Raw genomic sequence first — 72,089 nt, 5'->3', positions numbered from 1 at the left:
CATAGGATGTGGATTTGGGTTTACTGGGATCATACGTGGACCATTGATATTTAGTTTCCGGCATGCCTATTTTTCCTGTAGGTTAGCTGTCACAAAAAGTTGACCTATAAATCTGACGGAATCCAGATTTTTCTGAGGGTGGCAGACAGGAATAACCGTCAGGGATGTATTTCCTGTGGGCTGACCGTCAGGCATTTAAAGATTTCCCCGTCGTTTTCTGGTAGTGTTTGGGCCATGAAGCTGGGATTCAATCCTCTGCTCACTGTGGCAAATGTTAACACTGACAAACAAATGGTCAGATGTTTATGGATATAAAACTTCTTAGTCAATCCAAGACAAGTTTAAAATAAAACATATAATTAGTTCTGGAGCAGATGGTTCTTTTCTTGGAACAAAATGTCATTCTTGGGTAACTAATCTGGACTGTTTTCAGTTCATATTACCGAAAAAGGGTTTCCCCTGCTTTGTATACAAAGCAACCAACCGAACCATACAGGGATAGATGCTGGGGCGAAAACAGCACAGACACGTCCAAAAGAAACGACAGAGAAAAAGCAAAAGAAACAAATGCCGACAACGCTGGATCAACAAAAACGAAGAAGCCTCGCGAACGCTGCGCCCACCGGGATCTTCCACTAGCCTCCAGGACTCCGAAGCGCCGGCACCTATCAACACCTCCAAGAAGGATCGCGACGATGACGACGCTGCTGCCAAGGGTTTCCCGCGGTACACGACGAGGCGAAAGGAAGGGTAGCCCCCGACGCCCTCCCGAAACGTCAGGTGGCACCCACAGGCGCCACCACGCCGGTATTGGCCACGCCGACAGGGGTTTCCCCCGATCCCAACCCGCACCTCGGGCGCTTCGGATCCAGCCACCGAACCAACCACCACCCAACGCCAACTCGGTCATGAGGCCCCCACGCCGTCTCACCACGGCACCGCGATGTGAGGACAGCGCGCCTGACCGCAGCCAAGCCGGGCTGCACCGCCGCCTCCCTGCCCCGGGAAGGGAGCACGCGCGCGCGGAGACGAGAAAGCCCGCCGCCGCCGGTACCACCCGGGCCAGCGCCGGGGGCGGCCGCCGGCGGCGGTGGGGGGAGACCAGGGAGGAGGGGGACCGCTGGTGAGGAGCTCGAGCTCCGCCCCGGCCACCTCCCGGGGAGGCGGCCGGAGGCGGATCTGGACGGGATAAGGGGGAGGGATGAAGGGGACGGAGGCGGGGCTTGAGGCCGGCGGCTGGCGGCGGCTGGAGGGGAAGGGGCGGAACCCTAGTCTATTGTCATTCCATAGTCTCAAAAATAATAGTTCAAGAATCAGCTATCATCACATCACAAACAGATACAGAAACAAGACTGGTTGAGCCGACTCAAACAGGGTAGCAACTCAGCCAAACCAATCAACACCGCGGACGTGAATCAACCACAGCAAAAGGCCTTTTTTGGTGTTCATTCAGCTGTTTTGACAGACAAATATCGTGCATGCGCATGAAGCTGCATCTCTACAAAATTGTTGTTAGCATTTACCACTAGTAAAAACTCTGGTCTTTCACCTGCGCGCTGCTATTTGTACAGTTGAACGTACTCCAATTTTACTTAATTGACATTGATGCAATTTCTCTGTAAATAACAGATCCAAAGCTCTATTGAATTCACTAGCTACAGCAAACATACAAAAAAAAAATACTTGCTCAAAGGCAGTGTTTTACCAAAATACTGAATGAATAAGGTCAACTAAACATCACACCAGTAACCAGTCTGAACAATTTAGAACACTGCTAGGTTGACAATCTGCACTAAGATTTAGGATAATCATAATAACTGACTATTATGGACAAGAAGGCTGATTACAGTAAAGTAATACATGTCCAGAACAACAGCCAGCCAGTGCTAGGTAAACAAGAGAAAGAGTAACAATGTACTTTGGAAATGACATTATGCTTAATCTGTAGGTTTACCAGGCATTGGCTCTGAACTGGAAATCAAGCAAGCAGGAGTGTGAGCACCAGCTAATTGAGTGGCATGATTCAAGCGGATTCCAAAGTACGTAGACAAATACTTAAGCCGACAGAGGAGCCAATTCTTGCACAAGGGTGGTTTGAAATTTGAAGGTAAGAAACTACTGCCCATCTGCATCAGCTAATGGCTCTGAAAACAGAGGAACATAGGGTAGAAATCGTTGTGTGCTGTTCTCAAGATTAAGGATGCAACCAACTTTCTGATGTTGCATATCGTACGCTGCCAAGGTAGCACCTCCATATGAAACCAAGAAGATGGTGTCGCAATCTGGATGAATGTCAACCACCTTGTACTTCATCCTAGTCATGCTCAGAAGCTTATCCATGCTGGCGGTATGCTTCAGGACGAACTCTTTACTATCACAATCCTTGAGGCACCAGAGCGTTATCTCAGGAATTAGAATTTCATTGTTAGCTACAACATAGTGTAAGCATCCCTGCGACAATCCAATCGTACAAAATCTCGAACGGTACGGCACACGGATAGTCTTCCACTCTTTCCCCTCCACGTCCACCCCCACCAGCACATACTCATTGCTGGTGTTGATGTGCTGCAGCTTGCCAATCACATACATGATACCGCCGACAAAGACACATTTACTCATGAAGAACGGCGGCACTTTCTCAACCATCCCACTATCCCTGCGACTCCAGGCTCCTGTCCGTGACGAGTGGATGGTCACTCCTGTCATATAATTTGCCAAACAGTCCTCCTCGAAATGAAGAACATGGAAATGCGACGAGACTGCCGGATCAAAAGCCAGAGCTGCAGTAAGGCTATATCTGATTTCTGACGCAGGAGGCTTAGGGGGCAGCTCGACCCACCTCGCAGTGGCAGGATTGCACACCACAAAACGGCAATCATCCTCTGCCCAACACCAAGGGGCCAACTTGTTCTTGTTGCTGACGCGGTAGAGGAGGAGGCCATTGCAGGAGTCCACCTGGGCCATGTCCTTGTACTTGGTAGGCTGCAGGTAAGGGAGGGAAGGGTCGAACGGGGCTGCCCCGCCAGAGACGCTGGCGAAGTGGTGGCGACCCCCGCTGTCGTCGGTGGTGAAGTAGAGGAAGCCGGCGAGGGTCTGGGGGAGCTTCTTGCGGTTGGGGGGTCGGCGATGAGATCTCGCCAGGACACGGAAACGCACTTGAACCGATTGACGGATCTGGCGGGGAGGCGGGAGAGAATTTCCAGGATGAGGTCGTCGGTGAACAGGCCGGCTGCCTCCGTTGTGGTCCTCAGATGGGTTTCCAGCCTAGACTTGATGTTCCTCGCGAAGTTCTTCCCTGTCTGCGCCCCCTCCATGGATCGAAAGCGGGAGAGCGTATGATGTAGAGGATCTGCAAATAGAGAGTGGAAATCATGGAGTAAAAATCGAACAGAGTGCATAGCCGGTGGTGATCTTTGGGTGGTGAGTCGAGAAGGATACTACTTTGGATTAGGGCAGCGAGAGCGGCCAGCGAGGGAGGATTCGCTTCTGACGGGAACGAACGAACGAACGAAGACTGGACTCTCTCCAGCGGATCCCTTTTCGTACTACTGGCGAAGCATTTAGTTGAGTTGGCAAAAAAAAAAACTCCCGACATATATCTTTTTTTTCCTGTAATGTTTTGGTCCTTACGGATCTGCCCTTGTTTTCATTGGACCTCATTGGTCCCATCCGACGTAAATTTCTGCCCTCAACAGATTAACCTCGTTCCCACACGAAAGAAAAAATCAATAAGATAAGATAATACACACACATACAAACATCCCACCCACTTCCCACTCTCCTTTGCGAAATATGCCGCTCCCGATCTGGTTTCTCTCCCGTCTCAGACCACTCTAGCTTCTCCGTACCTTGCGAACCAACCTGTGGTTGGATGGTTAGAGGACTGTACTATCTCCAGCCCACCAGGGTTCAAATCCTGGTGCTCGCATTTATTTCTGGATTTATTACAGGATTTTCAGCGATGCGCATTCAGTGAGAGGAGACGTTACCGTCGACGACGAGGCGCCTACGGTGACTTCGTAAATCTCAAAATGATATGTCGGCTCAGTTTTTCGGAGGTGCTCATAGGGGTAGGGTGTGCGTGTGTGTGTTCATAGGGATGAGTGTATGAGCGTGTATATGAGCGCTTATGTCTGTACTGATGTTAAAAAAAAGCTTCTTCGTACCTCGACTCGTCAAGACGAGGGGACCGACGGCTCATTCTCTCTTCAAAATCTACGTCGGCTCTCTCTTTCTCGCCGTTGACCCCTGCTCCGCCACACCGTCATCCCCTTGCTCCGAGGCAGCTTTGGCAGTGGACAAGGAAGGCGGCAACCGCACAACACTGCCATCTTCGTCGCCATCGCTCCACCCCTGTACCACACTACAACATGGCACTGCATTCCCTACTGATGTGTGTTGAAAATAGTCGGTTTCGCCCCCGGATGAGGTCGTCGGTGAACAGGCAAGCCGGCGCCCCCGGATGGCTGTCCAGGCGAGGCTTGGTGTTCCTCTCGAGGATCTCCACCTCCTCCATGGAACCGAAGCAGAAGGGCCTAGACAGGGTCATATCTGCAAATGGAGAGGGGGAATCATGGATCAAGCAGAGGAAAATCAGGTAGTAGCTGGTGGTGGTGGTGAGCTCGTGGTGGTGAGTCAGGAAAGGTAGTACCTTGGTTTGGTTTAGGGCGGCGATGGGCGGCGGGGATGCAGCCGGCTGCGACTAGCGCTCTGTGGAGAGCTTTTCTTCTCCAGAGGTAGCAATTGGACAGAGTCGTACGACAATAAAATAACAGTTTTACTAAAAATCAGTCGTCTGTTTTCATATTGGCTTCAGGTCGAATTTTTCAATCGTTGGATTTAGTTCTGAGATCTACGCTGGTGCGGTGACCTTTTCGGGCCCGCTTTGTCTTAGTGGGTCTCAGTCGATCGGTTCGGGTTATTTTCGTGCCCGCCTTTTTTTTCCAGGGTCGCGTGGAGGATCTGATCTCTCCTCCTCATCCATGGCGACGACGGCGAGCTCGAGGCGGCGGAGGCGAGGTCCTGCCGACGGCGGCGCAGGTAAACCTTCAGATATTATCTTCTCTAGCATATCTCTGTTGGGGAACGTTGCAGAAAACAAAAAAATTTCTACGGTTTCACCAAGATCCATCTATGAGTTCATCTAGCAACGAGTGATCAGATGCATCTACATACCTTTGTAGATCGCGAGCGGAAGCGTTCAAAGAACGGGGATGAGGTAGTCGTACACGACGTGATCCAAATCACCGGAGATCCTAGCGCCGAATGGACGGCACCTCCGCGTTCAACACACGTACGGTCAGCGTAACGTCTCCTTCTTCTTGATCCAGCAAGGGGGAAGGAGAGGTTGAGGAAGATGGCTCCAGCAGCAGCACGACGGCGTGGTGGTGATGGAGCTGCAGTACTCCGGCAGGGCTTCGCTAAGCTCTATGGAGGAGGAGGAGGTGTTGGAGAGGGAGAGGGAGGCACCAAAAACGTGGATCAAGAGGCCCTCCTTCCCTCACTATATATAGGGGGCCTAGGGGGGGGCGCCAGCCCTAGGAGATCCAATCTCCTAGGGGGGCGGCGGCCAAGGGAGGATTCCCTCCCCCCCCCCCCCCCCCAGAGGCACCTAGGGGGTGCCTTCCCCTTGTGGGACTCTTCCCCTTTGAAACCCTAGGCGCATGGGCCTATTGGGGCTGGTGCCCTTGGCCCATGTAGGCCAAGGCGCACCCCCTACAGCCCATGTGGCCCCCCGGGGCAGGTGGCCCCACCCGGTGGACCCCCGGGACCCTTTCGGTGGTCCCGATACAATACCGGTGACCCCGAAACTTGTCCCGATGGCCGAAATAGCACTTCCTATATATAATTCTTTACCTTCGGACCATTCCGGAACTCCTCGTGACGTCCGGGATCTCATCCGGGACTCCGAACAACATTCGGGTTACTGCATATACATATCCCTACAACCCTAGCGTCACCGAACCTTAAGTGTGTAGACCCTACGGGTTCGGGAGATATGTAGACATGACCGAGACGACTCTTCGGTCAATAACCAACAGCGGGATCTGGATACCCATGTTGGCTCCCACATACTCCACGATGATCTCATTGGATGAACCATGATGTCGAGGATTCAAGCAACCCCGTATACAATTCCCTTTGTCAATCGGTATGTTACTTGCCCGAGATTCGATCGTCGGTATCCCAATACCTCGTTCAATCTCGTTACCGGCAAGTCACTTTACTCATACCGTAATGCATGATCCCATGACCAGACACTTGGTCACTTTGAGCTCATTATGATGATGCATTACCGAGTGGGCCTAGTGATACCTCTCCGTCATACGGAGTGACAAATCCTAGTCTTGATCCGTGTCAACCCAACATATACTTTCGGAGATACCCGTAGTCTACCTTTATAGTCACCCAGTTACGTTGTGACGTTTGGTATACCCAAAGCAACTCCTACGGTATCCGGGAGTTACACGATCTCATGGTCTAAGGAAAAGATACTTGACATTGGAAAAACTCTAGCAAACGAACTATATGATCTTTATGCTATGTTTAGGATTGGGTCTTGTCCATCACATCATTCTCCTAATGATGTGATCTCGTTATCAATGACATCCAATGTCCATAGTCAGGAAACCATGACTATCTGTCGATCAACGAGCTAGTCAACTAGAGGCTTACTAGGGACATGTTGGTGTCTGTTATTCACACATGTATTACGATTTCCGGATAACACAATTATAGCATGAATAAAGACAATTATCATGTACAAGGAAATATAATAATAATGCTTTTATTATTGCCTCTAGGGCATATTTCCAACAGTCTCCCACTTGCACTAGAGTCAATAATCTAGTTACATTGTGATGAATCGAACACCCATGGAATTCTGGTGTTGATCATGTTTTGCCCTAGGGAGAGGTTTAGTCAACGGATCTGCTACATTCAGGTCTGTATGTACTTTACAAATCTCTATGTCTCCATCTTGAACATTTTCACGAATGGAGTTGAAGCGACGCTTGATGTGCCTTGTCTTCTTGTGAAACCTGGGCTCCTTGGCAAGTGCAATAGCTCCAGTGTTGTTACAGAAGAGTTTGATTGGCCCCGACGCATTGGGTATGACTCCTAGGTCGGTGATGAACTCCTTCACCCAAATTGCTTCATGCGCTGCCTCCGAGGCTGCCATGTACTCCGCTTCACATGTAGATCCCGCCACGACGCTCTGCTTGCAACTGCACCAGCTTACTGCCCCACCATTCAAAATATACACGTATCCGGTTTGTGACTTTGAGTCATCCAGATCTGTGTCGAAGCTAGCATTGACGTAACCCTTTACGACGAGCTCTTCGTCACCTCCATAAACGAGAAACATTTCCTTAGTCCTTTTCAGGTACTTCAGGATATTCTTGACCGCTGTCCAGTGTTCCTTGCCGGGATTACTTTGGTACCTTCCTACCAAACTTACGGCAAGGTTTACATCAGGTCTGGTACACAGCATGGCATACATAATAGAACCTATGGCTGAGGCATAGGGGATCACACTCATCTCTTCTATATCTTCTGCCGTGGTCGGACATTGAGCTGAGCTCAATTTCATACCTTGTAACACAGGCAAGAACCCCTTCTTAGATTGATCCATATTGAACTTCTTCAATATCTTATCAAGGTATGTGCTTTGTGAAAGACCTATGAGGCGTCTTGATCTATCTCTATAGATCTTGATGCCTAATATATAAGCAGCTTCACCAAGGTCCTTCATTGAAAAACTTTTATTCAAGTAGGCCTTAATGCTGTCCAAGAGTTCTATATCATTTCCCATCAAAAGTATGTCATCTATATATAATATGAGAAATGCTACAGAGCTCCCACTCACTTTCTTGTAAACGCAGACTTCTCCATAAGTCTGCGTAAACCCAAACGCTTTGATCATCTCATCAAAGCGAATGTTCCAACTCCGAGATGCTTGCACCAGCCCATAAATCGAGTGTTGGAGCTTGCACACCTTGTTAGCATTCTTAGGATCGACAAAACCTTCCGGCTGGATCATATACAATTCTTCCTTAAGGAAACCATTAAGGAATGCCGTTTTGACGTCCATTTGCCATATTTCATAATCGTAAAATGCGGCAATTGCTAACATGATTCGGACGGACTTTAGCTTCGCTACCGGTGAGAAAGTCTCATCGTAGTCAACCCCTTGAACTTGTCGATAACCCTTAGCGACAAGCCGAGCTTTATAGATGGTCACATTACCATCCGCGTCTGTCTTCTTCTTAAAGATCCATTTATTTTCTATGGCTCGCCGATCATCGGGCAAGTCAGTCAAAGTCCATACTTCGTTTTCATACATGGATCCTATCTCAGGTTTCATGGCTTCTAGCCATTTGTCGGAATCTGGGCCCGCCATCGCTTCTTCATAGTTCGAAGGTTCACCGTTGTCTAACAACATGATTTCCAAGACAGGGTTGCCGTACCACTCTGGTGCGGAACGCGTCCTTGTGGACCTTCGAAGTTCAGTAGCAACTTGATCTGAAGTTTCATGATCATCATCATTAACTTCCTCTCTAGTCGGTGCAGGCACCTCCGGAACATTTTCTTGAGTTGCTCCATTTTCCGGTTCAAGAGGTAATACTTCATCAAGTTCTACTTTCCTCCCACTTACTTCTTTCGAGAGAAACTCCTTCTCTAGAAAGGATCCATTCTTGGCAATAAAGATCTTGCCTTCGGATCTGAGGTAGAAGGTATACCCAACAGTTTCTTTAGGGTATCCTATGAAGACACATTTTTCCGACTTGGGTTCGAGCTTTTCAGGTTGAAGTTTCTTGACATAAGCATCGCATCCCCAAACTTTTAGAAACGACAGCTTAGGTTTCTTCCCAAACCATAATTCAAACGGTGTCGTCTCAACGGATTTCGACGGAGCCCTATTTAAAGTGAATGCGGCAGTCTCTAAAGCATAGCCCCAAAAAGATAGCGGTAAATCGGTAAGAGACATCATAGATCGCACGATATCTAATAGAGTGCGATTATGACGTTCGGACACACCATTACGCTGAGGTGTTCCAGGCGGCGTGAGTTGTGAAACTATTCCACATTTTCTTAAGTGTGTGCCAAATTCGTGACTCAAGTATTCTCCTCCACGATCTGATCGTAGGAACTTGATTTTCCTGTCACGCTGATTCTCAACCTCACTCTGAATTTTCTTGAACTTTTCAAAGGTTTCAGACTTGTGTTTCATTAAGTAGACATACCCATATCTACTCAAATCATCAGTGAGGGTGAGAACATAACGATAGCCACCGCGAGCCTCAACACTCATTGGACCACACACATCAGTATGTATGATTTCCAATAAGTTGGTTGCTCGCTCCATTGTTCCTGAGAACGGAGTCTTGGTCATTTTACCCATGAGGCATGGTTCGCACGTGTCAAATGATTCATAATCAAGAGACTCTAAAAGTCCATCTGCATGTAGCTTCTTCATGCGTTTGACACCTATGTGATCAAGGCGGCAGTGCCACAAGTATGTGGGACTATCATTATCAACCTTACATCTTTTGGTATTCACACTATGAACATGTGTAACATTACGCTCGAGATTCATTAAGAATAAACCATTCACCATTGGAGCATGACCATAAAACATATCTCTCATATAAATAGAACAACCATTATTCTCGGATTTAAATGAGTAGCCATCTCAAATTAAACGAGATCCCGATACAATGTTCATGCTCAAAGCTGGCACTAAATAACAATTATTGAGGTTTAAAACTAATCCCGTAGGTAAATGAAGAGGCAGCGTGCCGACGGCGATCACATCGACCTTGGAACCATTCCCGACTCGCATCGTCACCTCGTCCTTCGCCAGTCGCCGCTTATTCCACAGCTCCTGCTTTGAGTTACAAATGTGAGCAACTGCACCGGTATCAAATACCCAAGAGCTACTACGAGTACTGGTAAGGTACACATCAATTACATGTATATCACATATACCTTTTGTTTTGCCGGCCTTCTTGTCCGCTAAGTATTTGGGGCAGTTCCGCTTCCAGTGACCACTTCCCTTGCAATAAAAGCACTCAGTCTCGGGCTTGGGTCCATTCTTTGGCTTCTTCCCGGCAGCTTGCTTGCCGGGCGCGGCAACTCCCTTGCCGTCCTTCTTGAAGGCTTTCTTACCCTTGCCCTTCTTGAACTTAGTGGTTTTATTCACCATCAACACTTGATGTTCCTTCTTGACTTCTACCTCTGCTGATTTCAGCATTGCAAATACCTCAGGAATGGTCTTTTGCATCCCCTGCATATTGAAGTTCATCACAAAGCTCTTGTAGCTTGGTGGAAGCGACTGGAGGATTCTGTCAATGACCGCGTCATCCGGGAGATTAACTCCCAGCTGAGTCAAGCGGTTATGTAACCCAGACATAGTGAGTATGTGCTCGCTGACAGAACTATTTTCCTCCATCTTACAGCTGAAGAATTTGTCGGAGACCTCATATCTCTCGATCCGGGCATGAGCTTGAAAAACCATTTTCAACTCTTCGAACATCTCATATGCTCCATGTCTCTCAAAACGCTTTTGGAGCCCCGGCTCTAAGCTGTAAAGCATGCCGCACTGAACGAGGGAGTAGTCATCAACACGTGTCTGCCAAGTGTTCATAACGTCTTGGTTCTGTGGGACGGGAGCTTCACCTAGCGGTGCTTGTAGGACATAATCTTTCTTGGCAGCTATGAGGATGATCCTCAGGTTCCGGACCCAGTCCGTGTAGTTGCTGCCATCGTCTTTCAGCTTGGTTTTCTCTAGGAACGCGTTGAAGTTGAGGACTACGTTGGCCATTTGATCTACAAGACATATTGTTAATATTTTAGACTAAGTTCATGATAATTAAGTTCATCTAATCAAATTATTCAATGAACTCCCACTTAGATAGATATCCCTCTTCTAGTCATCTAAGTATAACATGATCCGAGTCAACTAGGCCGTGTCCGATCATCACGTGAGACGGACTAGTCAACGTCGGTGAACATCTTCATGTTGACCGTATCTTCTATACGACTCATGCTCGACCTTTCGGTCTTCTGTGTTTCGAGGCCATGTCTATACACATGCTAGGCTCGTCAAGTCAACCTAAGTGTTTGCATGTGTAAATCTGTCTTACACCCGTTGTATGTGAACGTTAGAATCTATCACAACCGATCATCACGTGGTGCTTCAAAACAACGAACTGTCACAACGGTGCACAGTTAGGGGGAACACTTCCTTGAAATTATTATGAGGGATCATCTTATTTACTACCGTCGTTCTAAGTAAACAAGATGCAAAACATGATAAACATCACATGCAATCAAATAATAATAGTGACATGATATGGCCAATATCACATAGCTCCATTGATCTCCATCTTGGGGCTCCATGATCATCTTGTCACCGGCTTGACACCATGATCTCCATCATCATGATCTCCATCATTGTGTCTCCATGAAGTTGCTCGCCAACTATTACTTCTACTACTATGGCTAACGCGTTTAGCAATAAAGTAAAGTAATTTACATGGCGTTTCTCAATGACACGCAGGTCATACAAAAAATAAAGACAACTCCTATGGCTCCTGCCGGTTGTCATACTCATCGACATGCAAGTCGTGATTCCTATTACAATAGCATGAACATCTCATACATCACATATATATCATTCATCATCCATCACAACTTTGGCCATATCATATCACAAAGCACTTGCTGCAAAAACAAGTTAGACGTCCTCTAATTGTTGTTGCAAGTTTTACGTGGCTGAATTAGGGTTCTAGCAAGAACGTTTTCTTACCTACGTGAAAGCCACAATGTGATTCGTCAACTTCTATTTACCCTTCATAAGGACCCTTTTCATCGAATCCGCTCCAACTAAAGTGGGAGAGACAGACACTCGCCAGCCACCTTATGCAACTAGTGCATGTTAGTCGGTGGAACCGGTCTCACGTAAGCGTACGTGTAAGGTTGGTCCGGGCCGCTTCATCCCACAATACCGCTGAAGCAAGATAAGACTAGTAGCGGCAAGAAAGTTGACAACATCTATGCCCACAACAAATTGTGTTCTACTCGCGCAAGAAGAACTACGCATAAACCTGGCTCATGATGCCACTGTTGGGGAACGTTGCAGAAAACAAAAAATTTCCTACGGTTTCACCAAGATCCATCTATGAGTTCATCTAGCAACGAGTGATCGGATGCATCTACATACCTTTGTAGATCGCGAGCGGAAGCGTTCAAAGAACGGGGATGAGGTAGTCGTACACGACGTGATCCAAATCACCGGAGATCCTAGCGCCGAACGGATGTCACCTCCGCGTTCAACACACGTACGGTTAGTGTGTCGTCTCCTCCTTCTTGATCCAGCAAGGGGGAAGGAGAGGTTGAGGAAGATGGCTCTAGCAGCAGCACGAGGCGTGGTGGTGGTGGAGAAGCAGTACTCCGACAGGGCTTCGCCGAGCTCTACGGAGGAGGAGGAGGTGTTGGAGGGGAGAGGGAGGCACCAAAACGTGGATCAAGAGGCCCTCCTTCCCCACTATATATAGGGGGCCTAGGGGGGGCGCCGGCCCTAGGAGATCCAATCTCCTAGGGGGGCGGCGGCCAAGGGAGGTCCCTCCCCCCCAAGGCACCTAGGGACTCTTCCCCTTTGAAACCCTAGGCGCATGGGCCTCTTGGGGCTGGTGCCCTTGGCCCATGTAGGCCAAGGCGCACCCCCTACAGCCCATGTGGCCCCCCGGGGCAGGTGGCCCCACCCGGTGGACCCCCGGGACCCTTCCGGTGGTCCCGGTACAATACCGGTGACCCCGAAACTTGTCCCGATGGCCGAAATAGCACTTCCTATATATAATTCTTTACCTCCGGACCATTCCGGAACTCCTCGTGACGTCCGGGATCTCATCCGGGACTCCGAACAACATTCGGGTTACTGCATATACATATCCCTACAACCCTAGCGTCACCGAACCTTAAGTGTGTAGACCCTACGGGTTCGGGAGACATGTAGACATGACCGAGACGACTCTCCGGTCAATAACCAACAGCGGGATCTGGATACCCATGATGGCTCCCACATGCTCCACGATGGTCTCATCGGATGAACCACGATGTCGAGGATTCAATCAACCCCGTATGCAATTCCCTTTGTCAATCGATATGTTACTTGCCCGAGATTCGATCGTTGGTATCCCAATACCTCGTTCAATCTCGTTACCGGCAAGTCACTTTACTCGTACCGTAATGCATGATCCCGTGACCAGACACTTGGTCACTTTGAGCTCATTATGATGATGCATTACCGAGTGGGCCCAGTGATACCTCTCCGTCATACGGAGTGACAAATCCCAGTCTTGATCCGTGTCAACCCAACAGACACTTTCGGAGATACCCGTAGTATACCTTTATAGTCACCCAGTTACGTTGTGACGTTTGGTATACCCAAAGCACTCCTACGGTATCCGGGAGTTACATGATCTCATGGTCTAAGGAAAAGATACTTGACATTGGAAAACTCTAGCAAACGAACTATACGATCTTGTGCTATGTTTAGGATTGGGTCTTGTCCATCACATCATTCTCCTAATGATGTGATCTCGTTATCAATGACATCCAGTGTCCATAGTCAGGAAACCATGACTATCTGTCGATCAACGAGCTAGTCAACTAGAGGCTTACTAGGGACATGTTGGTGTCTGTTATTCACACATGTATTACGATTTCCGGATAACACAATTATAGCATGAATAAAGACAATTATCATGAACAAGGAAATATAATAATAATGCTTTTATTATTGCCTCTAGGGCATATTTCCAATAATCATTGCCTACCTGAACGCTTACCATGGCGCCTTCTCTCTCTCCCTCCCTCCCCTCTCATGGTGCCCCTCTCTCCTTTCCCCCCAGGGCCCCCCCCCCCCCTTCTTCATGTGGCGCCTCATTACTCTCTATTCTTGTGTCTCTGTGAGTCTGTCCTCTCTCTTCTTGAACACTAAAACACAAGCAGATCTCAAATCCTAATTCTCTGTGTTTTTGTATAGGTTAATTCGGGTTCAGTTTTGCAAATCTGCAGCAATCAAGTCCTAATCCCTTTCTGCTGTTTCAGGTTGATTGGAATTCAGTTTTGCAAGTCTCTGCAGCGGTCAATGAAAAAGAAGGTAATAGCAATGCTTTTGTGATGTGACACTTTGTGATGATTTTGTTGTAAGATGGAACTAAAATGCTACCATATGCTCAATTTTAATTTAATGTGAAAGTCGTGCTATCTTGTAAAGATAGTATACTACATATACTAGTTACTAGGTGCTTGTTTTGATTCATGGTGTCCATGAATGCTGTAGTCTTGTGTTACATTCTGCACATATGAAAATCTGCAGCAATTTGGTACAAGCAGTACCCTGAATCACATACTCTGAGGTGTTTCATCTTATTTTGTTCTCTCTCTCTCTCTCTCACTCACGTAAGTCCCTGTTTCTCGGTCATGAAGCTTGTACAGTGAGTATGCATGTCAGTTTTTGTTGCTTCCCTCGACCATTATTTTTCTTCAAAAGTCAGAATGTTTCATTGCAACTTTATATAGCTTAAGTTGTAGTCTATGCAACCCCATCTTTCGTTTCGTCTCTAGTGTTTTGTTAAACATATACATTCCCCCCCCAACCAATTCATACGGGCATTTTTTACTGCGAATGTATTGATACTTATGCAAAAGCTGTAGTCCCGCCAATTTTTTTTCTATGAGTAGTCTCAACCAGATTGCTTGAGGTGGCCAAGTTTCCCTTCTTGGGGGGTTCCTAATCAGTTGAGCTCTGGCCCATTCTCATATGCTAATATTTTCTAGGAAGATCGCTAGTGTTGCACGAGCAGGGAATCGACGATGTCATTATACACTATTCTAAGGTGCTGGCCAGCTGGCTAGAGATGTGTGTGGTCACGACTCACGACCTAGTGGTTTTTGTTCATTTTCTTCACTCTACTGTCTTTTGTCCATTTCTTCCTAAGTCTCCTGTTTTGGTCTCTTATGTTGTTATCTATCATTTTCTCTATATATTCATTCTAAGATGAACAACTGACTTCTTACTATTCTTCTTGCAAATCAGTTTGTAGTGTCCTACTTAAGTGTCTAACTTCTAAAATTCAAGTTCAAAACTTAAAATTGGCTATCCTTTTGGTAACTATTCACTCTTTTTTCTTTAGTTTTCATTTTTTGTATATAAATAGGAGTGTCCTACTTAAGTGGCTCCAGATAGGCATGGCTGTTACCGAATCCTCATTCTCATCCGTCTTCAGTCTCGCCCCCTCTATTTTTTTCAGTCTGTACTTTGCTTGTCATTCTGTAGGCTTGCTATTTCATTTTTTTCATTTATAAGTATTCTTGTCATTTCATTTATCTGCCTTGTTTTTCTTCATCTTGTCATTTATACAGGATGGAAAGTCTTCATTAATTTTCCTTGGCATTCATCATTTCTACTTCTTCATTTTTTGCAGTATCCAGTCTCTTTTTTTAGTCTGAGCTAGCATAGCTTTTTCAGCTAAAAATGATAGTAGATTAGTCTCTCATTTGTCCAACTTATTTTCAGTACTCTTCAGTCTCCATGTCGTCTTTTCTTATTTATCAGTCCTTAGTTATCTTCATTCCTTAGTCTTCTTGGTATTCTTCTCAGTCTTATTATTCTTAGTTATTTTTATGAGTTCTTCTTTCTATCAGTCCTCTATTTCCATCAGTTATCTGCTTCGGATTAAGTAATCAAGTTCTTCAAGTCATATTCAGTGTGCGTTCCTCAGTATGATTTTTTCTTTCTACCAGTCTTCATTCTATCATATTTAATTATCATTTGCATCTTTCTTCAGTCCTATCTCTCATGGGTCTTGTCTTTTAGTAGATGATTATTTCTGTTGTGAACCGTATGTTCCTATAAGTGCTAAAAAAATTCAGTTTTCTGCACTGGTTTTTTTGTTAGATTATTTTCAGTTTTTAGTCGTCAGTATACCTAAGTATCAGTCTCAGTTCTCTTCAACTATATGTTAAGTGGTTATTATTTCGCCAGTGTTTGTTCAGTATCTTAAGTGTCTCATTTTAGTTCTCTTTAGTTATTTGGTCAGTATTTGTTCTTGTCTATCAGTTTTAAGTTCAGTCATTTATTAGTGTACTTTCCATTCAGCTTATTATTTTCAATTTATTTTGTTGTTCTTGTATTAGTAACAGGGATGGTGTGCCCAATCTGCAAGTCCGACTGAGCTAGCCATCGCTCATCGGGTTTAAATTTTGGTGTTTGATTGTCTGAAGACATTGAAAGCTCAGTGGTAACTTAGTTTGTAATATGCTTAATTTATCAGTATAGTGTAGTTCCCTGTCATGGTGAGTTATTAATTTATCACTACAGTCTACTTCTCTGTTATGTTCAATTTTTCATTCATCACTCATTTATAGGAGGCTATGATGTGGAAATTACCACACCTCCCTGTATGTTTTATGATAGCATAATAGTTGTCCTGTTCAGTTAAACATTTCATTTCTTCTTTAGTTTGTGTATGATTTCATTTTTTTCTTTTCAGATATAAACTTAGTCCTTTTAGCTGATAGAATTATAGTAACTTTAGCTTTTTCTTAGATTTCTTTTTTTCTAATTTTCGGTCATTACTTTTGTTGCATTCATTTTCTTTTTTAGTCTATCAATTTTTAGAGTTTAGCTATTTTGTCAGTCTCATCTGCAAACGTTTCATGCCCCAACATGCATGAGGATAGCCTATCTTTTGTTCTTCCTTTTCCTTTTTTTTTTTTGCCTTTTTCTGCAGTTTATCCCATGCCACTCAATGGTCGAATTCAATTGCGCCACTGGCGACCGCATGCTTTTTGAGGAATGTGAGGGGTGCAAATTCATCACCGAGATCAGGAAAGAACACAGGAGGACCTGCATCTGTGGCGTTGGGTGGGAGGACTTCATCAGGTTGAAAAATCTCAGTGAGGGAGTTTTGCTCCGTTTTGTACTCGATGGACCAGTGCCAAAGTTGCATGGTTGCGCCAACTCCCAACCAGGCTGATCTAGCGCTTGAGGCTGCTGTGTTCACGGAAGACATCAAGAAGAAGGCAAGAGAGAGTGCAAAGCTGTATGAAACTCTACTGTGTTGACCAACGGATACATGGGGTGCCATTTGTGCATCTTTTTTTGTTCATTTTCAGTGTGACCATTCAATCCTTAGTTTTCTGGTCTCCGGTATATTCTTGTTGTGGTCAGTTTTGAACTAGAGAAGAAAGTTAAAGGGACATATAGCTAAGCGAGACTCTGGTTTGCATCCAGCATCATGTTTACTTGGCTCCTATTTTTGTTACTTTTTAAAGCTATACTGTCACTCCCATTTAGTCCATGTCCACACAAAATGTCAAGGTATGAATCAGTAGCGGGTTTGCAAGTGGCCCGTTAGGGAGTGGCGCCAACATGTGTTTGAAGGTCGACAAGGCGGAGGGAGAATACGACCTGAAACTGAAATGAAAACAATCGTTTTTTTGGGCTCTACAGTCTGGACTGAAACTACTACAAAGACACGTGTAAAGAATTGTGTGGACAAGAAAAACGACCTAAACCAGATGGAAAAACAAATGACTGAAAATTAGTCACTCCCTTAAAAGTTCTCCAACCGGACTAGGCTTTTGTTTTTCTTGCCCCCTATACGCTATTTAACCTTCAAACTTATATGCAAAAGCATGCGAAGTTACAACTACAACTCATTCATAGATTCATTTATTCATAGATAAAATGAGCCCGAACTACATCCGGAAATAAAAACTACATATACTAGTCTATCTACTCCTTGTACGAGGCCCCTCATTGGAACCATCGGCCTCATGGTCATTGGCGGCATGCGGCTTCTCGTCGTCCTCGTCCTCGTCTGCAAAGGTCTCCTCCGACTCTCGATCACGAATGAAGATCCCGCAGCGGTTCGTCGACACCACCCGCTCATCCTCAATGGACTCAAGGATGGCGCGGGCTTCAGCAATGAGCTCGACGAGGGCGGAAGCGTACGCGCGCTCCGCCTTGAGATGCACCTCCCCCTCGAGGTGCTCCTCCACAATCGAGAGTGGAAATGCTCCCGCGCGTCCTCCATCAAGAGGTGAGGGCGACGCCAGCCCGTCAACAACGCCTTCCACCATCTCCAACCTAGGGGCAACTAGGTTGACCGCCAAGACCACCTTCTTCGAGCCATCCCCATCGTTGTCCGAGCCTTCTCTACAGGTTTTTCTCCACTAGTTTTGAACCTTCTCTGAACCAGTTTTTTTGTTTTTCTTCTTTTCTGATTTTCGTTTTTCATTTTTTTCATTTATTTTTACATTTCTGTTTTCACTTTTTCTTATTTTTCCCTTTTAAAAATTTTCACATGAACGGACTTTTTTTAAAATCCATAAACTTTTTCTAAGTCGCGCCCATTTTTTCAATCCATGTACTTTTTATGAAAATCTCCAACAAATTTTAAATTCGCTAACATTTTCAAAAAATTGTGGTCATTTTTTGAATTCAAGAATATATTTTTAAATTCATGATTTTTTTTCAACCTCACACAAATACTTTTAAAATTCATAATTCTTTTTTGACACGGACAATATTTTTGAAATTATAATTATTTTTAAATCAAGAACATTGTATTGGTATTGGAGAACAATTGTTTGAAATTCCTGAACACGTTTTAAACATGCGAACAGTGTTTGATGTTAGTAAACAATCTTTGAACTTCATGGACAATTTTTTATTTCGTGAGCAGTTTTTGAAAATCATGAACATTTTCCGAACTCTTGAGCATATAATTTTGAAAAAAATCAAGGACTTTCTTTTGAAATTCAGAAAAATATTAAAGTAGTGATTTTTTATTTCACGAACATTATTTTTGAATTTGCAACCATTTTTTGAAATTAGTGAACATTTATCCAATTTGCAGAAAAAATAAATATGCAAACTTTTTTTATGAACTTGTAAACATTTTACGCATTCGAGGGCATGTTCAGATTCTTGTAAAATATTTAAATTCGACTTTTTATGAAATTATGAATGCTATGAAGCGAACAACCAAAAGTAGAAAAATAAAAACGAAAGGAAAAAACAGGGGCGCAACACGCCCGCACACGGGCTGGCCCAAATCGTAGACGCGAGGGGTGAGAGTTTGTGCGCTCTCCCACGCGCAGGTCGCTAAATAGGACAAATCTTTTTTTCTTTCTTTTTCCTCTTTTTGTAATTTTGCCTCATCGTGCTTTATTAGAATGTCAACAGAGTTACATAATGAATTACACGAGGCGAGAGAAAATCTTGTGAATCCCCATCCCAACTAAATTCAGCAAGAGACACATAAGAAATGCCATTAATAATATGTGCTCTACTAAAACTCCTTTTTAATCTAGCGAGCTCTATTCTATAAAGGAAAGGATAAAAAGTAGCCCAGATACCGCCGCCTTCTTCCCTCCTCCTGGGCTAAGCGCCGGCAACGGTGGTGCATTCTTCCAAGGAGCTCGCAAGCACAATGGTCACCAGCACCGCCGCCGTCGCATGCACATGCCGCTCCCTGCAACATCGACGACAGGTTTCTCGGGAAATGTCCACTCAGTCGGGATCTCCTCAACTTGCGACAATGCTGCTCAACTTCTCCAGGAGCACGCAGTCTTCGCAAGCTCTTGGAAGTCTTCATCATCTTCTACAGCGACTGGTTCGTGTGTTTTGTTCTCGCGGTTTAGTAATTTTTTCGTCTGAACTTTATCGCTCGTTAAGCGACAAACCTTGCACTGGAATTTCATGCAGACTGGAGATTCAGCGAGGTGACCGCCCCCTTACAAGCATACCAGGTTCAGATTGCCAGGTCTGCACATCTCAGTTGAATTTCAGTATGAGTGCGAATTGGCATGCTAACTGCAGGATTTTTGACATCGTTAATTTCTTGCTTATCATCTCCACAGCTTCTCATTAGCATACCAAACAACTCATTCAATGGTAGTTAGTAGTTCAAATTTGTGTCCCCGGAGTACTTCAAACGGCTCCGAGCAGCGTTAGTCCAATGGAGATGTTGGGTGGCGCCACCGGGTGTGCGGGAACTTTGCCAGGTGGGCGCGATTGGTCGGCATGGCCAAATGGGTGAAGCGGAGGTGAAATTGTGTTGAGACGGTGTGGTGGTGCGGCGGCGGCTGGCAGGTTGGGTGTGAATAGCTTCCGGTCCTGAAGCTTCGGACAAGTCAGTAAGTTACAAACAAGCAGCAAGCTGGTATTTCTCGAACCCTTTATTTGTTCAAGAACAGTGGTGGAACAAGGTGTACGGAATATATAAGAATTGAAGATGTTGGCTGTATTGAAAAGCTTCAGACTTTAGCTGCCGTCAGAAGCTTTACTCATTTCCAATGACAGCCACATAGATTCGGACAAGTCGGTAAGCTACAAACTACCACCAAAGTTATTATTTCTGAAACCCTAAATTTCTTCAAGAATAATGGCGGAGCCAGAAAATACACTCAAGGGGGCCAAACATCGAGCACAACAAATTGAATGATGGTCATGACTAACAATTTTTAGTTGAATCGCAAACGATGTTTCACAATTCAATTTATCAATAGTTGCTTCTGTCTAGAATCCTATTGCGATCTCTTTCTTAATGTAGATCAACAAGCAATCTCTCAAAAATATGTCTTCCATTTTATCTGAGAGTCTTGTCTTGGTATATTAAAAGTTTATAGCGGGCTAAAAAGACAAAAATGGGACATGCTAAGAAATCATAAGACAACATCTAAGCATTGGTTTGGTAGGTTCTGTTTAAGTGATTAAAAGAACTGATACATGTATAAAATTATTCGGCCAGAAAACAAGCAGGAATGTAACGTACAACTTCACAAGCACACCATAGTGAACACTCAACACTCTCAATACAATAGTACAACTTTCCACAATACTCACTTCCCCATGAGAGAAGTAGAGGTCATGGAGCAGAAACTGTTGTGCTGTCGAGCCCCTCCCGTCAAGAGCAACCCGACGTCCGACAACTACATCTCCCGCTAATTTTCTGTCGAAGGCCAATGAAACGCATGCTTATTCATCTATCATGGTGAAGTTCCATGACTTTATCTGGTTCAGTTGGGTGAAGTTGCCAGTGGAACCTGCAAATACCAGATATATCTTGTCCTGCAGAAGCTTTGATAGATCAATATAGATATCTCCTTGGTAGACATACCGCCCACGGATGCTGTGTTGGACTAGAAATACTTGAAACAATTTTGATGTGCCGTGGTACCTGATACTGACCCATACATCAGAGCCACTTGAGAGGATGATGGAAACATTACTAAGTGGGTATTGCCGAATAGATTTGATGCTGTTGATGTCGATGCCGACATGGTTGCCATCAAGGTCATCCTCGTAGCTCTTCCTTGTGTCAAACTCGACGGCTACAACTGGGTCCGTATTTGTGCCGTCTGTCGTGTCATTGCATATGCCAAGCCACTGGCCACTGCTGTTGCTGGGCAACGATGGATTGTTTGTGAGCACAAATGCCATACCTTCTCCAGCCCCATTCTGACCGGGGAGGATGTTGAGCAGGAAATCTGTCCTGAACGAGGTGGGTGCCATGCGCTTGTTGTTCCACAGGTTGAGGGTTTCCCTTGCATAAACCACTCTCCCTGACCGGTGGCGCATGTTTCCGGTACTTGGGGTGATCTGCAAGGCACCATCTGCAATTGTTGAGCCTGGGCTGAAGGTGAAATCATCCATATTGATTGCGTTGAAGTTGGGATAAGTAAACTGCAAGCAACTACAGGTTCTACTGCCTAGGGCTAGGACGACAATAGCTGCATAAGCTATACAGGAAAAGTTCAACATGCTATTGGTATTGGGCATTGTCATGCTAGATGGTTCCTATAGCTTCCTACAACCTTCTCAAGAAAGAGGAGTATTTATACGATCCTTGTACTTCACTGCTTCTCATTACGGAGGCGGGGAGGAGTTGACAAAGTACATGGAAGAGACATAGTCAATGGGAATCGTCAGGATAAAGCCTGGGATAATATTTGTGCAGCTGCAGAGAAACTTCCCATTGTTAGAATAAGAAGAGGTGCCGGCAAAATGTGAGGACAGATGCTACTCACCAACAATATGTTTGACTATGCGATCTCCCATCTTTTCTTTTCACTAGAGAGGGATGAAAAGAGGGATATCTGAGAGGATCAACAAGGTCTATTTAACAAGCGGAACAATGACATTAACATAAAAAAACATCCAGAGGTAGAAGAAAACTTATCTGTCACAACATGATAGTGCCAGCTATGAAGGACTTGGGTAGAAATCCCTTTCATTCAATGCAGAACTTGTTAATGAGAAATTTACCAACGGTTAAATTAATAACCTGTGTAGACAAAATGTTCAGAGTAATATGTTTGACTATGAAATCATCTCCCTTTTTCCCCTAGTGACAGACTAAAAGGGGCTTATGGGAGGAATAACGAGGCTGTTGAACGAGTAAAACAGTGTAACATACAAAAATGCTAAGAGGTAGAACAAATCGATCAGTGACAACTTGATGTTGACATACCTCTTTTTTTTTGTGAGTGATGGTGCCATCCCTTACCAACTTGATGCTAAAAGGGGCGTTTGATTTGGACTTTTATGCTGGTGTGGAGATCTTGAAAAAAAAAATGATTGCCCTACACTTTGAGATGTTGTATTCTAAACAATCTCTAAGGGGATAAGTTCATGGTTTGGATCTGACTCAAATAGGCCTTATCTGCACTGCTCTTTATTCCATCATATGTTTTTTACATGGTCTACCAATATTTATATGATAAATTTGTAAAGTTGATGATAGCCAAGGCAACTCTAGCATGAACTTGCACCGCAGCACCATTTACATGCTGCCTATGTTTCCGTACCAAATATATGTGCCAATTTGCGCAAAATGAATAAAAAAATATTTCTACTGAAGGCATCTCTTGAAGCCAACCATGCCAAAATATCTGAAAGTCTGCTGCTGACTCAAAACGGTATTTTTTTTTCAGGGAACAAAAGATTTTCTTCTGTCATAATATTTCCTGAAGGCAGCTGGGTGGTACCTGGAGTGTGCCATGTTATTCACAGGCACCTGAAAAGAGGTGTCCGTCTGCTTGCATGCCTTGTTGCTGCCTGGAGTGTGCCATATTTCTTCAGTTTGGCATATATGATGAGCAGTGTTCCCATGTATTCTAGACCAAGATTATGTATGATGAGCAGTGTCCGTCTGGGATTCAATCCTCTTCTGACAATGGCAAATGTTCAGACTGAAAAAGGAATGGCCGGCTATCTATGAGTATAAAGCTGTTACATGCATCTGACCAAGAGTGGTTGTTGCAGATGTTGGCCACTTGTTACAAACTGCCTTGATCCAACACAGATCGTAAAGCAAAGTTTCAGCCTTTGAGAACCCCATCAATCCACTTCGACTGGGTAAAGACTAATGACGCAGTTGTTAACAGGTCCTCCAAGCAACCAACAACAGACGTCGTGATCCCCACAACACTCTGGTTATCTCTGTCAATGATAATAACTCTGGTGTATTTGACTTGTTCACCTGTATGCTGACCCAATCAGATAACTATGGTGTACAACACCGGGTATATATATATATATCTCTGCCTGCTTCAACTGTTTTGCCAGTAACCCAAGTTGAATGGAAAAGGGGGATGTTCTTACTCACCAATCACCACATCTATTTATTTTTGAGCAATGTACAAAGAGAGGGGTCAACTTCTAAAATATGCAGGCAAATCGAGAGAGTAGATTCTTCTCTAATCCTTTTTCCATTTGTTGTTGTCAAAATATTACCACCCTTTCTCCCCTCTCCTTGTCATTAATTCTAAATAAACGGCTTTACAGAGATCTACTCTGTATTCTACACTCTCGTGCACTGGACTGCGGATAATTCATCAGCTGTAACATGACAATTCTTTTCTCTACAAGGGAACTCCGGAAATTCTGAAAGGAGCTTATGCTACAAGGAGGTGGCTTCTCACGAAGTAGGAAACGCCTCAGCCAAATGGATGCTTCATCCAAGATGGAACCTGGTCCCTGAAGCAGAGAAAGCCAACACTGAAACAGAGCAGCCAACGAGGAACGAATCAAGCAACGATGATTCAGGCAAGGGAAGCCAGCCCAAAGATTAGTGGCGGGTTCACCAGCCATCGAGTCAGCTATTTGGACCAAATAATCCTTCAAGTGGAGTCACTGGCTTGGGGAACTGAAGAAAGGCTCTGCTCTCATCTCTGTTCAACATCTCACCTACCCTCTTCACCAAATTATATACCCCAAAACCAGAATGCTGAGATAAAATCAATCGAAGAACATTAATTTTAGAACGAGGCAAAACTTTTGCCAATGGTTTCAAAAAAATAAATTCACGGAAGCAGCACTGGTTCCTTGGCAAATAGTTTGAAACAACCGTGACCTGTCCAAGAGATTGTGATGTGAAGGGAGTCGATATATGGACTTGCCCGAAGTAATTCCAATTCGAGTGAATCAGTCGCTGGCAGGCTCAATTCCTCTGAACATGCAAGTAGGAGGAAACAAATTTTCCTTGATCCTCGTGCCAAGATAATACATGCGCCTTTTCTTCCAAGCGCTCTTCATAGTACAAGATAAATAATATAATACTAGCAAAAGACATAGCAACCTGAACTTTCCTGATTGATGACGTAAATTGGCTATGATCCAATTGATTTTCTCTGTCCACATGCTAAGTGGAAATAGTATGTACCCTTCTTAAGTTTGACAACTTCCAACCGAGCAACTTCTTCCTCGGTTTGCCCGTTCAGGCCCAAGCCATCGATCCACGTTTGCAGCTTACCATGTGAAGCTGCGTGTTTCGCTGCAGATTCCGTGATCCCGACGAATTCTTCAGAAGCATGTGGGATTCCGCAGAGTTCGTAGTTGAGTAGATCCACGCAGCGCACTGCATCGCCCAGGTAGTGCACAGCGGGTGAATCGGCAGAGTCGATCGTGGTAACTCATCGAGAAGCATCAGGGGGCAGATCGATGTGATAGTTTGTAGCGGACTTAATTAGATCGGCAACAGAGTACACAACGGATCAGAACCACGACGATGCGTTAGTTGCACAACGGATTAGATTCCCAACGCATGCGGCCGAACCTTCCTCTGTAAAATTGCGGTTAAGCGTATGCCTAGCAGGGACGCGTTGCGCGTTTATATAGCCATAGGTTAGGGTTACAAGATTCGGTAGTTAGGTTGTGGATTGATCCCCAAGTCATCTATACAGGGATAAGGATCGATCACAACAACCTAACTAACCAGGATTACAACACGCACGCCAGACTCTATCCTTACTGTATATACGGTTTATACATGCACCGTATATACGTATAGATATTCTAACACTCCCCCTCAATCATAACTTTACTAAGTTGAGATTGCCTTTAAAGTCTTCCAACTTGCGCCATGATAAGGCTTTGGTAAAATCATCGGCAACTTGATCATTGGTGGGAATGAAACGAATATCAAGTAATCTCTTGGCTACTCTTTCACGCACGAAGTGATAGTCAACCTCAATGTGTTTTGCTCTTGCATGGAACACAGGATTTGCTGAAAGATATGTGGCTCCAATATTGTCACACCATAATCGAGCAACTGGAGAGGAATTCATGCCAAGTTCATTAAGTACTGCTTGAACCCATATCAATTCAGCTGTGGCATTGGCCAAGGCTTTATATTCAGCTTCTGTGCTGGATCTTGAGACAGTAGCTTGCTTGCGTGCACTCCAAGAAATTAGGTTGGGTCCAAAGAAAACAGCAAACCAGCCAGTTGATCTCCTGTCATCTGGACAGCCTGCCCAATCCGCATCAGAAAAGGCACTTACCAGTGTTGAGGTTGACTTTGTAAACTTCAGTCCAGTACTCATAGTACCTCTGAGATATCTAAGAATCCTTTTAACTGCAGTCCAGTGTTGAAGTGTAGGAGAGTGCAGGAACCGGCATACTTTATTCACAGGAAAAGATATGTCAGGTCTTGTCAGTGTCAAATATTGCAATGCACCTACTACACTTCTATAATTCGTAGAATCTTCGGTTCCCAATGGTTCACCATTTTCCTTTGAGAGTGTTTCCGAAGTTGAGAGAGGCATGTTTGCAACCTTACAATTCATCATACCTGCTCGCTTTAGCACTTCTGCTACATATTTTTCTTGAGTCAAGAGTATACCATTATCAACCTTCTTCACTTCTATTCCCAAGAAGTAGTGCAGGTCACCAAGATCCTTCAAGGCAAAATCCTTCTTGAGATCTTCAAGCAATGCCAAAGTTGCTTCCTGTGAAGAGCTAGCCACAATAATGTCATCAACATAGCCTAGCATGAAAATAGTGATTCTTTCCTTTTTATAGAAGAAAAGTGAAGTGTCAGCTTTTGAAGGTTTGAAACCAAGTCTTTGTAGTTTCTGACTCAACCTGGAGTACCATGCTCTAGGTGCCTGTTTCAAACCATACAAAGCCTTATCAAGTTTACACACATAATTATGTTTTCCTTCGACTTCATATCCAGGAGGTTGCCTCATGTATACTTTCTCCTCCAGAACGCCATGAAGAAACGCATTCTGCACATCCAATTGACGAAGACTCCAATTGTTTGACACTGCAATAGATAGAACAAGTCTGACAGTAGTTGCCTTCACAACTGGACTAAAGGTGTCCTCATAATCTATGCCATATCTTTGTTTAAATCCTTTAGCAACTAGTCTAGCCTTGTATCTGTCTATTTCTCCACTAGCTTTTCTTTTAATTCTATAAACCCATTTGCAGTCAATGATATTTCTACCTCTAGCAGGAGGAACTAAGTGCCAAGTTTTATTTCTAATAAGAGCATTATATTCTTCATCCATAGCATTTTTCCAATTTTTACTTTCAAGAGCATCATGCAGGTTGTTCGGTTCGCCAGAAACTGCAAGTCCAGCAAACTTACCCTTGTCATACCTGACCGTACCATCTGTACGTATTTTTGGTTTTGCAATACTGTGTTGAGATCTTGTGCGCCGTGGTACAGTAGAAACTGCTGTATTTGTGCGTTGTACAGAAGATCCCGGAGAGGACGCTGCAGCCACACCGGATCCCGCAGCAGACGCGCCAGGCGCGCTGGATCCAAGAAGGATGCTGTCGGGAGCAGCTGCAGCCGAGGCAGGTGCAGGCGCGCCTGATCCAACGCAGATTCTCTGCGCCTCGGTTTCAGCCTGTGGCGACCGTTGGGCCACCTGGTTCTCCTCCATTGGCCCGCTGGTATGTGGAGAGGGCCGCGCCATCTGGCGGCTTGGGGAGGCCACCATACCACCGCTGGGCTCTCCTGTGGCTGAGTGCGCTGGCCCGCTGCCATCTGTGGGCCCTGACGCGGTTGCGCGATTGGGCGACGCGCTGTCGCCTCCAGGAGCGGTGCCGCTGACCTCGTTATCTGGTGCGGCAGAGGACAGATCGTCATCGGGATTTCCGCCGCCAGCTCCTGAATCATTTTCGTGTTCTGAGCCTGTCTCTTGCTGCATAAAATCATGGCCAACAACAGGATTTCCACCAAAATTTATTGCAGGATTTAATGCATGAAAATCAACCGATGGATCAGCCATACATTCGCCCCCATGATCAGAAGTAGTATTTTCAGAAAGAAGGAGAACTTCAGATCTGAGTAGGGCTCCGGCATTTGGATTTAAGGAGGCAAAAGGGAACACTGTTTCATCAAAAACAACGTCCCGAGAGATATAAACTCGTCCAGCAGCAACGTCAAGGCACTTGAACCCTTTATAAAGATTACTATATCCAAGAAACACACACTGTTTGGATCGAAATTCAAGTTTCCTAGCATTATAAGGTCGAAGATTCGGCCAACAGGCACAACCAAAAGTACGGAGAGCATGGTAGTTTGGTTGTTCATGAAACAATCTTTCTAGAGGAGTTTCAAGGTTGATGACTTTGCTAGGAGTTCGATTGATGAGATATGTGGCAGCTATGAACGCTTCATCCCAGAATTTCAAGGGCATTGAAGCATGAGCCAAAAGTGAAAGGCCAACGTCAACAATGTGACGATGCTTTCTCTCGGCAGACCCATTTTGTTGATGGGCGTGAGGGCATGAAACATGGTGTGTGATGCCTATTTGACGAAAAAAGGAATTTAATCGTTCATATTCACCACCCCAGTCCGTATGCATGGTGATGATTTTACGATCAAACAGTCTTTCAACAAGTGCTTGATATTCATAAAACACTTTAAAGACTTCGGACTTATGCTTAAGAATATAAATCCAGGTAAACTTGCTGAAATCGTCAATAAAGCTCACATAATAGTTTTTTTTATTAATGGAATCACGGGCAGGCCCCCATACATCAGAAAATACTAGCTCTAAAGGAGCATTCGAAACACTATTGGAATTTGGATAGGGGAGTTGATGGCTCTTGCCCATTTGGCAAGCATCACACACTCCCTCTTTATTCAACCCACAACTTGAAAACGGAATTTTATTCTTCCTAAGGACATGCTGAACGATTGTTGACGCCGGATGACCTAATCGATTGTGCCACCTTGATGGAGAAATCCTGGTGACACCAAAAGCTTGCCTGCCCGCACTCAAAGGAGCTGATGATGATGAGAGGGGATAAAGGCCACCCCTACATCTGCCGTGAAGAAGAGTTTTCTTCGTTTCCTTGTCCTTAATAAAAAAGAAATATGGATGAGTTTCAAGAAAAGTTTGATTGTCACGAGATAAGCGGTGAGCAGATATCAAGTTTTTGGTGGCGTGTGGTACATGCAAGACGTTTTTGAGATGAAGATTGCGAGTAGGAGTACGAATATAGGCTTGACCAATATGGCTGATTTTCATACCTGCACCGTTTGGCATGTTCACTTGGTCATGGCCGGTGTACTTCTCCCTCATCGTCAGCTTGTCCAGTTCGCCGGTGATGTGTTCTGTAGCTCCAGTGTCGACGTACCAGTTGGTGTCGACGCCATATGAAGAGGAGTTGGTGACCGCGCTCGCAGATTTGTCCTTGGTGAAGGCGATGTCGAAACGACGATAGCACTCCATGGCGGTGTGGTTGGGCTTGGAGCAAATCTGGCAGAAGACTTCTGGGAGGTCGTTGTGGCCTCCTCCATTGCCACGGCCACCGCGGCCTTGGCCACGGCCACCACCGCCGTTGCCCCGGCCGCCTCCATTGCGGCCTCCTCCGTTGCGGCCACCGCCACAGCCGCCGCCACGACCAGGTCCGCCACGGCCGCAAGTAGCAGCATTGGCAGAGGAGTGGGAGGACGAGTTGCCGCCCTCGAACATGGCGAGTCTGTTTTCGAAGCTGATAAGTTGGGAATAGAGCTCGCTGACCTTGATGGGATTGGTTCTGGCACAGATCGAGGAGACAAACGACATGTAGTTGTAGTCAAGCCCCGCGAGGATGTAGGAGACCATGTCGTCGTCGCCGAGAGGTTTCCCGGCTGAGGCCATCTCATCACCGAGCGCCTTCATGCGCCCGATATATTCTGCAACTGTGGATTTGCCCTTCTTGGTCATGGACAAGGCAAGCCTTGTGTTCACGACTTGTGCTTGAGTTTGGGAGATGAACATCTCCCTGATCGCAGTCCATGCTGCTGCTGCCGAGGTACAGTGCGCGACTTGAACCATCACAGGAGGTGAGATGGAACTAAAAAGAAAGCTCAAAACCTGGGAGTCCTGGGCCTTGGCGATCTCATATGCTGGGTTCGGCACATCGGTGGGCTTGCCGTCCTTATCGGCAAGCTTGGGTGCTGGCTCCTGCCGATCTGGGTCGAGGTAGGAGATGAGCTACGCGCCGCGAATGGCCGCTAGAGCTTGCGCACGCCATACAAGGAAGTTGGAGCGGTGAAGCCTATCAGCGATCGGGATGAGCGTGCTTGTGGTGGCGGCGGCAGAGCTCGAGGAAGACATGCTTGCGAGGATGTGCTTTAGGGGAGGTAGGCTCTGAATACCATGTAAAATTGCGGTTAAGCGTATGCCTAGCAGGGACGCGTTGCGTGTTTATATAGCCATAGGTTAGGGTTACAAGATTCGGTAGTTAGGTCGTGGATTGATCCCCAAGTCATCTATACAGGGATAAGGATCGATCACAACAACCTAACTAACCAGGATTACAACACGCACGCCAAACTCTATCCCTACTGTATATACGGTTTATACATGCACCGTATATACGTACAGATATTCTAACATCCTCATGATGCCAATGTTAGAAAATTTAGGGTTTGTGGTCTACCCTCTATTTGAGTGAAGTGCATCATAGGTCTTCGAACTATTTCAGAGGTGTCACGTAGGTCCTCGAACTATGAAAATAGTCATCCAGGTCCTCAAAGTGCAATACGCGTGTCATTCTGGTCCTCAAACTATTTCAAAGGAGTCATGTAGGTCCTTGAACTACTTCAGAGGTGTCACATATATACACACTTATTACTCTTCAAGAATTTCTGAGGACCTAGATGACACTTTTCATAGTTTAAGGACCTACGTGACACCTTCAAAATAGTTCAAGGACCTAGGATGCACTTCACTCCTCTATTTCTTTGCGCTTATCCGCGGTGCCGCTCACAATTCACATAGCCGAGACTAGGGGATAAGTGCTATTGTGAGCTCGAGCTCACAGGCACCCTTTGCTACACTACAAACGAAACAAATATTTTAAAAGTTCAAAAAAAATCTGAATTTTTCTGGCAACAAACATTGATATCTTTTTCACATGCGTGCAAATTTCATGACAAAATGACATTCATGCAGGTCTCAGAAAAAAAAATTGATGCTCCAAAATGCTTCCAAAACAGTTTTTTTGGAGCATGATTTTGTTTTTTTGCCGAGATCTCCACAAATGTCATTTCATAACAAAAATTGGCACGCAGGTAGAAAAAACATCAAAGTTTCTTGACAAAACAATTCAGATTTTTTTATTTTGTTTACTTTTTTTTGGATTTTACTGTTCATCCGAGATCACTGGTGCTCGGGATCACATGCTCCATGGACCTTCTTATACTATGTTTCCAAAGAGTCCACCTCTTATACGGATAAAATTCCTAGTCTTTTCAACTAGTTTTTCAGGATAGGGTCCAGATCAAATTAGCAACCACGATCATATTTATCTGTTAACGGATTCTACCCGTTATGTCCCCGGAGCATGCGCTTGTGAGCAACGTGGCATAATAGAGTGTAAATTCCTCTAATTATGTAGACCAACATTAGGGTTGTAATCTAACTATACACGGGTGGTCTTTCCAATATAAATAATATATTGTATTCCACTGATAATCTAACTCCTTCTGATTATCACTGTACCCGGGTGGTCTTTCCAATATAAATAGTATATTATATTTCACTGATAATTGACCAGCTTCCTTAAGCATACAACTTAATTACATTCCAACAGGTGATAATTCCATGATAATCATGTAAAGTAATTCCATGCATAAATACATGTATAATTCTATAACGAGGTATTCCGAATATTAGTAATTCCTAGTAATTTGAATATAGTTATAGGACACATAATACCAACAATGTTGTTTTACAGGGTCTACCAATATTGATATGATATATTTGCAAAGTTGATGATACCCAAGGCAACTCTAGCATGAACTTACACCGCAGCACCATTTACATGCTGCCTGCATTCCCGCACTAAATATACTCCCTCCGTTCCTAAATATAAGTCTTTTTATACATTCCAATATAGACTACATACAAAGCAAAATAAGTGAATTTACACTGTAAACTATGTCTGTAGCCCATATTGAAATCAACAGAAAGACTTATATTTAAGAAAGGAGGGAGTATGTGCTAACTTGCCAAAATATCTGAGAGTCTGCTGCTGACTCGAAACAGTATTTTTTTTTTCAGGGAACAAAAGATTTCCTCAAGGCAGCTGGGTGGTACCTGCAGAAAGCTTCCACTGAGTATTTCTGCCTTGTAAAGGGAATGTTCTTACTCACCACATCTATTTATTTCTGGCTTTAGGCCATATTTAAACTGAACCCACCCGTGGTCGAGAGATCAGAGTTATGCGGACAAATCAAGAAAGTAATTCTGGTCAAAATATTACCACCCTTTCTCCCCTCTCCTTGTAATTAATTCTAAATAAACGGCTTCACTTAGATCTACTCTGTGTTATACACCCTCCGTTTCTTTTTAGTCCGCATATAAGGTTTGGTCAAAGTCAAGCTTTGTAAAGTTTGACTAATTTTATATTAGAAAATATAAACATTCACAATATGAAATCAATATATCAGATGCACCATGAGACGTATTTTCATACTATATAGTTTTAGTATTGTAGATGTTTATATATTTTTATATAAATTTGGTCAAACTTTGTGTAGTTTGACTTTGACCAAATCTTATATGCAGAGTAAAAAGAAATGGAGGGAGTACATTCTTGCACTGGACTGCAGATAATTCATCTGATGTGACATGTCAATTCTTGGTACTCCCTCCGTTCCCAAATATTTGTCCTTCTAGCCATCTCAAATGGACTACAACATACGGATGTATGTAGACATGTTTTAAAGTGTAGATTCATTCATTTTGCTCTGTATGTAGTCACTTGTTGAAATCTCTAGAAAGACAATTATTTAGGAACGGAGGGAGTACAAGGGAACTCCAGAAATTCCGAAAGGAGCTTCTGCTACAAGGAGGTGCCTCCGCCAAATGGAACACTGTCAGTCCCAGAAGCAGAGCAACCCAGCGCCGAAATAGAGCAGCCAACGGGCAATGAATCAAGCAAGGATGGCTCAGGCAAGGGAAGCCAGCCCAAAGATTACTGGCGGGCCCACCAGCCATTGAGTCAGCTATTTGGACCAAAAAATCCTTCAAGTTGAGTCACTGGCTTGGGGAACTGAAGAAAGGCTCTGCTCTCATCTCTGTTCTACATCTCAATTCTCACCTACCCTCCGTCCACCAAATTGTACCCCAAAACCAGAATGCTGGGATAAGATCAATCAAAGAACATTAATTTTAGAATGAGGCAAAGCTTTGGCCAACGGTTTCAAAAAAAATTATGTTTACGTACAGGTGGGTCAAGCATACAGTGAAGTATGTGCACAAAATTCAGAAGAAGATGCAGTGAAGTAGTTCAAGCATGTAGGCAACACTGATGGTGGTGGTGGAAGTAGCAGCAGCAGGTGGAGGCTAATGCCATTTCACAACCCGCTCCAATCAGTGATATACATGCATGATGTACAAATATATATTGGTGTACATGACCATGAATTGCTCAACTGAATGACACATCTAGCTAAAAATAAAACCATTCGACATGCAATGAACAAGGGTACTACGCATTCAGGAAAACTCATTATTAATGCACAGTAGCAAACTGAATCAATCTAACCCATCGGCTAATGATTAGTACTACTTAATTACATGCAGTGTTTGGCAGAATAATTAGAGGACACGGAGAAAGGAAGGTAACCAAATGCTGTTATTTGTTACTTGTATGCATGTACGGATGTACCTTCACAAGAGAGGAACAGCTTCAGAACAGAAACTTGGATTGGAATCTCTGGAATAGTCCGATCTGCTTCTGCCACACTGCTACTAAATTCCTGAGAGTATCTGGTCCCGAAGATGTAAGTGCGCTTTTGGCAGTTTGGGGTATGAACCCCAACAATTTTCCTTCTCTCTAAATAAGGATTGGACGAACGTCACCCGTTGTCTTCATCATGTCTGCAGGACCCTTTACTTCAGGCTACTTTTTTGCCTCTTTAATTACCAAACCATGAAGCAGTGGCAACATGATGATTTGTTTTCATCGTTGTTTGTGCAGATATCAGAAAGATATTGACATTATGATTTTCATTTTTAATAGAATTTTGGTGTCTGACAATGTACACAGCAACTTTTCTTCCTTGCCAGGTACAGTTTCGATTCGTACAGCCACAAGGAACATCAATACTACATTACCAGGGCTTCAATATATGGCTGCTAAGAGCACATAACGCTAAGCGTCTAAACCAATAGACAAGCCCATATGTTATTGTCACTACATTTCTAACATAGTCATTGCAATGTCCTGGCATCTGCCAAAATCCTATTTTTCATATGTGAAACACAAGCGTATATGATGCCTTTGGTTTATCACTTCAAATAACAAAAAAGGACAAAACAAACACACTCCCAGCAGGAAAATGTTTCATCAAAGCTTGCAATGTTATTTTATTTTGCTGACATTGATGCAATTTCTCCGTGATTTAAAAGATCCAAGGCTCTAACGAATTCATTAGTTACAGCAGAAATACATAAAAAGAACCTACTCAAAGGTCGACTAGACAACACACCAATAACCAGTATGACTGAACCTTCTAGTAAACTACCCAGGTCGACACTCTGCACTAAGATTATGGATAATCATAATAACTGACTGTTATGGATAAGAAGGATGATTACAGTATAATTAAGCCCAGTGCAACAAATACATGTCAAAGAACAACAGCCAGCCAGTGCTAGGTAAACAAGAACAAGAGTAACAATGTCCTTTGAAAATGACATTATGCTTAATCTATAGGTTGACCAGGCATTTGCTCTAAACTGCAAATCAATCAAGCTAATTCAAGCAAATTCCAAAGTACATAGACAAGTACTTCAGCCGACAGAGGAGCCAATTCTTCCACAAGGGTGGTTTGAAGGTAAGAAACTACTGCCCATCTGCATCTGCTAATGGCTCTGAGAACAGAGGAACATAGGATAGAAATCGTTTTGTGCTCTTCTCAAGATTAAGGATACAACCAACTTTCTGATGTCGCATATCGTATGCAGCCAAGGTAGCACCTCCATATGAAACCAAGAAAATGGTGTCGCAATCTGGATGAATCTCAACCACCTTGTACTTCATCCTAGTCATGCTCAGAAGCCTATCCATGCTGGCAGTATGCTTCAGGACGAATTCTTTACTATCACAATCCTTGAGGCACCAGAGTGTTATCTGAGGAACTGGGATTTCATTGTTAGCTACAGCATAGTGTAAGCATCCCTGCGACAATCCAATCGTACAAAATCTCGAGCAGTACGGCACACGGGTAGTCTTCCACTCTTTCCCCTCCACGTCCACCCCCACCAACACATACTCGTTGCCGGTGTTGATGTGCTGCAGCTCGCCAATCACATACATGATACCGCCGACAAAGACACATTTACTCCTGAAGTACAGCGGCACTTTTTCAACCATCCCACTATCCCCGCGACTCCAGGCTCCAGTCCGCGATGAGTAGATGCTCACTCCTGTCATATAATTTGCCACATAGTCCTCCTCAAAATGAACAACGTGGAAATGCGACGAGACTCTCGGATCAAAAGCCAGAGCTGCAGTATGGCTATATCTGATTGCCGGCGCCGAAGGCTTAAGGGGCAGCTCGAGCCACTTACCAGTGGCGGGATTGCACACCACAAAACGGCAATCATCCTCTGCCCAATCCCAAGGGGCCGCCTTCTTGGTGCAGCCGCGGTAGAGAACGTGACCATTGCAAGTGTCCACCTGGGCCATGTCCTTGTACTTGTTAAGCTGCAGGTAAGGAGGGAAAGGTCGAACGGAGCTGCGCCGCTGGAGACGCTGGCGAAGTGGTGGCGATACCCGCTGCCATTGAAGGACGTGTAGAGGAAGCCGGCAAGGGTCTGGGGCATCTTCTTGCGGTTGGCTGGGTCGGCGATGAGGTCGCGCCAGGGCAGGGAGACACACTTGAAGCGGTGGAGGGATCTAGCAGGGAGGCGGGAGAGGATCTCGAGGATGAGGTCGTCGGTGAACAGCGCGGCCGCCTCCGCCGTCGCCCCCGGATGGCTGCACCTGTACAGCCCCGACTTGGTCTTCTTCTCGAGACTCCTCTCCTTCTCCGTCTCCGCCTCCATGGAGCAGAATTTGGAGGGAGTAGGCAGGGGAGACCGGGACAGGGATCTGCAAAAGGAGGGAGGAAATCATCGACCATATAGTCGGTGGTTGCGATCTTCGCCGTGGTGAGTCAGGAAAGGTACCTTAGTTTAGGGCGGCTACGGGGGACGCTATACATTTATTTTTATTTTTCGAGACTTGTATTGGATATATAGAGTCGTCTGATCTCGTGATCTAATCATACTTGTCCGTTGGATCCATGTAGGACCACGCCCAATAACCGCGAATTGGGTCAGATGTCTTATATTCTGAGGCGTCTGGTTGATTGGGCTGGCCTCCGGTTAATTGAGCCATTGTACACACATGAACCCATATACCCGTTGTCCTCCTCCTTCATTACTCCACGCTGCTATCTCTACCAGCACCTCTTTGTTAGGTTTAATCTTGATTCATGTATCTGCATATTAAGTTTGCTTTTGTTATGCATGTTGGATAGGTTAGAGAGTAGCTAGTCCGGTGAAGCTTCAGGGGAGGCGTGGGGAGAAGGCGAGATGCTAAGACATCGTGCGATACGGCGACGATAGCGAGATGCCGATTGCAGCGTGAGGCTGCAATGCTGCGCGAGGCAGCGTGGCCATGTGACACGGCAAGTGTGACGAAGGCTGGAGCGTGGCGCTCTACGTGCATGTTGAGTTGGCCTAGTCCTTTGGCCGTTAAGAAGAGGTTGAGCAAGGGCCGGACATAGGCGTGCATGTAGTAGCGATTAGGCTGCATGAGTTTGTTAGCCGAGAGTAGGGATGTAGTTAGTAGAAAGCATGCATGTAGTGGCATGAGTGGTGGAGCAGTTTGTTGATGTGCATGCGTGAGTTGGTTAGTGGCCGAGTGTGCCGGCCAAGTTAGTGCGTGAGTGTATAGTGGATTAGTGCGACCGGGTGTGGCGGCTGGCTTGGCAAGTCAGGCAACCCCTGGTGTATATAAGTGTTGCATTGAGTTAATGAGAAAGGAGGAGGTCGTGAGGGCTAGAGAAAAGATGTAGCCCCTCGTGTGACCAAGGAGAAAGGCCTCTTGGCAAAGCCGGTTGGATTTCTTCCTTGGTGTGTGTGTGTGTTGTGTTGAGAGACAAAGAAAGAGAGAGAAAGAAAGAGAGAGAGTTGTGCGAGGCAGCTCGAGGAAGAAGAAGAAGCGGCGCCGCGAGGAGGCGGCGCCAACACTCTTATCCCCACGACAGTATCGCTCCCGCCACTGCCGCCGCTGGCCACATCCTCAGGCACCGGTGTCCACCGCGATGAATGAGTTTCCCCGAAGGCGGCACAACTACAACCAGCGTCCCCGGACGGCTGTCGTCCAAGGCAGGGTGGACGAACTCCCTCGATGCTGGTGTACCTCATGGACCTAGGGTGTGCCACCGCCAAGAGACTTGTCCTTCATACTTGTATACTTGTGCTGGGAGGACCCGTGCGTGAGATGGAGTCTTGGGAGGAGCTAGTTCAGTGCAGATTTCCAAGGCACCAACTTTCTTTTTAGAAGAATGGCGTCTTTTATTTCAGATGGCTAAAGATAGAGGGATACACAGGTTCGGCGGGGGTGCCGTCAACCAAATACAGCTTCCAACCTCTAAAGTTGTTGCCATCCTAGCAAATCTATGAGATTCAACATTTTGCCCACACCGTTCATGGCATATTTCACATGCCTTAAAACTAAGCGTTCGAGAATTAAACTCCTTAACGATCATGCAGTAATCTGAAAACGCTTGTCCCGAATTAATCTCCTTGACGACTCTCAGACAATCAGACGCGATCCAGATATTGCGTAGCATCAAGTCCTCACTCAGTGCTAGCGCTTCTCTGCACGCGTGTGCTTCAAGGAGCTCCAGGTCAAGTACTCCATCGAGCACCATTTCTGATGCTCCCATATAGTTGCCTGGGGCCTCCCTGCAAATAACTGCCACTGCTCCCTTGTTTACAGTTTTTGCTACTGCACCATCCACATTGAGCTTGCTAGCATCATCTGATGGTGGCACCCATCTCTAAATTGGAGCTGGTCATTGGGAAGGAAATGATGAAGCAGCCCCTGCTTTCTTCTGCATAAAATCACAGCCACAAATTTCGTCCAAGTACCTTGTATAAATAGGTGTGTAAAGAGCGGGCTCTAAAACTCGCTTTCGTGGATGGCCTTCCTCCTCGCCCACCACAAAGCCCATAACGTGACTAGTACCTCGATGAACTGACCAGCCTTCAGAGTGTTGCTGAGCTTTGCATCGCTCGTTTCATCATAAGTGAGCGGGGCAATAATAGCATCCTCACGCAAAGACCACACCGCCCACACCCTATTGCAGTCCAGTAGACTATGCCTCCACGGATCCAATGCTGCTTTACACAAAAGCATACCGCGGATGTCGACATACACCGGCGAACACGTTCGTCAACTGTCGGTAGTGAATAGTGTGCGAAGCGCCACACAAAGATGCGTAATTTTGGCAGCACTGGGACCTTCATAGTTTCCTCCAGCTTTGTTCTTGTGCAGCCGTATCTGAAGCTCATGTGTTGCCATTTAACCAGCTCCCTCGCCTCTTTTTTTTGTATCAATTAAGAGCTTGTATGCAGATCATAGAAAAACACATCCGTCCTCTCATAGCGTCAAGCCCAGAAGTTCCTCTGGTCAATGTGACTTAGGGGAATCTGCCTGACCACTTCGATACCCATAGGCAGCAGAAACTTCTCCAGAACTTGCATGTTCAAAGATTTTGTAACTGGGAAAATCAGCTCTGAAGCACAGCCGAAGGGCGTAGACAGTGATCCCTTGGTACACAGTTATCGTGCCATATGTTTGTGTCCTTTCCATCTCCTATGCGCTTGATCATGCCCGGGAAAAGAACATCCCTTCCTTCAAAAATCGATCTCCATATTTGTGATGGACGATTACCCACCTCATCTGTAAGAACATCCTTGTCAGGGAAATAAACCACCTTGATAATTCGGGCACTTAACGAATTTGGCTCTTGCACTTGCCGCCGTGCCTTTCGAGCCAAAAGGGCCATGCTGAAAAGCTCCAAGGCTCTGAACCCTAGCCCCCCCTTTGTACTTTGGCATTGTCATAGTGTCCCAGATACCCAAGCTGTTTTCCTTTCTCCTTCTTTACTCCCCCACCAAAACATCCTCACCATTGATGTGATATGTTGACACAAACCTCGAGGCAATTTGAAAAATGACAGGGAAAAGGTAGGAATTACTTGTACCACTTACTTTATAAGAATTTATTTGCCGTGGAAATCATGGACCAGGTAGTCGGTGGTGGCGATCTTCGCCGTGGTCAGTCAGGAAAGGTACCTTAAAAAGTTTAGGGCGGCTACGGGGGACGGGGACGGGGACGCGGCCAGCGGCTCTTTGCTTCGAGGACGTCACTATCCTTTTATTTTTATTTTTCGAGACATGGATTAGATAGAATCGGATTAGTACCACCTCAAATTGCTGTTAAGGAAAGAAGCGTGTTAATGTCTATAAAGGCAGCGGCTACCCATCCAAATGACCCTAACCTACTCGTAACAAAACGCGGGCATAAGGAGGTTTCTGAGACTTCATGGTCATAACCATTGACCAAACGGATTTTTGGGTTCAAATAAATATTGGCTCTCTAATTGTACAGAAACCGATCAATGCACTGATCAAGGCCACACTGCCATTGGGCATAGCCATGATCATGGTTGTTTTTCTAAAATAAACTGGGTAGGGGTTAGCTTATTCTAGAAGCACAAAAAAGTAACCAAAAGAACTTGCCTTAAGGAAAGCGGCACTACACTATCAAAAGCTGAGTGACACGGAGACGGCGACAGGGGCTGCCAATGCCTTCTGGTCCAAGTTCGCAAACATTGACGAACGCCAAGAAGGCGAGGCAGGAAATGTTTGCCTGCCTTTGACCAGATGAGCGGATCAACGGTAGCCTCTAGATGCTATCCTGTGGGTTGATGGAGAGCCTGGACCAGATGCAAAAGTGCCAGCAGCCGGAAACTTGAGAAGGGTGCCTTGGTGAAGGCGTATTATCCGGTTTTCAACATCGATGGGGGAGACAGTCCAGCCTGAAAGCTTCTTCGCCAAAGTCCTAGCCACGCTCGTGATGTCACCGCAAGCTACCCCATCGACTTGATGATAGACTAGCATTTAGTGTAGTAATTAATGTAATGTGCTTGGGATGCCAAATAAAAACTTGTAGAAACTTTTGGTAAGTTTGAATTGTTAAGTTGTTTTATACCTGCAAATTTTTTGAGCTGTGTCCAATGACGTGTAGGTTAGTGTTAGCTTTGGCTCCTGCTAACTGGACGGTCGGACTGCGGCTGTAGTTGGAGACAAAGAGTGGGCACTGCACATCGTGGAACACCTTGCAAAAGAACAAAGAGCAAAGGGTGGCTAGAGTATGTTAGGTTGCGACATACCAAAAAGGTTGATGCAGCCCCGAGTGTCCTCCAAGGGGATCAGAATTACTGATCAGAAGAGAACACAAGAAATCGTATGAACTCGACATGGAGTGGAACTGTGGAACCTCTTTATTCATATGTTCGATCGAACTAAAACATAGTTAAAAGAAAGATAAGTGTACAAACAATGCAGGGTGATGTTCGTTCGGCGGTTTTGCCAGTCCGGAGATTCTAAAGCGCGTTGAGAGAGCAGTTTGAAATTTTCAATTCACCCAGTATTTCAAATTCACGGAGTATAAACCATGTAGCTGGCCTATTCGCTGGGTCAACATTCATGCAATTTATCCCTATCTCAGCACATAGTTTTACTTGCTCCATTGTTGTCTGGCTTCTTGATGCTCCAAACTTGCTCATCCAACTTTCAACTACCTGCCAATTTGATAGCGCGCCATAGTGAGTTACGAAAAGATGATGCATTTTAGAATATTAAAAAGAGAACACTTAGGATTGAAGAGCAAATGCAATGATACCTACCATAAACAATTTCAAATTTTCCGCTTCATCAATTTTAGTGTTATTGGTCTTTCAATGCACATAATGACTTCAGATATTAGAACCATCTTTATTTCTGTTTTTTATTTGTCAAAGATCGTTACAAAGACAACATTCAAATCATGTCACTTGCAAATTCGGCTGTTAATTAGATACTCTGACTGAATATGTAGGTCTTGACATTAGAGCTAACAGGCCAACTACATTGTCTTTTTTTTTTGAACCTATAGCAGCATTATTACCTCCTTAGCATTAGAGCACTCCTTATGTCCCATAAGGATCTCCATGATTATTACACCCAAACTAAATATGTCTGTCTTGAAGGTGATTTCTCCATTATTTATGACTTCCGGTGCCATATATCCCCTGCATAAAAATTGGTGTAGTTTGTTCGATCAGTGAACAAAGTGTATGTAAAAATGTTGGTAGATAACTAATAAAGGTATCAAGTTCTCAAAGATGATTGCCAGCATACCTCGTCCCAATCATGTTTTTAGTAATAGCGCGACTCCTTTCACTTAAGCACCGTGACAGACCGAAATCCGCAATTCTGGGCAGCATGTTGTCATCCAATAGTATATTTTGAGGTTTGAGGTCCGTGTGAATAATACACTGTTGCTGAAGATAATGTATGCCTTCACAGACCCCCAATATTATTTGATAACGTGTTGTCCACTCAAGTCCACAAGATGCATCTGCAAGGAGTATACAGTACAAGAAATAGTTAGCACTATATGCGGAGAGATAGGCTGAATTGACGAATTTCAAAAGGCTGGTGTGATTTTACCGGAGAGATAGTCAGCAAGGCACCCTCTGGGCAGGTACTCGAAGCAGAGCAGCCTCTCCCATTCTTCTGCGCAGACAAGCTTTCCGTCGTACGTCACCATCATGTGCTGCGTGTCTGAGCAGTGCCCAAGGAATCGCACCGCGTTCTTGTGCTTGACCCCCATGAGACAGGCGACCTCGCTCTTGAAATTCTTGTCCATATCAAAACTCTAAAGAACTTCTTCACAGGCAACGGTGCCACTACTTGGAAGCACTCCCTGAGGAGCACATAGAATCTGTGTCAACTAAATTGTGGCTATCAGCTGGTTAATTTGGAGTGGAGGGTTTGCTGCATGCATACCTTGTAAGCCGCCCTGAATCCGTCCCTGCCGATTATTTGATCCTCGGAGAAGTTTTCTGTGATGGCCCTGAGAAGCGATAAAGGTAGATCAACTGGATCCGCACTCTCGTCATGGAACGCCTTCTCACCGTGTTGGTTGCCACCCGCCATCTAGGTGTTGGACACAGCTCCCTCCCTGGTCCACTTTCTGTTTTGATAGGGGCAGAGCTCCTTCCCTCGCCTGAGAAGAATCTGACAGGAAGGTTGTGGGGGTGGAGAAACAGGCAGAGGGGAAGTGGGTGTGGTCACGAGTTGATATATTCCATGAACCTGCACATGTAGAAAAATCTTCAGTCAAGCTGCCTCTCATTACTGTCGCATTTCTGGAAAAGTCTTCACATTGATTAGTAGTTAGCTCGTGGTTTCTATCTTTGGCCTACCAAAAATCTAGACCATCCTCCTCCAAAAATCTACCAAGGATAAAAACTAGCCAAGAGACCCCTGCCTTCTTCCCACCTCCGGGGCTCAGCGCTGCGGCGGTGGCGCATCCCCACTGGTCCCGACTCACTGATGGATCGCAGGGCAAAAATCTGATCTGAAGAACTCAATCTCGAGCTAAGCAAACCCTAAACTTACGAACAAGAAAGAAGATAATTTGGTGCAGCAATACGAGCTACTTTTCGTGGTCCTTTTCATTGCATTATATAGGGATACAAATCACGTCCAACACGGCACAGGCCCAACACGACGCGACCCGGTACACAACGCCGGTTTACAAACCTTTCCTAATACGACCTAACCTCGTACGTATACTGAACCGACTCAAACAATTCCTAACACAGCACGTCACCTAACCTGAAGCTTAATTGCTAACATTCACCCCCTTAAGCTTAAGGTGGTTCTTTCACAACTCGTAGACCGATCCTCTTCCTCATCTCCAAGAATTTGACTCTTCCCAATGGCTTCGTCAATATGTCTGCGAGTTGATCTTTAGTGCTCACATATTCAACTTCAATCTTGCCTTCTTCAACGCAATCCCGGATGTAATGATATCTTACATCAATATGTTTGCTCCGGTCATGATGCACCGGATTCTTGCACAAAGAAATAGCAGATTTGTTGTCCATGTTCAACACCACCTTCCCTGGATCTCGGTTGAGAAGATTGCCAAGAAGATACTCCAACCAGACCCCTTTACACGCTGCTGTAGTTGCTGCCATGTATTCAGCCTCACATGAAGAGAGTGCTACTACTTTTTGTTTCTGTGACAGCCAAGACACCATGCTAGTGCCAAGAAAAAATCCCATGCCGGTCGTGCTCTTTCGATCATCAACATCTCCGGCAAAATCACTGTCACTATACCCTGTCAAACGAGGTTCACCATTGTCTTTCTTTTTCTCATAGCAGCAGCCGAGCCCCATGGTCCCCTTGACATACCGTAATATTTGTTTCACGGCTGCCATGTGTTCAGTCGTGGGGGATTCCATGTACCTGCTCACAATTCCAACCGAATATGCCAAATCCGGTCTTGTGTTCACAAGGTACCTTAAACTCCCAACAATGCTTCTATACATGGTTTGATCAACTGGAGGTGACGAGCTCTGCTTGCTCAACTTGAGGCGAGCTTCCATCGGAGCTTGTGCTGGATAACAATCATCCATCCCATGTTCTTCGAGAATTTTTCTTGCATATGCTTCCTGGCAAAGTGTAGTATAACCTGGCATTTGATGTACTTCGATGCCCAGGTAATAACTCAACAAGCCAAGGTCGCTCATCTTGAACAAATCTTTCATCTGCGATTTGAACTTTTCTATCTCGAGTACTTCGGCTCCTGTGATCACCAAATCATCCACGTACACACCTACAAGCAAACTGGATTTACCTTGTCCACGCTTGTACATTGCATGCTCACGAGGGCACTTCTCAAAATTGAGTGATAACAATGTGTCATGCAGCTTAGCGTACCACGCTCTGGGCGCTTGATGCAATCCATACAATGCCTTCCGAAGCTTCAAGACCTTGTGCTCACCTCCTTTCTGAACAAAACCCGGTGGTTGGCTAACATACACCTGCTCCTTCAATTCCCCATTGAGAAAAGCCGACTTGACGTCCATGTGATGTAACTGCCATCCTTCATGAGTTGCCAATGCAATCAACAGTTTCACGGATTCCGTCCTTGCAACAGGCGCAAAAACTTCCTCGAAGTCAATACCATGCTGCTGCAGAAAGCCCTTTGCTACTAGACGTGCCTTGTGTTTCACAACGGCACCATTGGAATCTTTCTTTACTTTGTAGACCCACTTGACTCCTATAGCACGCTGCCCATCCGGAAGATTAACGAGTGACCAAGTATCATTTTCCTCGATCGAGCTCATCTCCTCTTCCATTGCCCCCTGCCAGCTTTCTTCTTCTATTGCTTCATCAAAAGTTGCTGGCTCCTCCATGACGAACATGCATCTTCCCCCTCGCGTCGCCCGTTTCTCAGCTTGAGTAATCTTGCGGCGCACCGGTGTTGGGTACAAGTCCAGTACTGACTTCAGTTTCACCGGCGTTGGGGGTTGCTGTTGTGCACCATGTGTTGACGACGGTACAGCGGCCGATGCCGTCGGCTCGTGCTCGGTTCCTACTGAGGCTGCTGCACTGGTTCCTGCCATGGCAGCGTTACTGCTTGCCGTGGCCACGCTGCTGCTTGCCATGGCAGCGTTACTGCTTACCGTGGCAGCGTTGCTGCTTGCCATGGCAGCGTTACTGCTTTGGTTGTCCAACACAACTTGAGATTCCAGTGTTCCGGGCGTGCTTGGATCAGTTTCTGTTGCACCACCATGCGCCAAGGGAGTGCCTGGAGGTCCTTGATCAACATCATGATGGTGTTCATGAGCACCGCCGTGACCTGCATCATCAAGTTGATCATATACAACATGAAAAATTTCATCTGATCTTGCTACCTCCGGTTCATTTGATCCGCCCCAAGTCCACGCCTTCTCTTCCTCGAAAATTACATCTCGAGTTACTTGGACTTTGCCTGTTGCTGGGTTGTACACCCGGTACGCCTTTGAGCCCGTCTCATAGCCAATCATGATCATTGGTGTACTCCGGTCGGCAAGTTTGCCCACATGACCAGCCACTGTTTTCACATGTGCGACACACCCAAAGGTGCGAAGATGATCCACTGTAGGTTTGTGCCCACACCATGCCTCGTACGGAGTCATGCCAACGACACTCTTCGTTGGCGCGCGGTTCAGCAAGTACACGGCCGTCGTCACCGCTTCTCCCCAAAACCTTGCCGGTAAACCCTTGCTCTTCATCATGCTTCGAGCCATTGCTACAACGGTTTGGTTCCTTCGCTCCACTACACCGTTCTGTTGTGGAGAATATGGCGCGGTCAGATAACGCTTGATCCCGTGCAATTCACAGAAGGCGGTGAATTCTTTTGACGTGAACTCACCTCCCCTGTCCGTACGAAACGCTTTCAACTTGGCTTCTGCTTCGACCTCTGCTGCGATCTTTATTAACTTGAAGGCTTGCAACGCCTGGTCCTTGCTCTTCAAAAGCACAATCCACATGTACCTGCTGTAATCATCAACAACGAGCAAGAAATACTTGTTTCCACTTGGGGTTGCTGGTGTAATTGGGCCACACAAGTCACCATGCATCAACTCGAGCACCTTGCTTCACGTGGGAACGATGCCCTTCGTTGCTTACCAACTAGGCAGCCGTCACACAACTGCTCAACATGATCGATGCTAGGAATTCCATGAACCATATTTTTCTGTCCGAGTTGCCGCAACGACTGGAAATTCAGATGTCCATATCGTGCATGTCACTTCCATGCCGTGTCCTCAAAACTTGCCAGTAAACAAATCGGATCAGATCTATCGAGGTTCAGAATATAGAGACGATTCGTTGATCTTTTCACTTTCATCAAAAGAATCCTTTGCCGATCATAGCCCCATAAGAAACCATCCTCCAAGACAATCTTGCAACCACGTTCCTCTAGTTGTCCGAGACTTATAATGTTGCTCTTCAACTTTGGGATATAATATACCTCGGTCAGCGCCTTATGCTCGCCATTGCGAGCCTCGAACAGGACAGTACCTCGTCCCTCAATTCTGACAGTTGAACCATCTCCAAACCGCACCGTTCCGCCCACGGCCAAATTCAACTCGGAGAACTGTGATTTATCGCCTGTCATATGATTACTTGCGCCTGTATCGAGATACCACACGTTGCTAGCTCTCTTGGCCCGTTCCTTGTCGTGGAGATACACCTTCTCCTCGACTAATGTCACCGATTCCATGACTCCTGTTTGAGGACTTGCTGGTTCCTCCTCCATGAGCTCACAAGCTTCTATCATCAGCAGATGCACACCTTCATCACCGCCCTTGGCAGCAATGAGGGCCTTTTCCTTCACCGGTTTTTGACACTCAGATTTAAAGTGTCCGAGCACATTGCAATTGTGGCACCGAATCTTGCGCTTGTCAAACCATTTCTTTGGCTTCTCGCGCTGATCATCACCCCCAGCATAATTCTTTTTTGCTGGGTTGTAATTCTCCTTCTTGCCGCCACTACCAGACGCGCCGTCGTTCCTTTTTTCTTTCGCGATCATCGCCTGCAGCTGACTGCGTGTGAGCATGAGATACTCGTCTTGCTTCCCATCGCTTGATGTTAGCTTCATCCGCTCATCATGAGCCTTGTAACGACCGACCAGGTCATCCACCGTCAACGTCTTCAAGTCGACGCACTGCTCGATTGCCGATACTATTGGCAAATATCGCGACGGCGCTGCCCGGAGGAAACGCCGCACGACTGAGATCTCTTCCAGATTTTCGCCGAGCGTACGTATACTGTTGACCAGGGTTACCACCCTTGCTGCAAACTGCTCCACAGTCTCATCATCTTCCATCTTCAGCGTCTCATATGTTCTCATCATAGACTGCAGCGTGGCTTCTCGCACTCTGTCATGACCAAGCTGCAAAGTTTTCAATGTATCCCACACGTCCTTGGTTGTTTCCTTGGAGATGAGATGCTGCATGATATCCATCGGCATAACCGAGTAGATTGCGCTTGCTGCCTGACGATCTCGCCAGCGCTGCGCTCCATCCTTCTTGAACTCGTCACCACCGGGTTCGACGATGTGCTAGAGCATGTGCGACTCCATGGCGCACTGCATAGTTGCTGCCCAAACAACAAAGTTCTCGCGGTCAAACCGCGGGAACTGCGTCGGTGGTGCCGCCGCCGCCGGCGGAGCTAGCGCCGCAGCGCCCAACGCCTCCGTCCCCTTCTTCTTGTCGTCGTCGGCCATGCCTTCCCGTTACTAGGTTAGCACGCAGCCAAGCTCTGAATACCAATTGATGGATCGCAGGGCAAAAATCTGATCTGAAGAACTCAATCTCGAGCTAAGCAAACCCTAAACTTACGAACAAGAAAGAAGATAATTTGGTGCAGCAATACGAGCTACTTTTCGTGGTCCTTTTCATTGCATTATATAGGGATACAAATCACGTCCAACACGGCACAGGCCCAACACGACGCGACCCGGTACAACGCCGGTTTACAAACCTTTCCTAATACGACCTAACCTCGTACGTATACTGAACCGACTCAAACAATTCCTAACACAGCACGTCACCTAACCTGAAGCTTAATTGCTAACACTCACTCCTTCTAAGGAGGTCGCAGGCGCAATAGCCAGCAGCACCACCATTGCCGTCGCATGCGCAGGCCGCTCCCTGCAGCATCGGCGGCAGATTTCTCGGGAAATGTCCACGCAGTCGGGATCTCCTCAACTTGCTACGACGCAGCTCAACTTCTCCAGGAGCACATCAGTAGCCTTCGCAAGCTCCGGGAGATCTTCATCATCATTTCCAACAGAGTGGAGATTCAGGAAGGCGACCACTCCCTTACAAGCATACCCCACTGTTCAATTTTGATGTGTACAGCCACAAGGCAGACCGACACTGCATTACCCGGGCTTCAATATATGGCTGCAAAGAGCGCACAAAGCTAAGCATCTGAACCAACAGATAAGCCTATATGTTATGGTCACTATATCTCTAACATAGTAAATACCATGTCCTGGCACCTGCCAAAATCCTATTTGCATATGTGCAACACAAGCTTCTATGATATGTACCTTTGGTTTATCTCCTGAAATAACAAACCAGGCCAAACGCAGCAAAACTTTTCATCAAAGCTTCTAATGTTACTTTATTTTATTGACAATGATGCAATTTTTCTGTGATTAACAGATCCAAGGCTCCACTGAATTCATTAGCTACAGCAAACATATATTAAAGGAAGGCAGTGTTTTACCAAAATACTGAATTAATAAGGTCAACTAGACATGGCACCAGTCCCCAGTCTGATTGAAACTTTTAGTAGTACGCACTAGCAGGTTGACAATATGGACTAGGATTAAGGATAATCATAATCTGATTGTTATGGACAAGAAGGCCGATTATTGCAGTATAATTTAGCCCCATGAAACAAATACATGCATGTCCAGAACAGCCCGTGCTACTGTGTTAGGCACACAAAAACAAGAGTAACAATGTTCTTTCGAAATGACATTATGCTTAATATGTAGGATTACAAGGCATTTGCTCTGAATTGAAAATCATGCAAGCTGATTCCAAAGTACCGGACAAATACTTCAGCCGACAGAGGAACAAGCGTAGTTTGATGGTAACACTACTGCCCATCTGCATCTGGTAATGATTTTGCGAACAGAGGAACGTAGGGTAAAAACTGTTGTGTATTGCTTTTCTCAAGATTAATGATACAGCCAACTTTCTGATGTCGCATATCATACGCTACCAAGGTATCACCTCCAGCTGAAACAAGGAAAATGGTGACGCAATCAGGATGGAACTCAACCACCAAGTACTTCTTGCCAGTCATGCTCATAAGCTCATTGATGCTGGCAGTATGCTTCAGGACCAATTCTTTACTATCACAATCCTTGAGGCACCAGAGTTCTATCTCAGAAAATAGGATGTTATTGTTGTCATCAACGGATGCTATAGCATAGTGTAAGCACCCCTGCGACGATCCAATCATACCAAATCTCAAACCATATGGCACGCGGATAGTCTCCCACACTTTCCCCTCCATGTCCACTCCCACCACCACCATCACATACTCGTTAATATACTTCAGGTTGCCAATCACGTACATCATACCACCTACAAAGACACATTTACTACAGAAGAACAGCGCAATTTTCTCAACTCCTGTGTGCGACGAGTAGATGGTCAGTGCTGTCATGTGATTTTCCACATAGGTCTCCTCAAAACTAAGAACGTGAAATCTGGATGAGACCGCAGGATCGAAAGCCAGACCTGCGATATGGCAATATTTGTTCGCCGGCACCTGCGGTTGAGGGGGCAGCTCCACCCACCTCCGAGTGGCAGGATTGCACACCAGAAAACGGGAAGCACCCCCTGCCCAATTCGCCATCCTCTTGTTGCTGCCACGGTAGAGAAGGAGGCCATTGCAGGAGCCCACCTGGGCCATGTACTTGTACTTGTTAGGCTGCATGCAAGGGTCGAGCGGGGCTGCGGTGCCGGAGACGCTGGCAAAGTGGTGGCGACGCCCGCTGTCGTCGGTGGTAAAGTAGAGGAAGCCAGCGAGGGCTTGGGGCAGCTTCTTGCGGTTGGCAGGGTCGGCGATGAGGTCACGCCAGGGCATTGACACGCACAGACGCACTTGAAGCGGTGGAGGGATCTTGCGGGGAGACGGGAGAGGATCTCTAGGATGAGGTCGTCGGTGAGGAGGCTGGCTGTCGCCCCCGGATGGCTGTCACGCCTCGGCTTGGTGTTCCCCTCCATGCTCTCCGCCTCCATGGAGCAGGGTACAGGGGCAGGTGGGATCGATCTATGAATGGAGAGGAGAGGAGAGGAGATCGTCAATCTGGCAGAGGAAATTCGACCTGAGTGGTCGGCGGCGATCTCTGCCGTGAGGAGTCAGATCGGAAAAGGTAGAGTACCTCGGTTTTGGGAGCTGATGACGATTGGTAACGGAGACAGACGCTGACCCTGACCAACGTGTTTTTATTAGAGGAAAAAAAAATGCCCTTCGCATCAAAATTCTCAGGCCCACTTAAACGGGCCATTGGTTCAGTACAAGCATGCCCCATGTGCTAATAGGCCAGCAACTGGAATCACCACCGCCGCCATCAACGGTGTTGTCCAACCACCGCCGCTGCTATCTACTACCTCCGTCCTGCTTTATTGGTCCCCTCCGTATTTTGTGTCAATGTTTGATTATAAATTTAACTAAGAAAATACTAATGCATGTCACCAAAAATTATATCGCTTGATTTGTATTTTGAACATAGTTTGAAATGGTGTTATTTTTGTTATGTATAACTTATATTTTATTAGTTAAAATCATGGTCAAAGTATGACACTGAATACGAAGGGGACTAATAAACCACGACAGAGGTAGTAGTAGCTCTTCATGTCAGGGTGGGCATTTGGGTTTAACCAAAAATTCATATTAGGTAAATCGAGTTTTCAACCATTCGCCTTTCCAGCCTTTCCAAAACTAATACCCGAGAATGGCCCAAAAAAGAGAAACTAAAAAATTTGGGTCCAAAATCTTGGGCTTGGGTTTGGGTAATTCCAAATTCCCCGAATTAGAACCAAATGGCCACGAGGGAGAACTGGAATATAAATGACTTTTGGGCCTGGAGCGGAGAGAGGAGTGGTTCTTTCTCTGTCAAATCTGCATACAGGCTTATCATCCACACGAAGACCACGAGGGAGAACTGGATTGAGGAACACGACAGTACTTCCGTTGCAGATAACGCTGGCAGTGAATGGAAGGATCTATGGAAGACAGACGTACCTTCAAAAATCAAGTTGTTCTTGTGGCGGCTTGCTCCAAGCTCCATTCCAACAGCAGATGTATTGCAGCATAGGAAAATGGCAACATCGCCGGCATGTGTGTTATGTGGGGCGTGGGATTCGTGGAGACATGCGTTGTTGAACTGCTCGATGGCACGGAGTGTTTGGGCGTTGGCAGATGAGGCGATCCTGGACCAGATCAGTCATTTTGACAGCGATAATGTACGGGACTGGCTATTCGCTATGAGGAAGGCCTTGACGAGCGATCTATTTGTCCGTATGACAGTAACACTATGGGCTATTTGGGCAGCATGAAGAAAGGCCGTCTATGAGGACATATTTCAGAGCCCGTTCTCGACCCACTGCTTTGTCAACTCATTTCTGAATGATATTGAGATAGTGAAGAAACCGGAAAGTGCTGCAGTGAACTCGGCACCCGTGAGACCGAGACAGTGGATCCAACCCCCTCATGGCATCATGAAAGTGAATGTTGATGCGGCTACTGGGCGGAGATCGAGCTTTGGGACGGTTGCTGCAGTTTGTAGAAACCGGGAGGGAGCTTATCTGGGAGCATCAGCAATTGTGTTCAAGAGTATCTCTGACCCAGCTACCCTAGAAGCGTTGGCAGTCCGGGAAGCAATGGCACTCGCACAAGATCTCCACCTGCAGGCGATTCATGTTGCAAGTGATTGCAAAGGTATTGTAAATGACATCAGTCAGAAGAGTAGTCCTAGCTATGGTGTTATTATTCATGAGATCATAGATTGCACTTGTAGTTTTCAGTCATGCAATATTGTGCATGAATTTAGGAGCTCGAATTTCGAGGCTCGCAATCTAGCGAAGCATGCTTTGAAACTGGGGGTCAGCCGCCATGTTTTATTAATCAACCCTGGTGAACTTCAGTTCGTCCTGTAAATGTGGTGATGGTTTAATAAAAGCTTCGTTGATTGTCTCAAAAAAAAAGAACGAAATGGCAGTGGTGGCCTACGGGATAAGAGGATGGTGGCGGCCGGTGCAGCATTGCTCCTTGCTTCCCCTCGGACTCGACGGCTGTTGCATTTCGGGCCTAACAGGCTTCGGGGCATTGTGACGATACAAAATCTTGAAATGTTGAAAGCAAGAAGGAAGCACAAGAAGTAAGAGCATCTCCAGCCGTTCGTCCCCCAGGGCATCGAAAAAGAGCCGCCTGGGGGCATACTGGCGCTAGCTTGGCGCGTGGGGGCGACTCCGTTCCCAGTCGTCGCCCCCCCCCCCCCCCCCCCCCCCCCCCCCCCCCCCCCCCCCCCCCCCCAGGTCGCCGCCAATATCGCGCGAGCTCGGCGATATTTCGTATAAATTTGTGCAAACTCAGCGATCTGGCACGAACTCAGCGAAATTTCACTAAAATTTGTACAAAAAAGATAAAACATGCAAACTACACCTACTACTACGCCAAACTACGCCTAGCCAGTGCGCCGCGTCCACCGCCTGCCATCTACATGTCGAGAAGCCTGTAGAAACGGGTGTAGTCGTCGCCGCCGCCGCCGTCGTCATCGTCGTCGCGCGCCCCGCCGGAGCCGCCGCCGTCCCTGCTGCACCCCTGGCCAGGGTCGCCAGCGCGCGGTGGGGCGCTGGACGGCCCGGCCTCGTCCTCCTCGTCACTGTTGAGGACGATGACGCCGCCCTCCTCGCACCCGCGGCGCCGGGCCTGGAGCTCCGGGTATGCCCGGCGCTGGCGGCGCACCTGCTCGCGGACGTAGTCCTCATTCGCCCATTTTAGGGCGGCCTCGTCGTCGGGGGCCACCATGTCGATGTGCTCCGGCTTCACGGGGAGCAGGCCCGGCTCAGGTTTCGGCCGGACCAGGCGGAGGGAGCGCGGGATTGATGACGAGGGCGCCGCTGCGGTTGCGGCGCCGGAGCGGCGTCTCCTCCGGCTCTAACTTGACGGGGCGGAGCACCGGCGAGCCGGAGGAGAGCGAGCCGGAACCCGACGACGAGGACGTCCCCGGCTCCATTCGCCGCGGAGTCCAGGAGCTGCCACGGCGGCTAGAGAAGGTCGGCTGCGCCGGGTACTCGAGGCGCGGCACGTTGCCGGTCTCGATGTGGTCGAGGACGGCCTCGAGGGTGCGGCCTGACACGCCCCACCACTCGCGCCGCCCGTCGGTGTTGAGGCGGCCGCGGGGGATGATGCCATTAACAGAGGCGATCTGCTCTTGGCGGCAGTGCTCGAAGTACATCGTCCACGGGCGTTTCGCTGTCGACGGCATACCTTGGCTCGTTCCGCTGCTCCTCCGTCAGGGACGAGCGGATGCGGGCGATCTCGGCCCGCCGTGCTGCCCTTTCGGGCACCGGTGGCATCGGGACACCGCCGGCGCTCAGCCTCCACGCCCCCAGCACACGCATGTCCGGGGGCGCCGGATACTCGGCCTCATAGAGGAGGCGCGCCTCCGGCTCTAGGAGATGGCGGTGGCCGAAGCCATTCCACTACTAGGAAAAAAGCCTACTAATGGCGCACTGGTTTTGCCTACTAATGGCGCATTACCAGTGCGCCATTAGTAGCACGCCACTAGTATATCTTACTAATGGCGCACCTACTAGTGTGCCATTAATATGTAACAGCATGCGCCATTAGTGTGCCTCCCGGGGGGCCATACGTAAGCATGGCTTTGTCATACTAATGGCGCATTCTCCTCTGATGCGCCATTACTATCCTTTGGCATACTAATGGCGCACCTGGTGGTGATGCGTCATTAGTATGAATATTTGGTTTATTTTTTTTTCTGATTTTTGCGCAGGTTACAAAATATATTATTAGACAGAATATAAAATATATTATTAGACAGAATATAGACAGCAGCACACAGCAACATCAGATTCATCGAATACAATAGAAGATTAGTCTGCGAATACAATTCATCATATTAGTCTCCGAATTCAACAGACCGAACAAAGATAAAACATTACAAGTCTCAAGACCGTGAGTATCGAGTTTGTCTTCACATTACAAGTCGATATCGATCATCTAAACTACCATCACATAGAAGAGAGCTGTGGTCATCACGATGAGCATCATCGCGATCAAACTGGTCTTCATCCGGTTCCTCCAACGCTCCCTCCTCTCTCCCACTAGATAGCGTGCATATCTAGATTCGGCCACCGCCCTAGTGGTGTACCCTTTGTAACTGTTACCGCTGAAACGGTGAACCTGTCTCCGACACTCCTCCCAGTCATCGTAGACTCCGGGAACCTTACCCTTGTACACGACATACGACGGCATCTCTATGCACAAGCCAAACAACAGACAATACATAAGCAACATGTAAGTATGCAACAAAAGGATCGGAAGAGAAAAGCAAGACATTAATAGCACGATTCATAGTCCTACTAATAAATAGCATCGATTACATCTAAGTTGAACAACTGTCCAAACCAAAGAGACATACGAATTCATTAAAGTTTAATTACAACATGTGCCAATCAATGTTTCAGAACTACACATCACTACTTTCGACTCGACTCATCGGACAGGAGCGTGGGTGAAGCCGCCGTCTGTCGTGATGGTCATGAAATCACGGTCGTTGTCACCCTGCATTTGTAGCGTTTCATCTATCTCACTGTTGGACGGTTGATATCTGAGGAAGAACTGCCCCGCGGTATGAAGGACATCTTGATGGATGATGTCCGCAAACTCCGACTGGATGCGAAAGAATTCTTGTCTGAGGTCCGCGTCCTGGACTGCCGACAAGCTCGCGGCCCAATCTTTGAGATTATCTGGTAGCAGAAGGTGATGATGGTCCCTTACGATCGCCCGCATGTGATGGAGGGCGTAGTAGGCATCCTTCTGACCGCCAGGCGGCTGCTTGACGCAGCAGAACTTCGTATTGTGTGAGAACATGTGCTTGCCGTACTTACGAACTGGCCTGGTGAAGGTGCCTCCAGATTTGGCGTAGCCGGGGAGAACATCATCAAGAACTTTCTTGACATTTGTGTAGTCTATCTTGGAGTTACGGTTCGGGTCGAAATACGTGGCCATGGAATATTTCAGGCTTAAGAGGATGAGTGTGCAATGTGTGTCACTGCACAGAACACGGAATGTTAGAAAAAAAAAAGAACGATCGAAATCTAAGAAATCATATGTTACGGGGCGGTTAAGGGATGACTTACTCGGGAAAGTAAGCCACAAGGAAGTTATCCTTATCTGCGTTTGCCAGAATGACGCCTTCGAGGTGTGAACTCGCAACTTGGCGGTCCCCAGCGCTGCTCAAGTGCTTGGCACGCATGTAGAAGGGGTCGACTATCACGATGTCCGGGGTCTTGTCTCTAATGATCCGCATCTGCATGCTCAGCGAAAACAGCCGAACGAAGGTGTAGTGCAGCCGATGAAGGTTAAACATAGCAAAGATGTCATCAAACCGCAAGACGATCGTACCCCTGCTGTCGCCATCCACAAAGCCCTTGCTCTCTGGCACCTTGGCCACGAAAACCGGGTATGCCACATCCTTCTCTCTGAGACGCCGCTTCTCCAAAGAAAGAACACTGTCGTGCAGACTCCGCATAGCACCGGTTGCAGCATTCAGCATATTTGGCGGTAGCATCGCCCTACCCGCCACATGCACCCTCCTCGAGATATCCTTAGGTGAAGGTGGCCCGTCCTAAGCACGGATCGAACTCGGTGCCGGCTGGCTCGCACCGGCGCCCTTGTTAGTCTTTCGTTTCCGTCCCTTCTTCTTGATCTCCTGTAATGGGACCGAGTTCTGCTCACAGACCGCCTTCTTGAGCGTGTTGGGGCTGATAATATTTCGCACCTCAGCTATCTGAGGCTCGGTGAAGGCGGGAGCTGGAGGCGTGTCTTGAGAACTGAACGCCAGACGACGCCTGTTGCAATTGGATTTCTCCACCGTACCAGCTAGATCGCGGTCGTCTTGGTTGGGTTCTTGATAAAGAGGCCCGCAGAACTCGTCAGCGTACCCATGTTCGGCAAAGTACTTATCAACTTTGGTAAATGTACCATCGTCATTGTCGTTGCTGTCCGGATCCTATGCCATAGGGCTGTCCGGATCCTGTGCCATAGGGATGTTCGGCAGGTCCGGTAGCGTTCCGGCGTTCTTGCCATGGCTTGGCGCCGGCACGACTGGCGGTCTTGTCTGTGGGGTGGTGTCCCCCGCCCCCAAACGAATCTGGCTCTTCGGCCAAAGCAGGGGCCAGTTTACGCAGGTGCTGAGGGTCATCTCATCTTCTTCGTCGGCTCCAGCGGGTCGAATCGGAGGTAACAGCTCGTCGCAGCCTGGCAGCACCCGAACCACTTCAACCCTATACATTGTGGGTGGCATCGGATTACCGTGGAACATGGGGTTGCCTGGTTGAACGATTCTGCCCTTGGCGACATCGACCAACTCGGCGCCCACGAAGTGCAGAAGAGTGCAAGGAACATCGGCGGTGCCCTGCGAAAACATGTACAGGGCGTCAGGGATGCCCAGTCAAAGGCAAGGAGATGAAGTCACCGGCCGAGAGGCTTAGTTACCGTGATGTCGTCGAGCTCGGCTAATGTCGAGGCACCACCAACGGCGGGCGTGCAACTAACGGAGGGGGCGCTTGCTAGCGAGGTGCCGGCCGGCGTACACCCGGGTGCATTAAGCTCCAATGCCCGTGCCGGCGCCGGAGACACGAATACCGCCTCCACCGGAGACACCAATGGCGCCGCCGCCGGAGACACCAATGGCGCCGCCTGCGCGCTGTGCGAGTTGCTGGCCGTGAAGCTGGGAACCGGGGGAGGCCCCTGTTGGCCGCCCGCAATCCAAGTCGTCAGCCCATGAATCAACGTAGGCACCATGGCGTTGAGCGTCGTTCCAAGTTGTTGTTGCACTTGCTCTTGGACAAGCTCCGGAATCCGCACCACTTGTGCCTTGAGTTCTTCAACCTCGCGCGTCTGGCTTTCTGAGCTGGTCTTTTTCTCCTTCCGCACACCAGCGGTATAGTATGACCCCCATTTTGTGGACAAGCCTTTGCCGGCCACACGACCAGCTGACGTCGGCTTAGTGAGCTTATCCTTGTTTTTCATTACGTTCAATGCCCTATTTAAAGGGGTGTCGAAAGGGGAGCTCTGAGATGACCCCGCGCTACTGCTTTCATTGTCCTGCGAAAGGAACGTGAACCATTTAGAAATATTGGGGATTAATTAGAGTGCCACCATATGGAGCTAATTACGCGGGGGTGTATTCCTTACCAGAAGAAGCTCAAGCGCCCTGGTCTTCGGATCCGTGGTAAGCTCCTTTGTTATCGGGTCCTCCTTGTACCGGGCCCTGACATAGTTCCTGGTCTGCTTGTCACCGTTGTATTTCTTGAAGCGGGGCGGTAGGCCTTGCTCGGCAGGCTCCGCGTCCTCCTTGTCCCATATAGGCTCCGCCACTCTGTAACCGCCGGGACCGAGTTTGTGTTCCCCTAAGTTCAACTCCCGCATTTCTTTCCCCCACTGACTGATTCGGAGGTTGCGGGGCTCTCGCACTTGATCTTGAACTCCTTGTAGTCATCTTCGCTCATCAAAGGATATTTCGCCTTGATCTTGTCATAAGTATCACCTTTATCAATCATTCTCTTCACCGCGCTTCTCCAAGTAGACAGGGCCATGCTCATCTTCGTGAGGGCGGCACTGTTCACTTTATTCCCTGAGAGGTGTGTGTTTTCAAATTCGGCGGGGAACTTGTATCGTTCGTGCAGCTTCGTGAAGAGGAGGTTGCGCAAATTCCCTCGGTCCTTATGCCTAAGGTTCTCAGTGTTGATCGAGACGGTGCTCCGGAGAATGCACCCGAGCTGAAGCGAGTACCCCTTGACTATATGTTTGGGCTCCGTTGGATTCCCGTCGGAGTCCACTTGAGTGAATTCCTCCTTGCGGGCGCGGAGCGCATTCGGGCGCCGGTCCTTCCTTTGCTTCTTCGGTTGGCTGCCATCTGTGTGTGCGCCGCCATCATCAGTGGTGGCATCCTCGGCGGCACCATCAGTGGTGTCATCCCCGATGCCACTAGGGGTTGTGTAACCAGGATCGGTGTCTTTCGCGGCGTCCTCATAGCGGTGAGGTTGTTCCTCCATCTCCTGGGACAGCTCCCAGAATGGCTTGCCGCCCGAACCACCGGCCTCATCGTTGTGGGCCATGTTTCGCTCTAAATAGGAAAAAAGTTTGGTCAAAAAGTTGGTTATTGTCAAGGAACAAGATCATGGTCTCATCATTTAGGGTTTGTCGACACCGAGGCACCCTAAAAGTCTAAGCTTTCATCATTTAGGGTTTGTCGACGCCGAGGCACCCTAAAAGCCTAAGCGTACGTCATTTAGGTTCTCATCGACACCGAGGCATCCGGGGCAGCCAAGTTAAGTTTTCATCATTTAGGGTTTATCGATGCCGAGGCACCCTAAATGCTAAGTTAAGTTTTCATCATTTAGGGTTTATTGATGCCGAGGCACCCTAGGTTGGGCCTAATCACTTGGCACTAATCACTTGGCTCTATTGCCACCTATGGTTTAATACAGCAAGAATAAAGGGGCAGTTGATCCTACTTAATTAAGTACTAAGATACCCCGGCCCATGCATTAGTAGCAATATGTCTGATTTTTAGCAAAGTCATGCTAAAATTCACGGAAAATTTCAGCATGACCTTTGCTGAAAATAGGACATATGGAGTACCCGAATTTGCCGGAATGGAAGTTAATCGACATTCCGGCAAACTCAAGGGCCTCTCGGGGTACCTACAAAATCATCACGACACGACGATCGGAGACAAAAGCCAGCAAACTAGCACCACAATGTGCCTCTACTTTCATATGGATGAAAAGGCCACAGACCATATGGTCCTCTGCTTTCATATGGACAAAAATCAGCTCAACTTATGTGAGCTTCCATTCCAGATCTAATAGGTCACCCAACAAAAAATCATCAATAGTTTTAGCTGAAAAAAATCATGGATTGTTGTTAACTGAAAATTAGTGAAAGAAACGGTTGCTGATCATGGATTACTGTTAATTAAAAATAGAGCATCTGGCTTGTCTTATCATGTTCACTAAGTCCACAAAAATGAATAGGTTCAGTAAACTTGAAGTACTCAACACTGAACATGGTTCAGAGCTCACTACACTACACTACATCGTGCAATGGTTCAGACCTTACTACACTAGAACAAGCTCACTACACTACACTACACTACACTACACATGCTTAAACTCTAAACATGAACAAACACTAGCAATGCCAGACCAAGACTTTGCTGGAAAATTCTAAGAAGTATTTATGAGTTTTAGCTGACCTGAGGAACTCTGCAAGAATGATTAGGTACCCCTGATAAAGGCAGTAAAAAAAAGGCAATGCAATATGTAAACTACCTCTGTTTCTAGGCAACAAGAGTTATCATCAGTTTAGTTTGGTTACACCTCAAAATTCAGTTTAAAATTTGTTCTTCTACTCAAATACAGAGCACTTTTCTGAATATGATGTTCCCATTCATCTAGCAATACAAAAAAACACAGAAATTGCAAGGTCTGGACAGAATGCTTTTGAGTTTATTAAGTACCTTCAGTTCTGAGCTTTAAATGTCAAAAGAGCTTCACAGAATCTTGAATCCTCCAAATCACTCTTAACAGTTCTGCATTGCACAAAGGCAGCAATGAGCCAATGATATCACTCCAAATCAGTGCATTGCCAAAACAGTGCTAAAATGTGTAGTATGCTAAAATGTGTAGTGTGCCAGATAGAGAATCTTTGCTATAATGTGTAGTGTGCCAAACTGAGAAACAATGCTAAAATTATACTAAATGTGTAGGTGATTGCCCATGTGTGCCAAACTAGTGTACCATACATTCGCAAAATTTTATCAAATGTGTACAATGCCCATGCAGATGAATGCAAACTAGTGTGCCAAAATGCAAGCAGTGTCAAATCAGTTCCAAATTTGTGGGCATGTTTGGTTGCCATCCACACTTTTTCACACAAGTGTGGCATGCCATAGTTTTTTTGGTGGACAGATTGGTCGTCACACTTGTGGCAAAAGTTGGATAGCAGCCGAGTCTGTCACAAGTGGTATTTGACTAAAGAAGTGTGGCATTAATTCTAGTTATTTCTGTCAATGGAGTTTGAATAGATGGCAACTGCCATGTCTTAGATAATTAGGGGTTTGAATAGATGGAAATTGCCGTGTGTTTGCTCTAATGTAGATTTGTAAAAATGTCATGTGTAGCATATGTTGAACTACTTTGTCCAACAAAATATTTATCTTTCTAACAAATTAAAGTGCACTGGGTCATGGCCAATTTTGGTGGCGACAAGGAGGAGGAAGGGTGGAGAGGGAGGAAGGAGGAGAGGTACCTCGGCGGGCGCGGCCGGTCGCCGGAGGGGTCGGGGTCGGGGTTGGGGTCGGGGTCGGCGGCGGCGGCGTCGAAGGGATGCCTCGGTTGGTCGTGGGGAGGCCGGCGGCCACGGCGAGGTCGCAGAGGCGTCGGCGATGGAGGAGCTGCAGTGGTGGGGGGCGTGGGGGCACGGGGGCGCCGACAGCGGTGGCGGCGGCTAGGAACCCTAGCTGTCGCGCTCGGGAGGGAGGTTGACGCAGGCGGGGCCGCGGGGGGAGGGGGACGGCGAGGGCGCGGGCGCGGGCGGAGGGGGGGCGGTGAGGGAGGTGGTCGGGTGCGGCGGGGGAAGCGAGCATGGCCGGGGACGGCGAGCACGGCCGGGGAAGTGGTGGGCGGTGGTGGTCAGGCGCGGGTGAGACGAGGCAGGGGAGGGATTAGAGAGAAATGTGAGAGATTGGGGATTTTAGCTAGTGTGGGGGAGGCTTAGCAATGGCGCACCACCCAGGGGTGCGCCATAAGTACATCCATAGCAATGGCGCACCACCGAGGGGTGCGCCATAAGTAATTTAATCTAGCCCGACTTGTCAGGTTATATACAACCTAACCCTATCTACAACAGACCCCGCCCACTAGCCCAACTGGTCAATACGCAGCACACACACCAGGAGGTCCTGGGTTTGATTCCTAGGCTCCCCAATATTTGTTTTATGCATTTTAAATCCTGTTTGATATTTATTTGTGTTTAAATATGTTCAAACTTGTTTAAATAATAACAGTAATATTTTTTTTATAAAAACAGTAATAATTTTTTAAAAATATGTTCAAATTTGTTACTTGAAAATATCATCGGCGGCGGCGGTGGAGCGGGGGAGGGTGCGGGGGGTGCCCGTTGGCGGCGGTGGAGCGGGGGAGGGTTGCGGTGGGTCGGCGGCGGCGGTGGAGCTAGCTAGCAGGGGAGGGTGCGGGTGGGATCGAGATCGAGATGGAGGGGGAATCGAGATCGAGATGGAGGGGGATCGAGATCAAGTGTCCTCATGAATTCAAAAAGTGCCCATGAAATTTAAAAATATTCATGATATCAAAAAGTGCCCATGAAATACAATCGAGAAATGAAGACTACGATTTAAATACAATCGATCTTAGCTAGCTATCTGTTCACAATCTTCTTGCCCTTCTTTTTCGCAAATGGAGTTCTTCTGTGGAACGGACGTCCTTTAGGTAGGGTAGTCCTGCTTCTTCTTGTGGTGTGTGCTGCTACTTCATCGTCGTCGTCATGTTCGATCTTCGGGTCACCGTACTTGTCGAAGTCTTGCTCATTGGCTACTCCATCCATTCCGATGATCTTCCTTTTGCCTCTCCTCACGACAACACGACTGGGCTTTGACGGGTCGGTAATGAAGAAGCATTGGTCCACTTGGGAAGCCAGTACCCATGGCTCATTTTTCGCGGTGACGTTTGCGCCCGTGGTCTTGGATTTGGTTTCGGGTATAACCATGGTGGTGAAATACCGGTCTTCTTTTAGGACGCTCTTGGCCCATCTGACACGGAACATCGGGACCTTCTCTCCAGCGTAGCTCAGCTCCCAGATCTCCTCGATCCTTCCGTAGTATCTGTCCTTGTCGTTGCCGGTGTAGGATTCCATCGTTACCCCGGAGTTCTGATAACCATCGCTCTTCATGTCCTTTTCCTCGGTGTAGAATGTGTAGCCGTTGATATCGTACGCCTCATAGGTCATCAGGTTGTGCTCGGCACCCTGTGACAAGGCGAATATGAGTTGTTCTTCCACGGAAGAATCCTCATGTAAAGGGTACGATAGAAGCTTCTGCTTGAACCAACACGTGAAACATGAGTTGTGCTCTTTGAGTATATCTTCGTCCGTCCTCTGTTGGCCTCGGTCATTGTACGTCTTCTCAATAAAGGTTTTGTGCTCTACCACCCAAGGATCAACCACGTCTATGTGTTGTAGCGCGACTAGGTTTGCTCTTTCAAAGTCGGCGAGTCGACCCTCGAAGTCGACATGCATTTCGCGGTGACCCTCACGGTGACCCCATCCAGCGAGCCTGCCGGGGTGCCTGTTGACGGGCAGACCAACGGGGTTCTCGATGCCTAGATAATTCGTGCAGTAGGATATGCACTCTTCGGTCAGAAAGCCCCTGGCTATACTTCCCTCTGGACGTGACATGTTGCGAACGTATCCTTTGATGACACCATTCATCCTTTCGAACGGCATCATGCTGTGCAGGAACGTCGGCCCGAGTTGGATGATATCCTCCATGATATGGACCAGCAGATGCACCATAACGTCGAAGAATGCGGGCGGGAAGTACATCTCAAGCTCGCATAGTATCACCACGATCTCTTCCTGTAGCCTTCTGAGTTGCCTCACGCCAATCGACTTCCGAGAGATGACGTCAAAAAAGTTGCATAGGCCAAATAGCGTTTCACGGACGTGCGCGTCCATGATCCCACGGATTGCAACTGGAAGTATCTGCGTCATCAGCACGTGACAGTCGTGAGACTTCATCCCGCTGAACTTCTGCTTCGCTGGGTCTAGGTATCTGCTTATCTTCCCCGTGTAACCGTAAGGAAGTTTTACTCCTAGGAGGCAGGTGAAAAACTGCTCGATCTCCTCCTGACTTAGAGTGAAGCACGCGGGAGGGTAGTCATTTCCGGTCTTCTTGGCCTTTTTGCCTTTGCGACGACTTTCTGTGTCCTGCTTCGCCTCATCATCATCATCATCATCATCATTAGCGTGAAGCTCCTGCCTGATGCCCATTGATTTCAAGTATGCCCTTGCTTTCGGCCCATCTTTGGTCCTCTCTGGCATGTTGAGCAGGGTACCAAGCAGACTCTCGCACACGTTCTTCGTGATATGCATGACATCAAGGCTGTGAGGCACACGGTGGATCTTCCAGTACGCCAAGTCCCAGAAAACAGACCTCATTTTCCATACCTTCAGCAGCGGCTCTGGCGCCTTTCGCTTCTTTCCCGGCTCTGGCGCCTTTTGCTTCTTTCCAGGCAGTGGGCAGTCTTTCCAATTTTTCAACAGCTTGTCTATTTCCTCGCCGCTCCTCGTACACGGGCGTTTTCGGGGTTTGGTTTCACCATCGAACAGATCCTTGCGTTTCCTCCACGGGTCATCGTCGCGAAGCCACCTTCGATGTCCCATGAACACGGTTTTCGAAGACCCGGGATCTCTATCTAGCTGGCGATACGTTGTGTCATCCATGCACCTTACGCATCCAGAAAATCCATGGACTACCTGCCCCGCGAGATATCCGTAACCGAGATAGTCGTGCACCGTCGTGAGCAGTGCGGCTCTCATAGAGAAATATTCTTTCTCTGCGGCGTCCCACGTATTGGCTGGCATTTTCCACAGCGTGTCTAGCTCCTCCTTCAGCAACCCCAGATACAGATTGATGTCGTTCCCTGGTTGTTTCGGCCCTTCAATTAGCATACTCATGTGAATGTACTTCCTCTTCATGCACAACCAGGGGGGAAGGTTGTACATCCACACAAACACAGGCCAGGTGCTATGTGTGCTTCTCTGGCTACCAAACGGATTGACTCCATCGGTGCTCGTGCCCAGCACGATGTTCCTTGGATCCTTTTCAAATTCTGGGTATTCGAAGTTCAACGCTTGCCACTGGCTCGCATCCTTAGGGTGACTCAGCATCTTGTCTTTTTTATCTATCTCCGGATCATTTCCGTCATCTTCCCGCTTCTTCTTCTCCCTATCCGCGTGCCAACGCAGGAGCTTTGCTACCTTAGGGTCCGTGAAATACCGCTGCAGACGAGGAGTGATCGGAAAGTACCACACCGATTTTCGAGGAGCTTTCTTCCTCTTCTTGTATCGAGTGACGCCGCACACCGGACATATGGTAGACTCCGCGTGCTCGTCCCGATAAATGATACAATTTTTCATGCACACATGGTATTTCACGTGCGGTAAATCCAGAGGACACACGATTTTCTTCGCCTCCTCGAAACTGGTCGGGCACTTGTTCCCCTTGGGAAGACGTTCGTGCCAGAATGACATGTTCTCGTCGAAGCATGCGTCGGTCATTTTGTGTTTTACCTTCATCTTCAGAGCCATGAGCGTTACTTTTAGGCGGGTATCCTCGGGCCTGCATCCTTCATACAATGGAGTAACCGCATCTATCTCCAGTTGATCCAGCTTGGCTTTCTCTCGGGCGGCAGCTCTTGCGTTATCCGTCTGCTTGAGAAGCAGCTCTTGAATATGAGGGTCCTGCACCCAGCCTCCATCGTCGTCTGCTCCGGCATCTTCATCTTCATGATCATGCCCTTTGTCTTGATCTTCCTCATCATCATGTACGACATCTTCTACATGATGACTGTGTACAGCATCACCGTCGTGATCATGTCCTGGAGGTTCTTCGTCTTCTCGCCCGCCCTCGCCGCGGTGGTACTTGTCTTGTTGCCCTTCCTCATTTCTTGCCCGGCGCTGGCCATGGACGACTTCATAGTCATCTTCATCACCTTGCCACCGATAGCCATCCATGAAACCACGCAAGAGCAGGTGGTCCCGCACCTGCCCGGAATCCGGGTCCGCAATAAGGCTCTTCAGCTTGCATCTTCGACACGGACATCTTATCTCCGTCTCGTTCTTTTGAAGCATCTCGGCCTTCGCGGAGCTCAAAAACCTATTCAAGATGCCTTCGGTCATCGTGCGGACCATGGTCGCCTGCGGGGTAGAGCAAAACGATATTTTAGAACCAAGAAAATTTTTGGCATGACCTTCCCTAAAAATAGGACCAAAAAGAATGCATAGTGCCAAAATTCTCGCCGAAACGGAAATGAATCAAAACATTCCGGCAAAATATTGGCAACTATCGCATTTCAAATACCGGTACCTTCAAACACAAACATATATGCAACACCACAAACACCTGCAACACCACAAACATACATAGATCTAGCTAGGCCACAAAAAATGCATGTGCACGTTGTTGGAGCGAGCTAGGGAGAAAAAAAGTAGATCTACATCATGAAGATAGCTTTCCCTTACTTACCTATCAAAAAAAGGTAATTTCACCACTTAATTTTGATGAATTTATGGTGGAAATGAGGTGAGGAGGAGGAGATGGCCGAAAGCTTGGAGAAGGAGGTGGAGGGAATGAAGTGGGAAAAGTGAGTGGGTAGGTGTGGGGCTGTCCAAAATATCTTGTTGGGGTCCCAGGTTACTAATGGCGCACCACGAGCAAATGCGCCATTAGTAACCCTGGTTACTAATATTAGTAACCCTGGTTACTAATGGCGCACCAGCAGGTGGTGCGCCATTAGTAGTTTTGCAAAAAAGTAAATATATATATATATATATATATATATATACTAATGGCGCATCTTCTCACAGTTGCGCCATTAGTAGTTTTGCAAAAAAAAAGAATAATTTTTTTTTTGCAGTAATGGCGCACTGACTGCTTGGTGCGCCATTAGTAGTTAGAACTAGTAATGGCGCATTGTAGACCTGATGCGCCATTAGTATGTATGGAGAAATGAAAAAAAAATCATACTAGTGGCGCACCCTATTTTTGGTGCGCCATTAGTGTCTTCCACACTAATGGCGCATCACAAATAGGTGCGCCATTAGTATATAGTAGTGGCGCACTACTTTTCTGGTGCGCCATTAGTATCAATCCTATCTATAGCCCTTTTCCTAGTAGTGTTCGCCCCCGCGCCGACGCCTGCAAACCTCTCGGCCATTTGCTCGTCGGCGGGAAGGGGCGAGAGTGTTGCTTTGTGCGGCGGATACGAGGGGGATGTGAACTGTGGCGTTCACCGTCGGGGAGGTCGCCTTTTATAGCAGCAGTGGGGCGGCGAGAGGCTGCATGCTGGGCAATGCGTGGCGGGAGCCGGCGGGATGCGCGTTGGTGGCGCCTTCACTGCGCCGCCCGTGAGGCATCAATGGAGGCTGGCCGGCGTGGCAGCGCGGCAGCCTTGGCCAGCATTGGACGACAAAGCGGCGTCTCGCTGACTCGGCGGGCCCATCCTCGTTCGCGCCAAAATCGCGTTCCCCGGAGCACCCTCAGCGCGCTGGGTTCGGCCTGGGTCTGGCGGCACTAATTTCGGCCCAAACCGGAGAAAAACGGGCTCCTGGGGGCGCGACTGGGCCCATTTTTGGGCGCCGGCACGAAAAAATCGCAGGGGGGGGGGGGGGGGGGGGGGGGGGGTGGGGGGCGCGGCTGGAGATGCTCTAAGGCTAGCTGATAAAAAAGAACTGACCGAATTGCGACGATTCTGAGTTAATGACAAAGCTTGCACACCAGAAGTTCAAGCAGAAATACTTGAGGGTCTTTGCCACCAAGGATCTTAAAAGTCTAGAAATCTGGAGTTGCCCAAGTTGGATTCTGAGTGAGCAGAACGGCGGCCCAAAGTACCTACATGAACTTATATTCCACGACTTTTTGAGCATTTCATTCACCTTCACGGGCTCTTAATTGCTGAATACTGCTTGGACAACTTGCCAGACAATGTGAAGGATCTCAGGTTTCTCAAGAGCCTAACAATTCGGCTTTGCTAGTGTCTTCCAGAACTTCCCGTCTCTTCAGAAGTTTGAAGTTTCTTACTGTAATTCCAAATCCCAATTGTCTGTAATATTGTGGAATGATAGACGCTGGTTCTGCTTATTTCTGGTTCTTGTGCTAACACACACAGCCTGATCGGGATGATTTGCTGACACTGCTGTCATTTCAATTGGGAACGCTGATGATCTTGTTGGTATAGTTCTTATACATGTGTAAAATATATCTGCTTCTGTCAAAGGAACTTCGAAAATTCTTCAGAAGTTTGTTTCACAGGTACATAGTGTTCATTCCATTAAAAAATAAAATCAAGATGACAATCCAACCAAATAAACAGTGCAGATCTTTTATTTACAAGAAAGAAGGTGTTTACACCTCATCTCCTACGCAAACATTCTTGCCGATTATACTGCGGTACCCAGTCTGGAACTCTGGATAATCTCGCCCGAAGAGCACCTACCTTGCGGTAGATAGTTGCGGCAAGGACACATTGCCCTGCGTCCTCAGCACTCTCACTGGGCACCTGCCTTGCCTTCTCCCTTTCTCTAGGTTACTTGTCTGAAATTTAAGATCACTACAAGTTGTCAATACGCAGTTTTAGCTCGCCATCTATCGACATGAATCTTTGCTTCTCTGATCGCTCCCTTCTTCAAGTTACAGGCAGTAAATGCACGCATACGAATGGTGGAGCCATCAAATGCCTACAAAATCACGCATTTTTAATTGCCCCGATTGAATTAACACAAGGAATAAGTGGCCATGTTTAATAATACATCTTATTATCTCAACATGCATGACAAAAATACGGACCGGTGGCAAAACTTCAGAAAGACCCATGAACATCCAGCAATCAATCAAGGCTGCAAAAATAAACATTGCATACATAGAAAAAGTTCAGAAAGATGTATGGCAATTTGGTCAGCAAGTCAGGGCTGCAAAAGCATCAGCAGAAAGACCCATGACACATTGCAAAAGCATCAGCATTCAGTCAGTAATCAGGGTTGCGGAAAACAATATGAAAACGTAGCTTAATACACAAGATGACAAGTCGGAGCATTGTTCGATTTGCCAAGCCTTGATAGTTCTTGCATCAGCATATTTGTCCTCTGGAGCACACTTAGCCAGCTCGGCGGATGGCATGGAAATGAAGAGTTCAGGAGGGTCGAATAGTTCAGGCATGCCAGGAACAGCGGAACAGTGTTGGTGGTGGTGGCTGTACTAGTAGTAGCAGCAGCAAGCTAATCGCCGTACACCAGCAAAACGATGGTAATCATCAGGCAGCTAGAACAGAACAGCCCAATGGGAAAGCCAAAATATTAAACTGCATATCTTAACATGAAAACAAAACATCACAACTGTTCGCAAAATACATCAATCTGCGAAGAGTTGCACATTTTTTCTGACAAAAGGTAATATATCTACTTGAATCCATTCAGTTGATACCTATACAACATCGTAAGATGGGTGCAGAAATAACCAACTGATAACTAAATCTAAATTTTCACTAACTTACAGAAGTTGTGTCAAAATGAGATCGGAAAATTATAAGCTAACTGGGCTGATAAGGTAAGGTCTAAATGCATGGACAGTACTTCGGTCGGTGGCTGAAACAAACACAAATAAGGTTGCATTCATTCTATTTTGTGAAATAAGTTTGCAAACGAGGCTGTTATGCATTAGAGAGAATGAAGCTGAAGTTTCATTGAAAGCGAATGAAACTTCACACTACATATATTTTAGAGAAGAGGTAGGGTGGAACAACTTTTGAGTTCATTTAGAAACAAGAGCACCCATGTAGTGCTTTGGTGAAGACATTTGCTATCAACTGTCAAAGTTCTAGCACAGTAAATGCCCTGTCCTGGCATCTGCCAAAATCCCATTTTCATACGTGAAGCACAAGCTTATATGATACACACCTTTGTCTTATCACCTGAAGTAAAAAAAACGGACCAAACGCGTGCACACCAAACACAAAACATTTCCATCAAAGCTTGCACCTTTGTTTCATTTTTTGAGATTAATGCAATACCTCTTCTTAACAGATTCAAAGCTCTACTGAATTCATTTGCTACACTAAATATAAGTAAAAAAGAACCTGCTCAAAGGCAGTGCTTTAGCAAAATACTGAATGAATAAGGTTGAGTAGACATCACACCCGTAACTACTCTGACTGAACCATTTAGTAAACTACCAGGTTCACAATCTGCACTAGGACTTAGGATAATCATAAGAACTGATTGTTATGGACAAGAAGGCTGGTTACAGTATAATTTAGCCCCATGGGACTAATACATGCATGTCAAGAACAATAGCCAGTTCTTGGTAAACAAGAACAAGAGTAACGGACTAATGGTGTTCTTTGGAATTGACATTATGCTTAATCTGTAGGTTTATCAGGCATTGCTCTGAACTGAAAACCAAACAAGTAGGAGTGTAAGCACCAGAAAATTGAGCAACATGATTCAAGCAGATTCCAAGGTGCACAGGCAAATACTTCAGCATACAGAAGAGCCGATTCTTGGAGCAAGCATCAGGGTGGTTTGAAGGTAAAAAAAAACTAATGCTCATCTGCATCTGCTAATAGCTCTGAGAACATAGGAACATAGGGTAGAAACTGTTGTGTATTGTTCTCAAGATTAAGTATATACCCAACTTTCTGATGTCGCATATCATACGCTGCCAAGGTGTCCCCGTCATTTGAAACCAAGAAAATGGTGTCGCAATCTGGATGAATCTCAACCACCCTGTACGTCTTCCCAGTCATGCTCATAAGTTTATCGATGCTGGTGGTATGCTTCAGGACCAATCCTTTACTTTCATTATCCTTGAGGCACCAGAGTGATATCTCAGAAACTAGGGTTTCATTGTTATCATCAACATAAGCTACGGCATAGTGTAAGCACCCCTGCGATGATCCAATCGTACCAAACTTTGAACCGTACGGCACGTGGATAGTCTTCCATACTTTCCCCTCCATGTCCACCCCCACCAGCACATACTCGCCATTCATGTCCTCCAGGTTGCCCATGAGGTACAGCATACCCCCGACAAAGACACATTTACTCCTTAAAAGGGTAGCTTTCTCAACCATCCCACTGTCCCTACGACTCCAGGCTCTTGTACGCGAAGAGTAGATGTTCACTCCTGTCAAATAAGCTTCCATATTGGTCTCCTCGAAAGTAAGAACATGGAAATGGGACGAGACCACCGGATCAAAAGCCAGACCTGCAGTAGGGCTATGTATGTTTGTGGGTGCCGGCGGTTGAGGTTGAGGGGGCAGCTCCAGCCACCTCCCGGTGGCGGGATTGCACACAACAAAATGGAAATCGCCCTCTGTCCAAAGGGTCACCATGTTTTTCGTGTAGCGGCGGTAGAGAAGGAGGCCATTGCAGGCGTCCACCTGGGCAATGCCCTCGTCCTTGTTAGGCTGCAGGTAAGGGAGGGAAGGGTCGAAGGGGGCTAAGCCGCCCGAGACGCTGGCGAAGTGGTGGCGGTGCCCGCTGCGGTAGGATATGTAGAGGAAGCCGGCGAGGGTCTGGGGCAGCTTCTTGCGGTTGGCGGGGTCGGCGATGAGGTCGCGCCAGGCCACGGAGACGCACTTGAAGCGATGGACGGATCTGGCGGGGAGGCGGGAGAGGATCTCTAGAATGAGGTCATCGGTGAAGAGGCTGGCTGTCGCCGCCGGATGGCTGTCAAGCCTAGACTTGGTGTTCCTCTCCATGCTCGCCTCCATCTTCGCTTCCATGGAGCAGGGACAAGGGCAGGATTAGGGTCGAGGTGGGACCGTGGGATCGATCTATGAATGGAGAGAGAGGAGATCGTCAATCTGGCAGAGGAAATTCAGCGCTGATCTTTGGGAGTCGGATCGGCGTTTTGGGTGCCGACGACGATGGCTAACGGAGACGCTCGTGGACGGCGGCAGTTGGATTCTCGGAGGCAGACGCTGACCCTGACCAACGTGTTTTTATAGGAGGAAAAATATGCCCTTCGCATCAAAATTTTCATCAGGGCCACTTAAATGGGCTATCGGAGAAGTACAAGCATGGCCCATGTTCTAAAAGACGTGCTAATAGTCCAGCAACCGCGGTTGCTTCCACCACCCGGAATCACCACCGCCGCCATCATCGGCGCTGTGCTGCGGTACGCAGTCTTGAACTCTGGATGATCTCGCCTGAAAAGCCGGTTGCGGCAAGGACACATTGCCCTGCGTCCTCAGCACTCCCACTGGACACCTGCCTTGCCTTCTTCCTTTCTCTGGGTTGCTTGTCTGTTTTTTTTTTATCTGGAACACCTGGCATTTCAATCACTTTGGACCAACCAAATCAGCGGTCACAACACGAAATACATCGTCAGGGATATCCGAGTACCAAACATGTTGGCCGTCGGTGGACCCTTTGAACAAAGAGAGGCCAGCACATGCGCTGGGGAGTTACAAGCTCTAGGGGAGTACACAACACGATTTGATCTATGAAACTAGTATGGAGCTGGAACTTTGCTTCCCGGAACAACACACCAAGAGGTCCACGATCGGCTGAATCGATGACAATCGCCTGCTGCGGAGCTAAAATATCAGTTTCAAAAATAGTGGGGCCCGTACAATGTTGCTCTGGGTTGCTTGTCTGAAATTTAAGATCACTATCTATCGACATGAATCTTTGCTTCTCCGATCGCTCCCTTCTTCAAGTTACAGGCAGTAAACGCACATGTAGGAATGGTGGAGCCATCAAATGCGTGTAAAATAACGCATTTTAATTGCCCCGATTGAATAGACACAAGGAATAAGCGGCCATGTTTAATAATACATCTTATTATCTCAACATGCATGAAGAAAATACGGACCGATGGAAAAACTTCAGCAAGACCCATGAACGTCCAGCAATCAATCAAGGTTGCAAAAATAAACATCACATATATAGCAAAACTTCAGAAAGATGTACGGCAATTCGGTCAGTGCTCCAAAAGCACTAGGAGAAAGACCCATTACACATTGCAAAAGCATCAACATTCAGTCAGCAATCAGGGTTGCGGAAAACAATATAAAAATATACCTTAATATACATGATGATAAGTCGGAGCATTGTTTCGATCTGCCAAGCCTTCATAGTTCTTGGATCAGCATATTTGTCCCCTGGAGCACACTTTGCTAGCTCGGCAGATGGAAATTAAGAGTTCAGTAGGGTCAAATAGTTCAGGCATGCCAGGAACAACCGAACAGTGGTACCAGGTGGTGGTGGTGGTGGTGGTGGCCGTACTAGTAGTAGCCGCAGCAGGCTAATAGTCATAAACCGAGTGCTTCAACAGGGAAGTGCATTCCGATCTCAAACGATGGCACCCATCATGCAGCTAGATCAGAACGACCCAATGACCAAGCCAATTTTTTTTCTGAAAAAAAGGTAATATATCCACTTGAATTTGTTCAGTTGATACCTAGACAGCATCATAGGATAGGTGCAGAACCAACCAATTGATAACTAAA

At 46.8% G+C, this 72,089-nt stretch overlaps 2 protein-coding genes, 1 long non-coding RNA gene and 5 pseudogenes across 4 annotated transcripts; 1 reads left to right on the top strand and 7 right to left on the bottom strand.

Annotated features, from left to right (window-relative positions):
* Positions 1-2,115: 2,115 nt before the first annotated feature.
* On the bottom strand, positions 2,116-4,516 carry LOC125520336 (annotated as a pseudogene).
* A 483-nt stretch (positions 4,517-4,999) lies between these two features.
* Positions 5,000-17,372, top strand: LOC125522142. Its single transcript, XR_007289639.1, has 4 exons — positions 5,000-5,040; positions 14,116-14,167; positions 16,207-16,310; positions 16,803-17,372. It is a non-coding gene; the product is annotated as an uncharacterized LOC125522142 (long non-coding RNA).
* A 3,418-nt stretch (positions 17,373-20,790) lies between these two features.
* Positions 20,791-21,905, bottom strand: LOC125522880 (probable L-type lectin-domain containing receptor kinase S.5). Of its 2 annotated transcripts, XM_048687926.1 has the most exons (2): positions 21,261-21,905; positions 20,791-21,151 (listed from the first exon to the last, which is right to left on the bottom strand). In XM_048687926.1, the coding sequence occupies exons 1-2, from the start codon at positions 21,866-21,868 to the stop codon at positions 21,100-21,102; spliced, it is 660 nt and encodes a 219-aa protein (XP_048543883.1). In that variant the 5' UTR covers positions 21,869-21,905; the 3' UTR covers positions 20,791-21,099. The 2 variants fall into 2 exon arrangements, with proteins under 2 accessions (XP_048543883.1, XP_048543882.1); XM_048687925.1 differs by having other exon boundaries at positions 20,791-21,904.
* Positions 21,906-29,312: 7,407 nt separating this feature from the next.
* LOC125526123 lies at positions 29,313-29,451 on the bottom strand (annotated as a pseudogene).
* Positions 29,452-34,669: 5,218 nt separating this feature from the next.
* LOC125518118 lies at positions 34,670-35,874 on the bottom strand (annotated as a pseudogene).
* Positions 35,875-40,493: 4,619 nt separating this feature from the next.
* Positions 40,494-42,090, bottom strand: LOC125518117 (annotated as a pseudogene).
* A 6,519-nt stretch (positions 42,091-48,609) lies between these two features.
* On the bottom strand, positions 48,610-49,748 carry LOC125522445 (annotated as a pseudogene).
* Positions 49,749-69,170: 19,422 nt separating this feature from the next.
* LOC125518116 (F-box protein At1g47340-like) lies at positions 69,171-70,334 on the bottom strand. Its single transcript, XM_048683058.1, has one exon. The coding sequence runs from the start codon at positions 70,332-70,334 to the stop codon at positions 69,171-69,173; it is 1,164 nt and encodes a 387-aa protein (XP_048539015.1).
* Between the last annotated feature and the right edge of the window lie 1,755 nt (positions 70,335-72,089).

This window comes from Triticum urartu, chromosome 7 (genome assembly GCF_003073215.2).
Source record: "Triticum urartu cultivar G1812 chromosome 7, Tu2.1, whole genome shotgun sequence".
Lineage (NCBI taxonomy): Eukaryota > Viridiplantae > Streptophyta > Magnoliopsida > Poales > Poaceae > Triticum > Triticum urartu.
Note: the sequence above shows the minus strand (reverse complement) of the source record. Positions and strands in the feature narration are given on the sequence as shown.

Coding starts and splice junctions, on each gene's coding strand:
- LOC125522880 (XM_048687925.1), bottom strand. CDS start 21,868: ATGACAATGCCCAATACCAATAGCATGTTGAACTTTTCCTGTATAGCT.
- LOC125518116 (XM_048683058.1), bottom strand. CDS start 70,334: ATGGAGAGGAACACCAAGTCTAGGCTTGACAGCCATCCGGCGGCGACA.